This window comes from Argentina silus (assembly GCF_951799395.1).
Source record: "Argentina silus genome assembly, chromosome: Y".
Taxonomy (NCBI): domain Eukaryota; kingdom Metazoa; phylum Chordata; class Actinopteri; order Argentiniformes; family Argentinidae; genus Argentina; species Argentina silus.
Genome location: NC_139654.1, coordinates 11,144,739 through 11,216,827, shown reverse-complemented (window position 1 = coordinate 11,216,827; position 72,089 = coordinate 11,144,739). Strand labels below are relative to the sequence as shown.

At 46.7% G+C, this 72,089-nt stretch overlaps 1 protein-coding gene across 1 annotated transcript; it reads right to left on the bottom strand.

Moving 5' to 3' along the window:
* Positions 1–24,147: 24,147 nt before the first annotated feature.
* On the bottom strand, positions 24,148–49,083 carry LOC310824251 (uncharacterized protein; the record flags this gene model as incomplete). The annotated part of the gene is made up of 26 exons (XM_083697090.1): positions 24,148–24,353; positions 24,732–24,809; positions 25,242–25,332; positions 28,852–29,028; positions 29,701–29,847; positions 30,030–30,062; positions 30,169–30,213; positions 40,917–40,952; positions 41,039–41,110; positions 41,265–41,318; positions 41,407–41,460; positions 41,547–41,600; positions 41,694–41,738; positions 42,043–42,096; positions 42,273–42,326; positions 42,429–42,482; positions 42,578–42,631; positions 42,841–42,894; positions 42,990–43,043; positions 43,121–43,174; positions 45,937–45,990; positions 46,195–46,290; positions 46,384–46,461; positions 46,616–47,009; positions 48,153–48,276; positions 49,005–49,083. The coding sequence occupies 26 exons, from the start codon at positions 49,081–49,083 to the stop codon at positions 24,148–24,150; spliced, it is 2,295 nt and encodes a 764-aa protein (XP_083553216.1).
* Positions 49,084–72,089: the final 23,006 nt, after the last annotated feature.

Genomic DNA, 72,089 nt, shown 5'->3' with positions numbered 1-72,089 from the left:
AGAGCTTGAGAAGGTCTGCAGAGAAGAATGGGATAAACTCCCCAAAAACAGGTGTGCCAAGCTTGTAGCGTCATACCCAAGAAGACTTGAGGCTGTAATCGCTGCCAAAGGTGCTTCAACAAAGTACTTCGTAAAGGTCTGAGTACTTATGTAAATGAGATATTTCAGTTTTTTATTTTTAATAAATTAGCAAACATTTCTAAAAACCTGTTTTGGCTTTGTTATTATGGTGTATTGTGTGTAGATTGATGAGGAAAAAAATGAATTTTATCCATTTTAGAATAAGGCTGTAACGTAACAAAAAGTAGAGTTAACTCCCTTGGCGGAGCTGCTAACGGGCCTTACACAGGGTCATTACAATATGCAACGCTTATCAGAGCTGTTTATAGGCCTCGTGTCATAAACCTGAGATCCAATAATTTCATGCTTTTCACTCACATTAACCACAACTGTATTCTCCCATCAAAAGTAACCAGATTTGCTATATATTTTTTATATTATATATATATATATATATATATTTTCCTGTCCTTGATACTGTATATTAGCTTCAAAACCTGGTGTTACAGTAAAACTGCCCATTTGGCTGTGACAAAGTTATATCTTCTCATGTGAGATCATCCTCCATTCGTGATTTAGCGATTACAAATCTGAATTCATCACATTACGTGTGAGCTCATTAGTGATCAAAATAATCGACGAAAACACTTTCCAGAAGATTAAAATAATCAGATGATGGTTATTGTTTGTGCGCGCTGACAAATGTCAACAAACATGGATGTTTGCAAGTGCAAGAGGCATATCCCGTCCTTCACAGCTCTTGTCACCACCTTGTGGTGGCTTTTGGTAACACTTCACAATTTCTGCAGCAGCGGGACTTAGACGTACCCCCCAATGTCGGCTTGGACCTATTAAACCCCTACCAATTGTAGCTCATTGGTTCCTCTCGCTACTAACGTTAGCTTCTCTGGTGTTGTAGCTAGCAAGCTGTCTGACTTTGTTAGCCAGCTAATTTTCACACCAGAAATGGTTATGTGAACGATTGGCTGAGCCCAGACTCGAGCCCTGTATACAGCCAGTATTGCTCCCCCTCCCCACCCCCCTCAAAAAACTTGAGGAATCACGTAGGTGACCTATTTTGGATTCAAAACTGCGAATTTTGCTGAAAGGTGCCAAGTTTGCATCCCTGAGAATGATACAAATAAAAAACAATGTTAATGCAACGTCAGTTTTTAAAAAATGCCAATGGGATAGACTCGTTTCAGAGTAAGAAACTAAATATGTGATTTTGTAATTTGGGTGAACTATCCTTTTACCTTGAAGCCACGATGTGAATTAACCCTTGTTATAGCATACACTGAAAAGTCTGATTCCCTTTGATATTTTATCGTCAACTCACAAGTAATCATCTCCCCAGTGGTTGTGTGTTATACAACAGCCATACATAGAACTGTGTTTGGCTGTTCAGAGGCACAATTATTTGTTGTTAATGGACTGATGGGAAAAGTGGCTATCATTTATAACCCTCCTGGGGACATGAATGGAACCAAATAGTGAATCTATTGGTTTGTGAATTCACTGTGAATGTACTGTGCTTTTGTGCAATTGTTGAGAATATCTAACAAAACTACCTTGAAATTGCTGTTTAGTCAGTTTTTCTTGATAAACGGGTGCAGATGTTTGGCAAAGGGCTGAGACTATATCTTGAGGGGATTGTAAAGGAACATGAAAACACGTTGCAAAATAACAGATGCTACAAAGACATTAAAAGCTCTTCCCCAGACAATGGTCTTGATCAAAGCATGAGTGAGTGCATCTCTTGATACAGATCAGCTAATAGCATAATTATTCATACTGTAGGTTAAAATGCCATGCAAATCTTCCCTCTTGCCATACTGAATTAAATTAGCCAAAAAGCAGATCTAATTCAATTTTGTCAATTTCATTTTTGCAGATGTGTATTTTCTGATCAATTGATGAAGTATGAGGGAGATTATTCTGTGAACAGGTTGTGAGGCTTATCAGGGTATCAAAACTAATACAGGGAGGGAATAATGACATATTAGCACAAAGTAGTATGTAAAATACATATACAGTGCCTTCAGAAAGTATTCAGAACCCTTCACTTTTTCCACATTTTGTTGTGTTATAGACTCAATTCAAAATTGATTAAATTAAAATTGATTAAATTGAAATGACAAAGCGAAAACACGTTTGCATTAAGATGGACTCAATTCAACTTATTGAGTGATTTGTTAATGACATTTTTTATTTTAAGAGTGTCATAGCAAAGAGTCTGAATACTTATGTACATGAGGTATTTCTGTATTTCAATTTTAATACATTTACTGAAATTAAAAAAAAAAAACTATTTTCGCTTTGTCATTCTGGTGTATTGTGTGCGGATTGATGGCAAATTCTTTTAATTTAATCCATTTTAAATTTAGTCTATAACACAACAAAATGTGGAAAAAGTGAAGGGGTCTGAATACTTTCCGAAGGCACTGTAGATGGTGGTGAGATAGTATATAGTGAGTTAGTAAATAAACTGGGACCATGGAGTATTGTGGGGTATTGTGTGTGGATTGATGGCAAATTATTTTTATTTAATCCATTTTAAATTGAGTCTATGCAATATGCAATATGTCCATTCATGAGCCATTTTCTCATAAGAAAAATGCCTACGGTAGGTAGGGGTTTAACAGGCCGACATTTCAGCGGGGTCCGTCTCAGTCCCGACGCTGCAGAAATGTCACGGTGTGAAGTGCTGCTGAAAGCCACCACAAGGTGGTGAGAGAGCTGTAAAGGATGGGATATGCGTCTTACACTTGCAAACATCCATGTGTATTTACATTTGTCAGCGTGCATTTCACAGCGCGCACAAATAATTTTCTGGAAAGTGTTTTAGTCAATTATTTTGATCACTAATGAGCTCACACGTAATGTGATAAATTGTGAATTGTTATCGCTACATCGCGAACGGAGGATAATCTCACATGAGAAGATATACCTTCGTCATAGCCAAACAGGCAGTTTTACTGTAACACCATGTTTTGAAGCTAATTAAGGATCAAGGACAGGAAAATATTGTTAAACAAGCAAATCTGGTTACTTTAACACTAACATTAACACTTACTCACTCCCACTCTGCTCAAATACTTGGGGGAAGGGACGTACTGTAGGAAGTCTATTAAGACTCATGCAGTATGGGTTAGCTGTAATCAGTACCCACGCCCCCCCCCCCCCCCCCCCATAATATAAATATTCCATTCACCCATTCTCCCGTCAAAAGTCACCAGAATTGCTTGTTTAACATGTGATGTGCCACACAGCCCCCCCTTCACCCCTCACAACATTTTAGCCTGTAGCCCCCTCACATAAATTCGTCGGATATCCAATACAGGCACAATTTCTGATAAAGTCAAACTACTGTACAAGCTGGACCAACCTTTTTAGCCTACCGAGGCTATGACAAAGAGAATGGTTTGCCTTATCAGATAGATTGGCAAAACATTTTTTATTATTTATTATTCAGCTGATGAATTGCAGAGATGAAGAGTGGAAATGGTTTAAACATCAGGTTATTTTAACGAGGACAAAGCAATGGGACCAAGTTCTATCTACTCTCATAACGTCATCAAGCATTCTCTCACAGTGCAGAGAAGCGGGGGGAAATGTTTTAGCGCAATTATATTTCGTGAGGGGGTGCTGCCTGAAATGCTGTGAGGGGGGTGATGATGTCTTTGGATGAACCTTAATTTACAAATAATTAATGTCTTCATGGACACTTCATAAAATGATGTCAGACATGGAATATACTGTATGTGTCAGTGTGTCCGCAAAAGTGCATATTAATTAACTCATAGGATATCATGTTTCTCAGTTGATTCCGCGCATTTCAGCTGCTTGGACATAAATATGTTCATACGCGCAGAGAAACGGGGAAATGTTTTGCGCAGTCTGACATGAATAAACGTGAATCGGCTTTAATTATGCAAAGAATGTTCATGCCAGACAGGAGGGAGGATTTTGGGTTTCAGTTGGATAATAATGGATTTTAAAAAAATATCACCACACAAACCTGTCAGTGATTTTTTTTCGCGAGAAGGAATAATACAACGACTCATGCAGTATGTCTTAGCTGTATGGGTTAGCTTTCTTGGGCTGAATAAATTCGTTATCCAAGTTAAGCTATACAAGTTTAGTTTTTTTTGCCTATATGGCTATATGGCTCAAAACGCAGCGCAAACATTCAGCCCAAAACATTCACAGCTCTTATCACCACCTTAAAGTTAAGCTACTGTATAAACTTTTTAACATACTGAAGCTATGATACTGTACAAAACGCAGCGCGTTTGAAACAACTCATACAGCAAGCTACAGTACAGTAAACATGTCCATCATGCTCAACGATGCCTCCTGGTGGTTGTTTTGCGAGGTGAATGACCTGAAAAAAAAACTCCCGCGGGACTCCCGCGACATCGTCACACCAGCGGGGACTTTCCAAACTTCTACCTACTGTACCTTCACACAACCTCTGCCTAATGACTTCACCGATCTTCGAGATAGCTTTGTAGTCCTCAACGTAGAATACATAGGTGTAGGAGGGCTTGTTTGCGATTGCCTTTTCCGTCTCTGACCTCACACCAATGGCAAAGACGATAATTCCTTTTCTCCTTGCTGCTTCCGCAGCTGCCAACACCTCATCCTGAGACCTCCCGTCTGTTAGAACCACAGCGATTCTTGTAATGCCCTTTGGGCCACGTTTAGAGAGGGAAAACAGTTTGTTGCTGGCAAACTTTATGGCCATTACTGTCCTTGTGTTTCCTCCCATATACTCAATCAATTCCATGGCTTTTCATGGCTTTGATGAGATCCTTGCTAGAGAAGTGCTTCCCTATTGGTATCTGTAAGAATGGATCATCACTGTACTGGACCACTCCCACCTGGGTGAATGTCTGCCCAATGTTGAAACTTGTAATGATGTTGACCAGCCATCGCTTGACTATTTAAAAATTGATCAGCTACACTCCATGAGCCATCCAGAATAAAAAACCAAATCGTTTGGAGCAGTTCTACAGCCTGCAAGAGAGAGATGGTAGAATTAGTGGTGTTACACTTGGCTTTAAGATGTGGTGTAGATGTTGTCAAAGGCAGAAGACATGAACTAAATTAAATATTAGCAGATGGTCTTCAGAGAGCAGTAAAGCACACCATTCATTCAGTATACTTTTTAAATTATAAATAATGGACACCATGCATTGAAAATGTGTCAACATAAAGATGAAGACAAAAGCTCTCTTACTCAATCTCATGTCCTCATCTTGTGCTGTACAAAACAAGTGAAGAAGCATGAAGCACACAGAAAGACACAATGCATGTATCTGGTATTGCAACCCATGATGCTGGGGTACCAAGCTCCAATTTTGCATCTTTCAGGAAAGGGAAACACATGCATTGCATTGCATTGCTGAGATGTCCTCACATTGATATCAGTTAATATGACGACTACAGACAACTTGTAAAAAAACATACTTGTTACTTGAATGGCATGCAATGCATATCTTGAATATTGAAAGTAAAATTTGTTCACTACAATATAGCAACTTGCAATGTAAATTAGGTCCATGTGGTGGTAACTGAGGTGGTAACCTGAGATAGCCGATGAAACGTTGCACTAAAGATATATATATATTAATATATTTTATTAGCAGGAGAGAACTTATACAGGGGGGTAGCAGGGGAGAAGAGGTCTCGGGGTTAGGGTTAGTATAGGGGAGGTAGTGAGGGTGAAGCGGTCTTTAGGAGGGACTGTTAAGATGTAGCTTGAAGAGATGGGTTTTCAATCTACGGCGGAAGATCGGAAGTGACTCTGCAATCTTGACCGTTGTGGGAAGCTCATTCCACCAGCGGGGCGCCAGGACAGTGAAAAGCCATGACCGAGTAGCACGACCACTGCATTCACGTAGAGGCGGCGGTGCCAGGCGGGCAGCCGAGGTGGACGAGCGGAGTGATCTTGCAGGGGTTTGGGGGCTAACCATTGCTTGCAAGTAGGGAGGGGCTGTTCCCTTTGCCGCCCGGAAGGCAAGCACCAGGGTCTTGAATTTGATGCGAGCTGCTACCGGGAGCCAGTGGAGGGTGCTGAGGAGGGGCATGACATGGGAGAATTTGGGGAGATTGAACACCAGACGAGCGGCAGCGTTCTGGATGAGCTGCAGAGGCCTGATGGAGGAGGCGGGGAGTCCGGCCAAGAGTGCATTGCAGTAGTCAAGGCAAGAGATTACAAGTGCTTGGACCAAAAGTTGTGCTGCTTCTCTGGTGAGGAATGGACGTATCCTCCTGATGTTGTAGAGGAAGAATCTACAGGAGCGTGCTGTCGCTGTGATGTTCGCCACACAGGATAAGCGGTTGTCAAGGATCACCCCAAGGTTCTTGGCTGTATGGGAGGAGGTCACAGCAGAGTTTTCTACTGTGATGGAGAAGTCTTGAAGAGGGCAGGCTTTCCCTGGGAGGAAGAGCAGCTCAGTCTCATCAAGGTTGAGCTTTAGGTGGTGGGCTGACATCCAAGCAGAAATGTCTGCAAGACATGCCGAGACACGTGTTGCCACCTGTGAGTCAGAAGGGGGGAAAGAGAGAAAAAGTTGAGTGTCGTCTGCGTAGGTGTGGTAGGAGAAACCATGTGAAGAAATTACAGAGCCGAGAAATTTGGTATAGAGTGGGGTGGGCGGGTGTGTCACGGACCCAAACACAGTGTAAGCAGAGAGGTCCACACCAGAATTACAATCAAAAATATTTATTTGATTAGCGGGGAGAGGGAAATGATAGAGAGAGGGTGGGGGTGAGAAGGCGTCGTGTCGTTCAAGGGCCTCGCAGGAGATCCGTCGTCGGGAAGATAGCAGGGGGTTCGGTACACGGTGGGTGGTCCTCTTACGTTCCAGGCAGACAGGCGAAGGTTGGCAACGTAGCAGGCTCTCGGGGTCAGGCTTCAAAGGGGGGGGGGGGAGCGAGCGCGCGCGCTCTCACTCTCACTCTCACTCTCACTCTCACTCTCACTCTCACTCTCACTCTCACTCTCACTCTCACTCCTCCATGTTTCACCATAGCTACTTTCCCCCAAAACTGGGTGCTCTGTTGGCTCCTTTTGTAGGGTCTCTGCTGCTCCTGCTGATGCCCTTCAGCTGTGCCTTGATGAGCAGGAACTCCATGTATGGGCATACGGTGATTATCTCCACTGGTTGCAGCTGTGGCCACTTGGGGCGCAGGAACTCCATATATGGTCCTGCCAAAGACAACACGGGGCAAGAGAGGGACAGCAGAGACAAAGCGAGGCGAGATATACACTCCATTTACCACCGTTCCACACTCGCGCATGGGCTTAGGCACGGGGCGGGCGCCACAAGAGAGAGAACAGTAAAGGCCCAAGGACAGAGCCCTGAGGGACACCAGTGGTGAGGGGTCATGGAGAGGACAGCGATCCTCTCCACGTCACCTGGTAGGAGCGACCGGCCAGGTAGGATGCAAACCAGGAGAGTGCAGAGCCAGAGATGCCCAATTCTGAGAGGGTCGAGATAGGGATTGGGTGGTTTACTGTGTCAAATGCAGCAGATAGGTCCAGACGAATGAGAACAGAGGAGAGGGAGGAAGCTTGAGCGGAGTGGAGAGCCTCTGTGACAGCGAGGAGAGCAGTTTCAGTAGAGTGCCCAGCTTTAAAGCCAGATTGGTGAGGGTTAAGGAAGTTGTTTTGAAGGAGGTAGTTAGACAGTTGGTTAGAGAAGAGCACGTTCAAGGGTTTTAGATAAGAAGGAGAGAAGGGATACCGGTCTGTAGTTATGGACAGCAGACGGGTCAAGAGTTGGTTTCTTGAGAAGAGGCTTGACTCTGGCTGTCTTGAAGGCAGCTGGGACAGATCCTGTGGATAGAGAGGAATTGATTAAGGTGGTAAGGAACGGAAGGAGGTCTTTGGAGATGGATTGGAGAAAGGGGGAGGGGACAGGATCGAGGGGGCAGGTGGTTGCCCGCTTGGATGTGACCAGCTTTAGAACATCCTCAGGGGAGAGGGGGGAGAAATCTGATAAACCAGGGACTGGGTGTTGCGCAGTGGGTTTGGGAGGAGAGGTAGCATTGTTGGTGAGAGGTAGAGGGAAGGAGCTGCTAATGTCATCAACCTTCTTTTCAAAGTAGGTGACAAAGTCATCGGCAGACAGAGAGGAGGGAGGAGGGGGAGAAGGAAGGTTGAGGAGTGAGGAAAATGTGGAAAAAAGTTTCTTTGGGTCAGAGACAGAGGATTGAATTTTGGAATGGTAGTATAAGGCTTTAGCAGCTGATGCAGATGAGGTGTAGTTGAGGAGGAGAGAGAGATAAGGGTCTAGATCATCAGGAAGGCTAGATTTTCTCCATTTCCTCTCAGCTGCCCGGAGCCCTATTCTACAAGCTTGCAGGGTTTCAGACAGCCAGGGAGCGCGTGGAGTGGATGGTGCCGGCCGTGAGATATGTGGACAGAGAGAGTCGAAGGATGAGGAAAGAGAGGACAGGAGGGTACAGGAAGCTGCTTGGTTACTGTACTTGTAATCTTGGAACCCAGAATCATGAATGGAAATTCTGACATAGTGAGACGACTGTACTTGGAATACTGTGTGTGTGTGTGTGTATAGACTTTTGGTCAGACTTTGTTTCCCTCTGGCTGCTTAGTAGCTTGTATTTTATTGCAGTTTATAGCAAGTCAAAGTAAGAAACTACAGACATTATAAAAAGAAGCAGCCATAAATGAGGAACAGAAGGCATTTGTGGAAGAAGGAGAGGGAGGGCATGGGCCAGCTCAGTCCATCTCTCTGATCAATATAGCTTGGGGATATATAGGGGGAGCCAGCTGGAAAGCTCCACCTTAAACACAGGCCAGTCAGCACAGCTTTTCCCTCTGTTGACTTTCCCCAAAAACTGGATATTTCTACATCTCTCTGCTCAACCCACATGGAATTCATTTATGTCTTCAGACAGTGAAATTCCAGCTCTGGCCAATGACTAAACACATCATGACAGATGTTCTCATGACGAAGGGAAAGCAAGCTACCTTTGTCAAAGAGTGAAAATAAAGCTGATTGTGATTTGACAACGCAGTAATGCAACATTACACTGATTAGACTACATTGAGGATGCAGAAAATGGCCATTAAAACTACCAGTGCCTTTTACCATATGGCATTTTTTTGCGCGATGACTTAGTCATTGACCTCTGACGTTATTGGGGCAGTGCAGACACTTTATGGCTCTCTCCACCTTGGTGAAGATGACATGGCAGGGCTGTACTGCTGGTGTGCAAAGTATTAAAACATCCAAAGTATTAAAACAACAAACAACTTACTTTTATGTCAGGCCTAGTGGGTTTGGTCCAGCTGGACGTTGGAGTCAGAAAGCTTGTGTTGAACAGCTGATTCCTCCCACTTTTCCTGATAAGGCATTACCCTTTAGTGGTTTGGACGTAAAACCATACAAATACTAAATTATGAATTTTCTGGCCATCTTTGATAAAAATGTTATTCTATTTCAAACAAGTCGTTTTTCAGGACAAAACCTTTAATACATACATACATTTCTGCTTGATGCACTTTTTAGTTTGTTGTACTTAAGTTCTCATTTCCACATTTCTCATTTTATTCGACTAACTTAGCAACATGAGCAACAGATCATGTTCTAGCTGCTGTACAAGTCTATGAACGAGGTGATAAAATCTACGATGGTGCTGTTCCAGTCTTGCTCTTGCAGCTGAAACTCATTTATACAGTATCTGAACTCCACAGCAGCAGGCTCTGTGTGGGCTGGCTATCTGCAACTAAGAATTGCTATCAACTGCTACAGTATTAGAACTGCTATCAACTCCAGTATATAAGCTGAAATACCCCAAAATGTAAATCTAATGAGACTGAAATTAAATATAAGCAGCAAAGTCACTTTACCTATGGTGCCCCGGAGACTAAAGATTCAGTGTAACATATTGTAGAATATGAAATTCTGTTGTTCTGATGTTGTATAAGGAAGCAATTGTCAAACATGATCACCAGAAAAAAGTAATGCAAATAAAATATTTAAAAATTACAGCATGCATTGGTCAGAGAGATAAATCATGTAAGTGACATTACGGCTTCGTTGCAATGTTGATGACGGAAGCATGCAAGCTACCTCTATATACAGTGCCCTCCATACGTATTGGAAAGAGGAAGCATGTCTTTTACCGTCTTTTACCTCTATACTCCAACAGTTTGGATTTGAAATCAAACAATTACAAATTCAATGTTTTCTTTTTTCAGACTGGTTTCACCTGTCACGCCTGAGGTTGCTTTCTGGTGACTTTGGCGCCCCCCTCTGGCTATACGGGTCAGTGCCTCCCAATCTACCTTAAATCATACCACCTGTGTGTTCTGTCCCCTGTTTGTATTAATAGCCTGTGTGTTCCCCATGTCTTCGTCCGAGATTCTCCACTTGTTAGTGAGTACTTTATTTACGGAGCTTGTTTTCTCCACCTTTGTTTTACCGTTTGGTCCCCGTGTTTGTTTGTTCCCGACTCCCTACCTTTCATATTAAAACCCCCGCCTTAAGAACTTTACACTGTTGTCTGAGTATCTCTCCGCACTTGGGTCCACCACACTACCACCCACCCTAACAGAATCTCGGACCTTTCTCATGGACCCAGCGGAGATATTCAGGCTGCGGGAGGATTCCGCAGCACAGCGGGAAGTGTTAGCTCAGCACGAGCAGGGGATGCAGCAGGTGGCCGGGAGCCTCCACCAACTTACCCTCATGGTCCGCTCCATGTCGGAGGCTCAGGAGGCCGCCGCTGCACCTGCACCGACACCGCCTGCTCCAGCTCCCCAGACCCCAGCACGGGAGCCGCGCCTACCCCCGCCTGAGCGCTACGGCAGACATCCGGAGGGCTGCAAAGAGTTTCTCACCAAATGTTCCCTGGTGTTCAGTCTGCAGCCCTCATCCTTCTCCACGGAGCGCTCCAGGGTGGCGTACATTATCACCCTGTTGACGGGCCGGGCTCTCTCTTGGGGTACGGCCGAGTGGGAGTGTCAGACGCCGGCATGCTCCGACGTCGCTCTCTTCACCCGGGAGATACGCAAGGTTTTCGACACCTCCCGGGCGGCGTCGGGGCAGGATGCCGGTCATCGCCTCACGGCCTGTCGGCAGGGTGAGCGCTCCGTGGCGGACTACGCCATGGAGTTCAGGACCCTGGCGAGGGAGGCAGGTTGGGAGGAGAGCGCGCTGGTCGTCCTTTTCGCCCAGGGGCTCGCGGAGGTGATGAAGGACGATCTCGCCTTCAGAGAGCTCCCGGAGCAATTGGACGACCTCATCGACCTCTCCATACGCGTGGACAACCGTCGCCGGGAGAGATTAAGGGAGCGACGGCTGACACGCGGCGCGCCTCCCCCTGAGCCTCCCTACCCAGAACCCTTTCCCCGTCTCCTGGGGGAGGACCCTCAGGAGGAGCCCATGCAGTTGGGGGCAGCGCACCTCCCGAAGGCAAAGAGACAGTGCCGCCTGAGCGAGGGGTGCTGCCTGTACTGCGGCCGGTCGGGTCACCGCTGCGCTGCTTGTCCGGAGAAGTCGCTAGTATCTGGGGGGGTGCTAGCGGGACGGGATCCACCCTCCATGCCTAGAGATTCCCAGACCTTTCTCCGGATCGCAGTGCAGTGGGGCTCCGGCCCACAGAGGGTCCTCGCCCTGGTCGACTCTGGAGCAGTGGGGAACCTGATGGACACGAGCCTGGCGGCTGGATCATCAGCTAGCGGAGCCCATCCCGGTCCGGGCTCTGGACGGTCGGCCCCTGGGAGCTGGCCTCATCACCCAGTGCACTATCCCCGTGCGCCTCCAGGTCGAGGGGGCCCTTTGGGAGGAGGCCCATTTTTTCATCATTGAGACTCCTGACTGCCCCCTCGTCCTGGGTCACCCCTGGCTGGCTTCCAGCAACCCCCGGATTAACTGGGCCACCGGGCAGGTTGTTCTGGGGGTAGGATCGACCGTCCACCCTTGTCCATCCAGTTCCCTTACCCCCATTCCCCACCCGATTACCCCCATTCCCCACCCACTGCCACCCACCTCCCCTGTTCCCGATCTAACCAGTGTTCCCCCGGAGTATTGGGACCTGGCGGAGGTCTTTAGCAAGTCACGGGCCAAGAGCCTGCAACCCCACAGGTCCTACGACTGCGCTTTCGACCTCCTGCCGGGTTCCACACCTACTAGGGGCCGCTTGTTCTCCCTGTCCCGACCTGAGACATTGGCCATGACGGAGTACATCGAGGAGGCGCTCGCCGCGGGACACATCCGACCTTCCACCTCCCCGGCGGGTGCAGGGTTCTTCTTCGTGGCCAAGAAGGACGGAGGACAGCGGCCCTGCATCGACTACCGGGGCCTGAACGCCGTCTCCGTGAAGAACCGCTACCCACTCCCCCTGATGACATCGGCCTTCGAATCCCTGCAGCAGGCCCGGGTGTTCACCAAGCTGGACCTACGCAACGTGTACAACCTGGTGAGGATCCGGGAGGGGGATGAGTGGAAGACGGCATTCAACACACCGAGGAGCCACTATGAGTACCGGGTCATGCCCTTCGGATTGGCCAACGCCCCGGCGGTCTTCCAGGCGTTGGTCAACGACATCCTTCGGGATCTCCTGGACCACTCTGTCTTCGTCTATCTGGATGACATCCTCATTTTTTCTAAGGACCTGGCCCAACATAGGCTGCACGTTCGCCAGGTCCTGCAACGCCTTCTCCACCATCAACTTTTTGTCAAGGCGGAGAAGTGCGTGTTTCACCAGGAGACAGTCTCCTTCCTGGGATTCATCGTTTCCAGGGGGGAGCTGCGCATGGACTCATGGAAACAACTACAACGCTTCCTGGGGTTCGCCAAGTTTTATAGGCGGTTCATCCGGGGGTTTAGTGCCCTGGCCGCTCCCTTGACCGCCCTCACCCAGTCCAGCCGCCCTCAATTCGCTTGGTCCCCTGAGGCAGAGAACGCGTTCGCCACACTCAAGCGGCGCTTCACCTCCGCCCCGGTCCTGGGGCATCCGGATCCAGCCCGACCCTTCGTGGTGGAGGTGGATGCCTCCGACATTGCAGTGGGGGCGGTGCTCTCCCAGCGGTGCCTTATGGACGGGAAGGTCCAACCCTGTGCCTTCTTCTCCCGTCGGCTGTCCCCAGCAGAGCGGAATTACGACGTGGGCAACCGTGAGCTGCTGGCGGTCAAGCTGGCGTTGGAGGAGTGGAGGCACTGGCTAGAGGGCGCAGTGTGGACGGACCACAAGAATCTGGAGTATATCCGGGGGGCCAAGCGGTTGAACTCCTGTCAGGCGAGGTGGGCGCTCTTCTTCACCAGGTTCACCTTCACCATCTCATATCGCCCAGGGGCGAAGAACGTCAAACCGAACGCCCTCTCCCGTCAGTTCGACCCGGTGGACCTGGTGGAGACCCCCGACCCCATCGTTCCGGAGGCGCTCATCCTCGCCCCTGTGTCCTTGGACATCGAGAGGGTGGTCAGAGCGGCCCTGGGGCGGGAGCCCGACCCCGGGGGGGGCCTGCCGGGGAGACTCTACGTTCCCAAGGCTGCGCGCACGTGGCTGCTCCTCTGGGCACACGCGTCCTCCCTCACGGGTCACCCAGGGACCGCCAGGACCTTGGAATTCATCCGGAGGAGGTTCTGGTGGCCCACGGCAGAGGGGGATACGCGCACCTTTGTGGCAGCGTGTGCAGTGTGCGTGCGCAGCAAGAACCCCCGTCTGGCCCCGGTGGGTCTCCTCTGGCCCCTTCCCATCCCCAAGCGTCCCTGGTCCCACATCTCCCTGGACTTCATTTCAGGCCTTCCCCTCTCCGACGGGTTCACCACTATCCTGGTAGTGGTGGACCGGTTCTCCAAGGTGGCCCACTTCATCCCCCTTCCCAAGCTGCCCTCGGCCCAGGAGATCGCGGACCTGATGGTGCAGCATGTCTTCAGGATCCACGGTCTCCCCCAGGATGTGGTGTCGGATCGGGGTCCCCAGTTTGCCTCCAGGTTCTGGAAGGCGTTCGCCAACAGCCTCGGCGCCTCCGTCAGCCTCTCGTCCGGATTACATCCCCAGTCCAACGGGCAGACGGATTCGTCAACCAGGACCTGGAGGGCGTGCTGAGGTGCTACGTCTCCGGGAACCCTGCGACCTGGAGCAGGCGACTGGCCTGGGCCGAGTACGCCCACAACACCCTCCTCTGCTCCTCCACTGGCCTGTCCCCCTTCCAGTGCCAGTACGGTTACCAACCCCCCCTGTTCCCTGAGCAAGAGGAGGAGGCGGAGGTGCCTTCGGTCCAGGCCCAGGTCAGTCGGTGTCGTAGGACCTGGAGACGAGTGCGGGCGGCGCTCAAGAAGGCCTCGGCCAAGTCCCAACTCCAGGCCAACCGCAAGCGTCGCCCGGCCCCGGTCTTCCGCCCGGGCAAGGTGTGGCTCTCAACCCGAGACCTTCCCCTTCGGGTCGAGTCCCGGAAGCTGTCCCCCCGCTTCGTGGGCCCCTTCCAGATCATTAGGCGGGTGAACCCGGTCGCCTACAAGCTGCGGCTCCCCCCCTCCATGCGGGTTCACCCGACCTTCCATGTCTCCCTCCTCAAGCCCGTCATCTCCTGCCCCCTGGCCCCCCCTCCCCGCCCTGCTCCCCCACCTCGTCTCATCGGAGGACAGCCCGCCTACACGGTGGACCGGATTTTGGGGTGTAGACGGGTGGGGAGGGGGCTGCAGTACCTGGTAGATTGGGAGGGGTATGGCCTGGAGGAACGGACTTGGGTGCCCCGGCGGAGTATACTGGACCCCGCTCTTATTACTGACTTCCGCCGCCTGCATCCTGGGGCACCTAAGTAATGGCTGGTGCCGTTCGTCGGGGGGGGGGGGTACTGTCACGCCTGAGGTTGCTTTCTGGTGACTCTGGCGCCCCCCTCTGGCTATACGGGTCAGTGCCTCCCAATCTACCTTAAATCATACCACCTGTGTGTTCTGTCCCCTGTTTGTATTAATAGCCTGTGTGTTCCCCATGTCTTCGTCTGAGATTCTCCACTTGTTAGTGAGTACTTTATTTACGGAGCTTGTTTTCTCCACCTTTGTTTTACCGTTTGGTCCCCGACTCCCTACCTTTGATATTAAAACCCCCGCCTTAAGAACTTTACACTGTTGTCTGAGTATCTCTCCGCACAACCTAACATCACCATTTAGAAATTACAAGCCTTTTTATACAGTTCCTTTATTCAGGACACTGAAAATATTGGAAAATTGGCTTGACAGGTGTCTGGTTAGTCAGGTGTGCTCCGTCACATAATTTGTGCAGGCATAAGGGAGCTGTCAATGTTAGTATTGATTCTAGGCTTTGCATTTGCCTTTGGAGTCTGCTATTGGTGTCTGTCAGCATGAGGACCAAAGAGGTGTCAATGAAAGTCAAGGAAGCCATTGTGAAGCTGACATATCAGAACAATCAATCAGAAACAAAGCCAAAACCTTAGACTTACAAAAATCAAAGAAAAAGAAATAAAGCACTGGTGAGCTCAGCAATTGCAAAATGGCTGGTATGCTAAGGAAGACCTCTACAGTGGATGACGGAAGAATGCTCACCATAATTATATATATATATTTTTTTTAAATGTATAAAAAAAACTCAGATCAGGAACACTCTCCAGGAGGTAGACGTGAATGTGTGAGAGACTACCATGCACAGAATACGGCACCAGCAAAACTACAGAGGCTTCACTGCAAGGTGCAAACCACTAGTCATCCTCAAAAAGGACGGTCATGTTACAGTTTGCTAAAAAGTACCAAAAATGCCTGAAGAGATCTGGAAAACGGTCTTAAGACGAATATTATCATGTACCAGAGTGATTGCAAGAGGAAAGTTTGAAGAAAAAAGTGTCTGCAGCAAGATTTACAACTGCCTAACTTGTCTTAATTGATGATGTTACTGCTGACAGCAGCAATGTACAAGCGTACAGAAACATCTTGTCTGCTGGAGTACAAGCAAATGCCTCCAAATTCATCATACAGACAATGCTGCCAAACATGCTGCCATAGCAACTAGGGGGTTTTTCAGGGCCAAAAAGCGGAAAGTTATTGACTGGCCAAGTCAATCTTCAGATTTAAATCTAATTGAACATGCATTTAATTTCCTGATTATAAGATTATAAGGCAACAAGACCTCAAAACAACTGAAGATGGCTGCAGTGCAGGTCTGGCAGAGCATCACCAGAGAAGATACCCAGCGTCTGGTAGGGTCAATGGGTCGCAGACTTCAAGCAGTTATTGCAGGGATTGTCAACCAAATACAATAAAAACATGAGTATGTGGTGACTAGACACCTACTGGTTGAGCGTAGACGAATTCACTACATTACCCAGGTGCCTTAGCGTGGTGACAGAGGGACAAATTATGTATGTAAACAGGAAGTGTGAATGAGTTGTAAGTGAGAATGTAGAGTGCGAAATAAACATGGAGATTGTTGCAACTTTGAACTGGTGATCCTCGAGATTCTTCAGATCCCGCAAACCACTACAATTGGTGACCCTGACGTAAGTTTTTTTGGACGTTTTTCAAAGCTTTTTTGAACATGGCGAATGCAGTTGCTCTCAAGTTGCCTGAGTTTTGGGAGCACAATGTTAGCGCTTGGTTTGTGCAGGCTGAAGCTCAGTTTGCCATCAGGGATATAACTTCAGAGGACACAAAATATTACTATGTGGTAGCGTCTCTGAAGGGTTCAACTGCTGCGCGGGTGATAAACCTGATAGAAAACCCACCAGCCAGGGACAAATATACCACGCTTAAAGGACACCTGAAGGGAGTTTTTGGATTGACAGAACCAGAACGAGCTCGGCAGCTCCTGTCTCTCCCTGGGCTTGGAGACTCAAAGCCCTCAGAGTTAATGGACCATATGCTGGCTCTGCTTGGCAATCACCAACCATGTTTCCTTTTTAGGGAGCTATTTCTGCAGCAACTCCCAGACCAGATTCGTTTGCATGTAACCAGTTCTGTGAAGGTAGACCTTCGTGAGTTGGCCAAGGAGGCTGATGTTATTTTTTCAGCTGGGAGGAAGACTTTTTCGGTCACGCCCTTTACCAACACCAGCACTACCAGTGTGGAAGGCATGCATCAACCGCACACACACACCGTCTCCGCCAGCGCTGTGGCTCGCCGTGGGAAGTCAAGTCTCTGTTTCTATCATGGCAAGTTTGGTGACAGAGCAAAGAAGTGCCTCCCACCATGTAGCTGGTCGGGAAACGCATTGGCCGCCACCCATTAGCAGCACTGAGTGTCGGCCCATCCAGCGGTTTGCTGTTCATTACTGACTCTAATTCCGGCCGTAGATTTCTTTGTGACACTGGAGCTCAGGTCAGCATTCTGCCTGCATCAGCTTTGGATATTCGAACAGCCAAAGTGGGACCCAACCTTGAAGCAGCGAATGGCACCCCCATCCCCACGTTTGGCACACGGCCCTTAACACTGTGCTTTGCTGGACAACGTTTCTCTTGGGACTTTGTGTTGGCGAAGGTGTCCACCCCTCTCCTGGGTGCTGATTTCCTCTGCGCTAATGGGCTGCTGGTGGATGTGGGTAACCGTCAGCTGGTCAACGCTGAGACCTTCTGCTCACTGGCTTGTGAGCACAGCACCGCTACATCAACAAGGCTGGCCGCTGCCCTTTCACCGGCTGATGATATCGCCCGACTCCTGCTGGAATTTTCAGACATCACAACGCCGACGTTTTCAGCGAGCTCCATAAGACACAATGTGACTCACTTCATACCAACCAGCGGTCCACCGGTACATGCTCGAGCCCGCCGGCTGGACCCACACAAGTTGGCGATCGCCAAGGAGGAGTTCAGCTCCATGGAGAGACTTGGCATCATTCGTCGGTCTGACAGTCCCTGGGCCTCGCCTTTGCACCTGGTGCCCAAGGCCAATGGAGGATGGCGCCCGTGTGGTGATTACCGGCGACTCAATGATGCCACTACACCGGACCGGTATCCTGTTCCCTACATTCAGGATTTTTCAGCCCACCTGGCGGGAGCAGTTATTTTTTCAAAGGTGGATCTCATTCGGGGGTATCACCAGGTGCCAGTCCATCCTGACGACATCCCCAAAACGGCAGTCATCACGCCGTTTGGCCTTTTTGAGTATTTACGAATGCCTTTCGGTTTGAAGAACGCCGCCCAAACTTTTCAGCGGTTGATGGACTCAGTGCTGCGTGATTTGCCTTTTCTTTTTGTTTACCTGGATGATATCCTGGTGGCCAGTACATCCAAGGCAGACCACCTGTCACACCTCCGCCTCCTCTTTACTCATTTGCGGCAGCATGGCTTGATTGTCAATCCAGCGAAATGCCAGTTTGGGGTGCCCTCCATTGATTTCCTCGGCCATCACATCACTTCTATCGGGGCAACCCCACTGCCCTTAAAGGTGGAGGCGGTGCGGCAGTTTCCACGCCCCACAACGGTGAAGGCCCTACAGGAGTTCCTGGGGATGGTAAATTTTTATCATCGCTTCATTCCACGAGCAGCCCACCTCATGCGCCCCCTGTATGGGGTCCTTAAGGACAAACCTCCCAAGCACATTGTTGACTGGTCTAGTGAAATGTCAGGATCATTCTCTGCCATCAAGGACGCGCTGGCGAACGCAACCATGCTAGCACATCCTGTGCCGGATGCCCCCATTGCTGTGACATCTGATGCCTCGGACCGCGCAGTTGGTGCGGTGTTGGAGCAGCGAGTTGACGGGGTTTGGCAGCCACTTGCTTTTTTTAGCCGGCAGCTCCGTGCTAGTGAGCAAAAGTACAGCACGTTTGACCGTGAGCTACTCGCCCTCTACCTGGCAGTCAGACATTTCCGTTTCCTCCTAGAGGCTCGACCATTCACTGCTTTCGTGGACCACAAGCCTTTAACTTTCGTCATGGCTAAGGTGTCGGAACCATGGTCGGCCAGGCAACAGCGTCATCTGTCCTACGTTTCTGAGTTCACCACAGACATACAACATATAGCAGGGAAACAGAACACCGTGGCCGACTGCCTTTCTCGCACCTTCACCAGCGCTGTCCACCTCGGCGTCGATTATGCCCGCATGGCTGTGGACCAAGCCGCTGACCCTGACATTCAGGCCTGGAGGACGGCGACTACAGGGCTTCGGTTAGTGGATGTCCCTTTTGATGGTAAGGGTACGACGCTGCTTTGTGACGTTTCTACTGGCCAGTCCCGTCCTCTGGTACCCAAGATGTGGAGACGGACGGTTTTTGAGGTCGTACATGGCCTGTCACACCCGGGCCGGAAGCCATCGCAGCGTCTGGTGACAGGGAAATTTGTCTGTCCTGGCATGAAGAAGGACATTCGCGGCTGGGTCAACACATGCATTGCATGCCAGCGCACAAAAATCCATCGGCATGTGAAGGCGCCATTGGAGAAGTTCACAGTCCCGGAACGGCGTTTTGACCACGTCAACGTGGACTTGGTGGGACCTCTTCCTCCCTCCGGAGGGTTCACCTATCTCCTAACGATGGTGGACAGAACGACACGGTGGCCGGAGGTGGTTCCACTGTCAGGAACAACGACAGCTGAGGTGGCCCGTGGATTCATTGGGGTTTGGATTGCCCGGTTCGGGGTTCCCTCTGACCTCTCCTCAGACCGGGGGCCACAATTCACCTCACAGCTGTGGACCTCTATCACTCAGCAGTTGGGTATTTCACTCCATCGGACTACAGCATACCATCCCCAGGCCAATGGCCTGTGTGAGCGCTTTCATCGTTCCATGAAGGCAGCGCTGAAAGTGGACCTCCAGGGCAATAGCTGGATCGACAGGCTACCCTGGGTGATGCTGGGACTTCGTACTGCACCTAAGGAGGACCTCCTCTCTTCTTCGGCGGAGCTCGTCTATGGCCAGGCCCTTAGAGTGCCGGGTGATTTTTTTCCTTCGGTTACCGTTCCCTGGTCGGCACCAAAGCAACTGCGTGATCTCTGGGACAGGGCAAGTGCCTTTAAGCCGACTCCCACTTCAAATCACAGCCTGCCACGCGTCCATGTCCCTCATGATCTCCAGTCAGCGAGATATGTGTTCATCCGCCACGATGCACATAGGAGCCCTCTACAGCCGCCTTACGATGGCCCCTACAGAGTCGTGGAGACAGGCGACAAGACCTTTGTCATTGACATAGGGGGGAATAGGGAGCATATCTCGGTGGACCGCCTGAAGCCAGCTCATCTGGATGGGGAACGCGAAGTGGAGGTGGCTCGTCCACCACGCCGTGGCCGCCCTCCTGCTGGTACGGGCACGAAGAGAAATCCTAGTGATTCCGGGCCAGGCTCTCCATCCCAGGTTCGGGAGTCCAGTAGCCGCTTTGGACGGGTCATCCGAGCCCCGGCGCGTTATGGGAAGTCAGTGTTTGTGAATTCTGGGGGGGACCTGTGTGGTGACTAGACACCTACTGGTTGAGCGTAGACGAATTCACTACATTACCCAGGTGCCTTAGCGTGGTGACAGAGGGACAAATTATGTATGTAAACAGGAAGTGTGAATGAGTTGTAAGTGAGAATGTAGAGTGCGAAATAAACATGGAGATTGTTGCAACTTTGAACTGGTGATCCTCGAGATTCTTCAGATCCCGCAAACCACTACAAGTACTTTATTTGGACATTATATGATTTTGTCCAATACTTTTGGTGCCCTGAAATACGGGGAGTAAAACAATTACTTTATAAATGGTGAACCCAATCTGAAAAAAACCCTTTGAATTAAAGTTGAGAATCTCTACTTTGACCCCATAGTAATTGTTTGATTAAAAATCAAAACTGCTAAAAATGCTTCCTCTTTCCAATACTGGAGGGCACTGTAGTTGTAAAGTAATAGAACATTGAATGCTAGCCTGTAAAAACGTGATGGGCCAGGAGAGAAGTAATGGTGTTTCACATGGAAGGTTCACCTGCATAAATCAAAGATGGATCAGGAAATAAATAACTTTATATCAAGCCTGTTTCTATTTTGAAAAAGTTTGGAAAGCATCTTTTTTTTTGGAAAGAACGTCTCCATCACCTCCACATCATCACCCACATCCTGAAGGGAAACTAACAGACTCCTTTACGTAAACCGCACTCCACTCCGCCCTCACCCACCTGGAGAAGAGGAACACCTACGTGAGGATGCTGTTCAATGACTACAGTTCAGCATTCAACACTATTGTCCCCTCCAGGCTCGAGAAACCTAGGCCTCAACCCCGACCTATGCGACTGGATACTGGACTTCCTGTCGGACCGATGACAGGTGGTGAGAATGGGCTTGAAGACCTCCACCCCCCTGACCCTCAACACAGGAGCCCCCCAGGGCTGTGTCCTGAGTCCCCTCCTCTACTCCCTGTACACCCACGACTGCGTGGTCACTCATGGCTCCAACATCAATGCCACAAAGAATTGAGGCTGTTTTGAGAGCAAAGGGAGGCCCTACCCAGTATTAATGCAGTGTTCCTAATAAAGTGTTCAGTGAGTGTATATCAATCAATCAAGTTTATTTGTATAGCGCTTTTTACATAGACAAATGTCACAAAGTGCTTCACAACAAAATAATACGAAACAATATAAACAATAAATACAATACAAACAATATGATCTAACACCAAATCATAGACCCCCAGGAGTAAGCCAAGGAAAAATAGAACGCACAGTGGCAAGGAAAAAAGGAACCAGAATCCAGGGGGACCCATCCTCCTCTGGCTGATCAGGTGCTAAAGAGTAAACTAATGTGGAATGTGGTGTGGTGCAAGAGTTCAGGGGTCCATAGTGAAGGGCAGCTTTCTGATGGGACCCGGGTGGGACGGCAAGGACCAGGATATAGGGTGGAGTAGACTCCGGAATTCAGGAACTGGAGTCTAATTTTGAGGGGCTCAGAGCCCCTCGGACAGATAAGCACAGATAAGACAGATTACAGGCTGTTGCAGACTGAAAAACTGATACATTAAACAGTAGGAGAGAATCAGCATACCCAAACCTATAGAGGTTAAGGTGTTATCATTAGTTTTCATGTTAGCCAAAATTCATAGCAAAATGTTTCAAATTAAAGGTACAGTGTATAAGCAAACATACAGGCAGTGATAGATAATTTCATTACATCATATAAATAAAGAGCACAGGGATCATAAAGTCTTGTGCAAGGCAAACGCCTCAAACTACAATATACAGTGCCTTCAGAAAGTATTCAGACCCCTTCACTTTTTCCACATTTTGTTGTGTTATAGACTCAATTTAAAATGGATTAAATTAAAATAATTTGCCATCAATCCACACACAATACACCAGAATGACAAAACGAAAACAGTTTTTTAGAAATTTCTGTAAATGTATTAAAATTGAAATACATTTATATACAATACTTGCTATGACACTCTTAAAATTAGCTAAAATGCAAAAATGTCATCAACAAATCACTCAATAAGTTGAATTGAGTCCATCTTAATGCAAGGATAGTTAATGTAATTTTGGAATTAATATCTTTGTTTTTATAGGGCCTCTGATTTGCATCGGAATCAATTACACACTGTGTAGATTAGGATCAGCAAATTTCATAATTTTCTCTTGATCCTGACAAACTCCCCAGTCCCTGCCGGTGACAAACATACCCATAACTTGATGCAGTTACAACTATTCTTCACACGAGAAATGGTGCGGAAACTGCATTGCATGTGCTGGATTTGCACCATTTGCACTATTGCACCATTGCTTAATGTAAAACCAAATAAACACATTTCCAGCCACTTTCTTTGCTGTATCACTTGAATTCATTGTTGCAAACACAATTATGGATATGAGAGATTATTTTCCATTAAGGGATTATTTTTGGCCACTTGGTTATAGACCAATTTTGTAGAATGACTGAGATGATGTTGTCCCATTGACTGTGCTTTTTCCTCTCCACCATTCAACTTTGTAGATTTTTGTAAGTCTCCCCAGGCCTCAGGGTCGCATTCCTGAACAGTTTTGTTCCCCTTCATTTGCTCAGTTTGTAATGACAACCTGATCCACACAGTGTGTAATTGATTCCTATGCAAATCAGAGACCCTATAAAAACAAAGATATTAATTCCAAAATTACATGAACTATTATCCTTGCATTAAGATGGACTCAATTAAATTTATTGAGTGATTTGTTGATGACACTTTTGCATTTTAGCTAATTTTAAGAGTGTCATAGCAAAGGGTCTGAATACTTATGTACATGAGGTATTTCTGTATTTCATTTTTAATAAATGTACTGAAATTTAAAAAAAACTGTTTTCACTTTGTCATTCTGGGGTATTGTGTGTGGATTGATGGCATTGATGGCAAATTCTTTTAATTTAATCCATTTTAAATTGAGTCTATAACGCAACAAAATGTGGAAAAGGTGAAGGGGTCTGAATACTTTCCAAAGGCACTGTATAGTGTAAACATGCATTGTCTAGGACTGAAATACAAATAAAACACTACCAAAATGTTTATTGTTCTTTAAATTCAACATTTATGTTCCAAATATTTCCATTACACTTGGTCTTTTTGTTGGTTTTTACCTGGGTTGGGGTCAATTCCATTTCAATTCTGTCAATTCAGGAGATTAATTGAAATAAATAGTTTTTTCCCCCCCATTCATTTAGGTTTTGGTTTTACATTGACATTAAACAGACAAATGATACGAGTTGCATTCATAAAATGTGAACAGTATAGTATCAGTTATATAAAAAAAATATATATACCTTTTTTTTTTTTTTTAAAAGAAGCAGTGAAGCACAGTTGGGATAGTATTGTAACACAATGGATCGTTTGTTGGACTTTTATTATAAAGAACAGTAATATTTGAAGAAAACTAGGACTCATATGAGGTTTGAAACTAACAACAAAAATCAAACAACAATTCTGATTTATCTTTTTTTTTTTTATACATATTGATGTCTTTTTCAAATGAACCATGGAAATGAAGTGTTGTTTTATGGTCAAAGGTGTACTGTATCTCAGTCTTTCAGGGTTGAGATTGGATGCATATTTACACTGAAGCATTTAATGTGACCAGACTTATACATTTATCAACAATCTCCTCTTTCCCAATCCCCTTCACCCATTCACAACGCACAACTGACTTTGTGAAAAGTTTCCTTTTTGCCTCTAAGGGTGTCTTCTCAACCTCTGGGGTGCCTGCAGAGGTGTTCCGTTGGTTGTGGCGTTGAGCATAGCACACCCAGAGGTCAAACAGATGCCTGGAACTCCTCTTAGTCCTGGGTGACCCCTTAGTCCACGCCAGCCTGCATGGCCTCTCTCGCCCTGCTGTCCTGGTGTGCCATTAAAGGCCCTGCCAGGTCTTCCATGTTGACCTGGTCAATGAGGGAGGACAATCAGTCTATTAGTAAATAGTGGTTTGAGAAAAACTGTACCCATTACTACAGCTCTGAGACTGAGTTTTCATACAGTATGGAAATCCAGGGGTAGTTTCCCAGACACAAATGAGGCCTAGTCCTGGACTGTCCAGCAAACTACCTCCCAATGTCAAGTGTATTGCATAAAAAATATATTATCTATTGCATTAACATGCCCCTCCAGCTATCAAAGCTGATTCTGTATAAAACACAATCTATTACATCATGATAACAATATAACTGGCATACAGGGCTACCATTTGATCTCTTTTGATGTGTTGTAAAGTGCACAGTTTTTGAGATGATTAAACGATGCAAACTGAATGATGACGTTACCCTTTAGTCCCTGGTCTCCAATGTAGCCAGGTAGTCCATGGCCCTTCGCTCCCTTATCCCCTTGTTCTCCTTGACCACCTGGGAACCAGACACAATGTTCTCACAAAAGATACGACAATATACTGTAACAACCCATGCCACCTCTAAATAGTATGCCCCGTGAAATGAGCTGGGACACAAGAACATGCTGTTTATGTTGATTAACGACCATGTGTGTTACTAAGATCATCTTTGAATAAATGTATGAAATGGCGTGTAAATATTTTTGGCTGGGGAATGTACCATAAGTGTGACATCATGCTAAGCCCTATAACACATTAGAATTCACCATGAGAATACACACAATGCCATTGGTTGACTAGGTGTTGACTAGTAACTGTTTGTTTGTTGCAGTGTTTTTTTTTAATAAGGACAAGTTAAATTTGCTCCACTGACAATATTTACTTTTTATGCAAATAGTAGTGTTGCACTACACATTAGTCTTAGCAGTAATGCTTATGTATTTCTCACCTGGTGTTCCTTGTTTGCCTGCTTCACCAGCCTCCCCGTAGAATCCTGGTTGTCCCACCTCTCCATCAACACCATCAATACCAGGGTCACCCTGAAATCACAACACACACACTTAGATACAACAGGCGGTTGCCCTTTAAGACCAAGATCCAAATAAAATTCACCTTCTTTCTTCTTTCACGGCTTTGTATACTTGTTACATACAGAGGTATGTCAAATGACTGTTTGTGTTTATTGACGTTCATTATTATTATCAAGCAAAGTTATAGTTAGCTAGCTAGCTAGCTAAACTAGCATTGGGAGCTGGCAGCTGAGCTGCAGTGCCTATTGTTGAACCAGCTAGCTAGCTATTATAGTTATTATTATCTGTTTGTTCCATCTGACTTGATAAATCACAACATGGATAATGGGCATAAAATTATTTTGTGTACGCCACAGGATAAGCCAGGGTTTTAAATTATGAAAAGAGGTTAGGTTATGAATAGGGATGGGATCGAAACCCGGTTCTACAATGGAACCGGTTCTAAAAGACGTGCCAATTCTTCTCTTTGTTTTGCTCATCCGTCACTCACTCGTTGACAACAAGAGCAGGCGAAGCGTTCAAAGGCTTAGCTACATTTCACAAACGTAAAAAGAAAAGGAAGAAGCGAAATACAATATACACTCACCGAGCACTTTATTAGGAACTTGGCACACTTTGGGCCCGTTAATACCAATCAATCATCGCTTGAATGCCACAGCCTATTTGAGTATTGTTGCTGACCATGTGCATCCCTTCATGGCCACAATTTACCCATCTTCTCATGGCTAGCATGATAATGCACCATGTCACAAAGCAAAAGTCGTCTCAAACTGGTTTCATGAACATGACAATGCCTTCCCAGTCACCAGATCTGAATCCAATAGAACACCTTTGGGATCTGGTAGAACAGGAGATTCACAGCTTGAAAGTGCACCTGAAAAATCTGCAGGAATTGTCATCATGTCATCATGGACCAGAATCTCAAAGGAATGTTTCCAACATCTTGTGGAATCAATGCCACGAAGAATTGAGTTGGGCCTACCCAGTATTAGTATAGTGTTCCTAATAAAGTGTCAGGTGAGTGTATGTAGTCGGTTGTTCTCTTGCAAGGGGGCAACTCCCACTGCTACTGGACCATCCTCCTCTTCCTCCACCCCAGGTATGCCGTACCCCATCCACGTAGTAGCAAGCCCCTTTCCTTGACTATGACAAAGTAATTCATGCTAATGCGAAAATATATTAAACATTCGTCAACTTGATTAATTTAGATCAGCCCACCCCTCGCCAATCCACCAGATGGCTTAACGTTACATCAAACTACCTTCACTCTGGCTGCCGGGAGGATGCAAAAACATAAAGTGGACGAGTGTCACAGAGCTGTCACCCAGTTAATCGTGAAGGGCTTGCATCCGTTCGCCACTGCCGACTCACCCTGGTTTAAAAAATAAAAGCAATACCAGTTCTGTTCTCAAAAAATGGTCTTCTTTCCTCCAAAAAGTATCGATAATGGTATTAATAAAGTATTGAGTTGTTAAGCAGTATCGATAATGGTATCGAATTAATAAAATCCTAATGATACCCATCCCTAGCTTTGAATAGCCTAATTCATAACCACTTATAAAAATGTGTTTTGCCAGGCAAATAAAAAGGACAGGCATATTTGAAACTAAAATACATTATTTTAAGTTTTGCAGGGTGTTTGTGGGATTTACTTAGTCAGTAAGCATTTGTAGCTGCTTTAATCATAATGACTAGTCAGGCTGCTCAGTATTATTGCTGTTTGGGACCTACATAAATCTACTGCATATGTATGCATGTATGCTTGTTTTGGCTTACATCTATTACATAACTTTCCAGATGCACTTAGGAAATATCTGGGACAGATTATGGGTGATGTGATATTATGATGTCATGTTATATTTGTATTAAAAGAACACAACGCTGAGATAAATACATTATACGTTCAGGGAAGGTTTAGTAGGGTGAAAAAGTACTGAGGAGGTTGTTATTTTGTTCTGTTTCATGGGGAAGGCTAGGTGAATGGCCGTGCAAGTTAACTGTACTGGTTCCTGTCATACTGAAATAAAGATCAAGACTTCTCTCCCTGATATACGTGGTCCAGACTCTTTCTTCAAAAGAGAAAGATCTAACACCACCAATGCACAACTCAGGGACCCTGCTACTGGGGAATGGAGTCAAGGTACAGACCCTCCATCTGCATCACAGCCTGCAGCAGATCTAGTCTAGTGAAGTTTGTTTATTTACTGTGAAATTGCCTGTTGATTTATTATTATTGCATATTACAGTTGCACTTTTATTACCAACAACTAAATTGACTTTGCCTGCAGGTGAAAGGACACCAATGATACCAGTGGAGAGACATCCACCCCATCTACCTCCACTGAAACACAGCCTGCAAATAGAGAGACATCCACCCCATCTACCTCCACTGAAACACAGCCTGCAGATGGAGAGACATCCACCCCAACTGCCTCCACTGAAACACAGCCTGCACCACGTGAGTCCAATGTGTTGTACAATGCAGGAGCACTTTTATTACCAATATATAAGTTATAAGTCTAAGCAACATACACAATGGCTATGTAACTATATGCATCTATGTTTGACATTGCCTGCAGGTGAACGGACACCAGTCATAACACCAGCCTTATGTTTACGTACAACATTACCTCCACCCACCCCTCTACCTCCATTGAAACACAGCCTGCAGAAAGTAAGTCCACTAAGGCAGCACCTATCAATCCTGCTGACTGGCCAGCCCTGTCTGATAAGGTGAGAACAGAGTCTGTAAGCAGAGGACCCTATCAAATCAAATCAGAATTTAATTTGTACTAAGTAATAAAAGAAAATCTTTGTTCTAAAGCAAGTGTGATGTGTTTTTGTTTTGTTATCTTATTTTTTTAAAGGTTATTTTGGGGCAGTCTCACTCTTATATGTTTTTCTTTATTGGATAGAGACAGGAAAGTAAGGAGGAGAGGGTATGTCAGCAGGGCATGGGCTGGATTCAAACCCATGCCGACATGGGCCTATACACTGTAGGCCGGGGTGCTAGACCACTGGACCACCACAGGCCACATGTTATAATTTTTAGATTAGAATGAATTACTGTATGTTTGTGTATGCGTGAGAGGGAAGGGGGTGGGGGGTTGATGAGATAGTGAGGTAGCAGCGTCGGAGGGCAGGTTGGAAGAGTTTGGTATACAGCGTGCATGGGAGGGTGGCATGGATGTGTAAGGAATTGTGTGGCATGCGTGCAGAGGGGCCTCTGGTATGCAGTGTGTAACGTGTAAGGAACTTCAGTACGCGTTGAGGGGGGGCGGCGTGGCTACAGATCTCGCCTAGGGCTCCAAAAAGGCTAGTTCAACAGTGTTCCAGAGCTAAAGGCCTTTAATAAGGCTTAAAGTAATACTTTTGGAATCTGCTATGTCCAAGCAGGGTTTGTGTTTGGTTGTTAGAGAATTATAAAAATCACTGAAAATATTCCATAACAGGCAGATTATTATTATTCACCTTGGTTTTTCCCCGACAAATACTGTATCACAATAATCCCTAACATATAGAACTCACAGGAGGTCCTGGCGGTCCCTTTTGTCCTGGGGGACCAGGGGCACCTATGGGTACATCCCCGTAGAGTGGGCACACAGCAGCACATGTCCTCTTCACAGAGTTGGCAAAGGTGGACATCTGTTCCAGTACCACTCTCTTGCAGACCTCGATCACGTGTTGAGCGGGGAGGGTCGGGCCCTGTGGAACAAATCATTACCACATCCATCACTGGAGGTGACCCAACTGTGGGACATGCAATATGGAATATTACAGGACAGGGCAAGGCCAACTAGCGGCGGCGGCTGTCTGAAAGGAAATGGGTGGCAAACACAGACAACAATATTTTGTTAGGCTCATTATTACAGCCATACAAAATTAAACCCTTGCTGTGAGTCTCAAAAAACAACGCTCATGAGAAACCATTTACAATCATTCTTGACACCACAATTGTTACCACACATTGTACATGCCAATCTCGATAATGACTCCATCTTATACCTGTTGTGATGATGTTAGGGTGTCGTATCTCTTACTAATCATTATTATCAAAACACAGGAGATGACTTGCAGTACATAGAAATGCAGAGTGAAGGTGGCGTCTTGTTTTGTTCAGTAATATCACAGCTTGTACAATAGAATTGAAACCAGCTAGACCCCCTTATCACTAGCTGGGGTTTTTTGGTGAGTCATCCATTGCATGTGTGACTTTGTGTTTTACTAAGTGAGTCACAGCTGAATAAAGGTAATACTGGCTCCACGTCGAATCCAGACAGTCAATAAATACTTCATTTCAAACATTTGTGTGGCACTCACCCAACACAAAGCTAGTGACCTTTCAATCTTCCTGAACATGGCACTCTCAATACTTACTGGTGGCCCTGGTGGCCCCTGAAATCCTACTGGTCCCCCATCGCCCCGGACGCCCTTGATTCCAACTGGGCCTGAGCGGCCAGGCTCGCCCCCTGGGCCACGCTTCCCCTGACCTCCCTGGGGACCCTGCTCACCCCTGTCTCCAACCTACACCACAGACACAGCAGCACTGGACTTCAGAAAACATTCAAAACATACTGATAGGCTGTGTAGAATAGCATGATCTTCACTAAAATGTATTTTTCAACAACATTATGTTCCTCATTTTGTATTCTGCCATTGTACTGTACATTAATAAGGAATCACAAAACAATAAAAGCACATCTCACCTCGCCTTTTTGGCCCTTCTCTCCTTTTATTCCCTTTGATAAGAAAGTAAAGCCAGGGTGAGTATGAAACAGATAACTTGTATACTTTCTAAGATCAAATAGATGCAATTGATTCATAATATGAACAGTATTTAATTACCTTTCCACCATTGACACCCTGAATTCCCTCACCACCTGTCCCCCCCTGTAAGATACAATTGAAAATCACAATTTGAATATCATATTTGAGTTATTATGTATGTTTTTACAGACTGTCTGAGTCTCCATGGTTTGAAACACAAGACGGCATATGTTCTTGTTTACCGCCTTTGACTCACAGTTATTCATATGATCAGAGGACAAACCTCTCTCACATCAATTAATTTTCACTACTCTTTTATAGCCCATAATGCTTTGCCATTTCCCCCTTTTCTCGTTCAGGAGCAGGATGTGTGTGTGCTCAATGTGTCCCCAGAGCCGCTTGCCTCTCTTTTAATGTATGGCAAGCGTCAAATGAACATATAAGGTACTTCAGAACCAAGCAACCACTCCATTTTGTAGAGGACCGGTGTACAGTATGGACAGTGCCCTGCATAAGTAATGGGACAGTGAAGCATGTTCTCTTCTTTTGGCTCTACACTCCAAAAGTTTGGATTTTAAATCAAACTGTGAGGTTAAAGTAGAGATTCTTAGTTTTTATTTTTATTTGATGGAATTTTCTGTACATATTGGTTTCACCATTCAGAAATTACAAAAATGTTTATGCACAGTCCCCCTATTTCAGGGTACCCAAAAGTAATGGGACAATTGACTTGACAGGTGTTTCTGGTAAGTCAAGTGTGTTCCGTTACATCATTTGTGCAGGCATAAGAGAGCTGTAAATGTCGAGTATTGATTCTAGGCTTTGTGTTTGCCTTTGGCGTGTTACGGTCCCTCCCCCTAACCAACCCTCTGGCACCACCTCGAGGCCGCGGCGGTCATCCCAGTCGACAGCGCACCTGGACCCGATCCCCAATCAACACACCTGCAACCCATCCCCAATCAACGCTATAAGAACCCTGCCCGGTGTTCACTATGGTGCCAGATCGTACTGTGACCATACGGTAAACCTTCCACTGGACCCGCAGACACTTCTAGCCCTCTCAAGTATCCTAGCTATTCCTTGTGTCTTGTCTTTTCCCTTGTGACTCACCTTGTTCTTCTGTGCCTTTCCAGAACCCTCGTCTCCCTTGGACTCCCCTATTAATCTCTTCCACGGACCTCTGTCACTGGACTCCCCGTTACCGAACCCTGGACCGGATATCGACGACCCCTTTGATTATCCTTCTCTCCCCGACCCCTCTCGGCTACTGGATTCCTCGTTACCGAACCCTGGACCAGACCTTGACGACCCCCTTGGATTATCCTTCTCTCCCCTACCCTTCTCCCTCTTTGTTATTATTAAATACGCCTTCGGGCTATATTCTATCGCCCTCTCTGTGTGCCGTCATTTGGTTCTTCAGACGTTCCCGTGTAATATGGCGTCTGCTATTGGTGTCTTTCAACATAAGGACCAAAGAAGTGTCAATGAAAGTCAAGAAAGCCTTTATTAGGCTGAAAAATCTGAAACATAGCAAAAACCTTAGGCTTGTCAAAACCAACAGTTTGGAACATCATTAAAAAGAAAAAAAGCACTGGTTACCTCAGCAATCACAAACGGGCTGGTAGGCCAAAGCAGACTTTTACAGTGGATGACCAAAGAATGCTCTCCATAATTAAGAAAACCCCCAAAACAACTGTCCCACAGATCAGGAGGTAGGCGTGAATGTGTCAGAGACTACCATCTGCAGAATACATCACCAGCCGAACTACAGAAGCTTCACTGCAAGGTGCAAATCACTAGTTATCCTCAAAAAGGATGGTCAGGTTACAGTTTGCTAAAAAGTAACCTAAAAAGCCTGTAGAGGTCTGGAAAAGGTCTTGTGGACAGATAAGATGAATATTGTCATGTACCAGAGTGATTGCAAGTGGAAACTTTGGAGAAAAAAGGATCTGCCCAAGATTTACTGCATACCACCTCATCTGTGAAACATGGTGGAGGGTGTGTTAATGTTAGGGCATGTATAGCTGCCACTAGAACTGGCTAACTTGTCTTAATTGATGATGTAACTGCTGACGGCAGCAACACAATGTACTCTGAAGTGTACAGAAACATCTTGTAAACAGCTCAAGTACAAGCAACTGCCTCATTAGAAAGAAAGAAAGACTGTTTATTTGCCATGCAATCAATTCACATCAATTGTTGGAATGGGTCTTTTTGCACCCCCCCCCCCCGAGACAACACACACGCACTGCACACCCCCCCTCCAAGACAACAGAGCTCTGGGCACAGGGTCAGCCAAGTCAGCGCCCCTGGAGCAATTCGGGGTTAAGTGCCTTGCTCAAGGGCACAACGGCAGTGGTAGGGACCTGGATATGATGCCAGCAACCGTCCAGTCACCAGCTCACATCCAGATCCCTCCTGAACCAGCAACCTTCCGATTGCTGGCCGGCCTCTTTAACCTCCAGGCTACCTGCCGCCCCAATTAATTGGCGCTTCATCATACAGTAAGACAATGACACAAAACATACTGCCACAGCAACTAAGGAGATTTCCAGGGCCAAAAAAGTGTAAAGTTCTTGACTTGGTCAAGTCAATCTTCAGATTTAAATCCAATTTCATTTCCTGATGATAAGATTTTAGGCAAAAAGACCTCAAAACAAAGAACAACTGAAGATGGCTGCAGTACAGGCCTGGCAGAGCATCACCAGCCAAGACACCCAACATCTGGTGGGTTCAATGGGTCGCAGATTTCCGGCAGTTATTGCATGCAAAGGATTGTCGACCAAATACTAAACATGAGTACTTCATTTGGACATTTGATGAATCTGTCCCATCACTTTTGGGTACCCTAAAACGGGGGGACTATGCATAAAAAGTGTTGTAATTTCTGAATGTTGAAACCAATATGTACACAAATATCATCAAATAAAAGCTGAGAATCTCTACTTTAACCTCATAATACCCCAAACTTGAGTGTAGAGAAAATAAGAAAAAATGCTTCACTGTCTCATTACTTATGCAGGGTATGTTCCAACATCCTCTATATTTTCCTGCCTTTAGACACCCTTCCAGTCTTGCAAACAATTAGATTGATTGCAAAGTGCTTTAAAGCTCATTGACATTAATTCCATTAATCTCACAGAGAGTTAATTCAATAAAAAGCTCATTAAGTGTTAGGGTTGCTAGGTAGTGCGAGGGACCCAAGTGCGGAGAGATACTCAGACACAGCGTGAATACTTAGAGACAGGGGTTTAATACAAAAGAGGGGAATGGGGTACAAACAAACACGGGGACCAAACGGCAAAACAAAGGTGGAGAAAGCAAGCTCCACTAAATAAGGTACACACTTAACAAGTGGAATAATACTGGAAACAGGGTTATCACGGGGACTGACGATACGGACGGGTAGACAGGGTACTCACAACAGACAGGGACAATCTCGGACGAAGACATGGGGAACACACAGGCTATTTATACAAACAGGGGACAGAACACACAGGTGATATGATTCAAGGTAGATTGGGAGGCAATGACCCGTATAGCCAGAGGGGGGCGCCAGAGTCGCCAGACAGCAACCTCAGGCGTGACAGTACCCCCCCCCCCCGACGAACGGCACCAGCCGTTACTTAGGTGCCCCAGGATGCAGGCGGCGGAAGTCAGTAATAAGGGCGGGGTCCAGTATACTCGGCCGGGGCACCCAAGTCCGTTCCTCCAGGCCATACCCCTCCCAATCTACCAGGTACTGCAGCCCCCTCCCCACCCGTCTACACCCCAAAATCCGGTCCACCGTGTAGGCCGGCTGTCCTCCGATGAGACGAGGTGGGGGAGCAGGGCGGGGAGGGGGGGCCAGGGGGCAAGAGATGAGCTTGAGGAGGGAGACATGAAAGGTCGGGTGAACCCGCATGGGGGGGGGGGAGCCGCAGCTTGTAGGCGACCGGGTTCACCCGCCTAATGATCTGGAGCCTAATGATTCCGACCTAATGATCTCGACCCAGAGGGGAAGGTCCCGGGTCGAGAGCCACACCTTCTGGCCCGGGCGGAAGACCGGGGCCGGGCGACGCTTGCGGTTGGCCTGGAGCTGGGACTTGGCCGAAGCCCTCTTGAGCGCCGCCCGCACCCGTCTCCAGGTCCTGCGACACCGACTGACCTGGGCCTGGACCGAAGGCACCTCCCCCTCCTCCTCTTGCTCAGGGGACAGGGGGGGTTGGTAACCGTACTGGCACTGGAAGGGGGACAGGCCAGTGGAGGAGCAGAGGAGGGTTTTTGTGGGCGTACTCGGCCCAGGCCAGTCGCCGGCTCCAGGTCGCAGGGTTCCCGGAGACGTAGCACCTCAGCACGCCCTCCAGGTCCTGGTTGACACGCTCCGTCTGCCCGTTGGACTGGGGATGGAATCCGGACGAGAGGCTGACGGAGGCGCAGAGGCTGTTGGCGAACGCCTTCCAGAACCTGGAGTCAAACCAGGTCCACCGGGTCGAACTGACGGGAGGGGGCGTCCGGTTTGACGTTCTTCGCCCCTGGGCGATATGAGATGGTGAAGGTGAACCTGGTGAAGAACAGCGGCCACCTCGCCTGACGGGAGTTCAACCGCTTGGCCCCCCGGATATACTCCAGATTCTTGTGGTCCGTCCACACTTCAAACGGCTGGACGGCGCCCTCCAGCCAGTGCCTCCACTGCTCCAACGCCAGCTTAACCGCCAGCAGCTCACGGTTGCCCACGTCGTAATTCCGCTCTGCTGGGGACAGCCGACAGGAGAAGAAGGCACAGGGATGGACCTTTCCGTCCGTAAGGCACCGCTGGGAGAGCACCGCCCCCACTGCAGTGTTGGAGGCATCCACCTCCACCACGAAGGGTCGGGCAGGATCCGGATGCCCATGGACCGGGGCGGAGGTGATGCGCCGCTTGAGTGTGGCGAACGCGTTCTCTGCCTCGGGGGACCAAGCAAATTGAGGGCGGCTGGACTGGGTGAGGGCGGTCAAGGGAGCGGCCAGAGCACTAAACCCCCGGATGAACCGCCTATAAAAATTGCCGAACCCCAGGAAGCGTTGCAGTTGTTTTAATGAGGAGGGTTGGGGCCAGTCCAACACTGCCTTGACTTTGGCAGAGTCCATGCGCAGCTCCCCCCTGGAAACGATGAATCCCAGGAAGGAGACTGAATCCCAGGAAGTCTCCTGGTGAAACACGCACTTCTCCGCCTTGACAAAAAGTTGATGGCGGAGAAGGCGTTGCTGGACCTGGCGAACGTGCAGCCTATGTTGGGCCAGGTCCTTTGAAAAAATTAGGATGTCGTCCAGATAGACGAAGACAGACTGGTCCAGGAGATCCCGAAGGACGTCGTTGACCAACGCCTGGAAGACCGCCGGGGCGTTGGCCAATCCGAAGGGCATGACCCGGTACTCATAGTGGCCCCTCGGTGTGTTGAATGCCGTCTTCCACTCATCCCCCTCCCGGATCCTCATCAGGTTGTACGCGTTGCATAGGTCCAGCTTGGTGAAGACCCGGGCCTGCTGCAGGGATTTGAAGGCCGATGTCATCAGGGGGAGTGGGTAGCGGTTCTTAACCAAGACGACGTTCAGGCCCCGGTAGTCAATGCAGGGCCGCTGTCCTCCGTCCTTCTTGGCCACGAAGAAGAACCTTGCACCCGCCAGGGACGTGGAAGGTCGAATATGTCCCGCGGCGAGCGCCTCCTCGGTGTACTCCCTCATGGCCAATGTCTCTGGTCGGGACAGGGAGAACAAGCAGCCCCATACGAGGCGTGGAACCCGGCAGGAGGTCGATAGCGCAGTCGTAGGACCTGTGGGGTGGCAGGCTCTTGGCCTGTGACTTACTAAAGACCTCCGCCAGGTCCCAATACTCCGGGGGAACACCGGTTAGATCGGGAACAGGGGAGGTGGGTGGCAGTGGGTGGGGAATGGAGGTAAGGGAACCGGATGGACAAGGGTGGACAGAACAACCTGCCCGGTGGCCCAGTTAATCCGGGGGTTGCTGGAAGCCAGCCAGGGGTGACCCAGGACGAGGGGGCAGTCAGGAGGGGGCCTCCTCGACCTGGAGGCGCACGGGTATAGTGCGCTGGGTGATGAGGCCAGCTCCCAGGGGCCGACCATCCAGAGCCCGGACCGGGATGGGCTCCGCAAACTGGATGAGCGGGACTCCCCATCCAGCCGCCAGGCTCGTGTCCATCAGGTTCCCCGCTGCTCCAGAGTCGACCAGGGCGAGGACCCTCTGTGGGTCGGAGCCCCACTGCACTGCGATACGGAGAAAGGTCTGGGAATCTCCAGGCATGGAGGGTAGATCCCGTCCCGCTAGCACCCCCCCAGATACTAGCGGGACCCTGCATTTCCCGACTTCTCCGGGCAGGCAGCGCAGCGGTGACCCGACCGGCCGCAGTACAGGCAGCGCCCCTCGCTCAGGCGGCGCTGTCTCTCCGCCTTCGAGAGGTGCGCTGCCCCCAACTGCATGGGCTCCTCCTGAGGGTCCTCCATCGGGAGACGGGGAAAGGATTCTGGGTAGGGAGGCTCAGGGGGAGGCGTGCCGCGTGTCAACCGTCGCTCCCTTAATCTCTCCCGGCGACGGTTGTCCACGCGTATGGAGAGGTTGATGAGGTCGTCCAATTGCTCCGGGAGCTCTCTGAAGGCGAGATCGTCCTTCATCACCTCCGCGAGCCCCTGGGCGAAGAGGACGACCAGCGCGCTCTCCTCCCAACCTGCCTCCCTCGCCAGGGTCCTGAACTCCACGGCGTAGTCCGCCACGAAGCGGTCACCCTGCCGACAGGCCGTGAGGCGACGACCGGCCTCCTGCCCCGCCCGGGAGGTGTCAAAAACCTTCCGTAGAGAGTGAAGAGAGTGACGTCGGAGCATGCCGGCATCTGACGCTCCCACTCGGCCGTAGCCCAAGAGAGAGCCCGGCCCGTCAACAGGGTGATAATGTACGCCACCCTGGAACGCTCCGTGGGGAAGGATGAGGGCTGCAGACTGAACACCAGGGAACATTGGGTGAGAAACTCTCTGCAGCCCTCTGGACGTCCGCCGTAGCGCTCAGGCGGGGGTAGGCGCGGCTCCCGTGCTGGGGTCTGGGGAGCTGGAGCAGGCGGTGTCGGTGCGGGTGCAGCGGCGGCCTCCCGAGCCTCCGACATGGAGCGGACCATGAGGGTAAGTTGGTGGAGGCTCTCGGCCACCTGCTGCATCCCCTGCTTGTGCCGAGCTAACACTTCCCGCTGTGCTGCGGAATCCTCCCGCAGCCTGAGTATCTCCGCTGGGTCCATAATGGTCCGAGATTCTGTTAGGGTTGCTAGGTAGTGCGAGTGACCCATTTGCGGAGAGATACTCAGACACAGCGTGAATACGTAGAGACAGGGGTTTAATACAAAAGAGGGGAATGGGGTACAAACAAACAAGGGGACCAAACGGCAAAACAAAGGTGGAGAAAGCAAGCTCCGCTAAATAAGGTACACACTTAACAAGTGGAATAATACTGGAAACAGGGTTATCACGGGGACTGACGATACGGACAGGTAGACAGGGTACTCACAACAGACAGGGAGAATCTCGGACGAAGACATGGGGAACACACAGGCTATTTATACAAACAGGGGACAGAACACACAGGTGATATGATTCAAGGTAGATTGGGAGGCACTGACCCGTATAGCCAAAGGGGGCGCCAGAGTCGCCAGACAGCAACCTCAGGCGTGACAATTAAGCATAGGTGAGATTGCATGGGTAGTAGTCAATAGGGGATTAACATTGTTGAGAACTAGGAAAGCCTGGGGAAATCCTTTGCAGAAAGTAGCTACAAAGGGATGGAAATGAGTGACGCCTTGCGACATGTTAAACCAATCAAATATCTTGCTTGGGCAGAGCTCCAAAAATTTGGATTTGAAATCAAACAATTACTACAGTAGGCCGGAGTTTAGACGTTGGCCACCGGTGTCACGATGTCGCAGGAGTAATGGCATAAGTGAGTTTTATTTCAGGTCATTCACCTCAGCAAAACAACCACCAGGAGGCATCGTTGAGCAAAATGGATATGCTTAAAGTGTGTTGTAGTGTGTTTACAAACATTGCCACTTGATGAATTATGTGAAGAGTAGCTTATGAGTTGTTGTTTCAATTTGGAAAAAGACAAATGATTGTCTGGTCGGAGAAATTTTAAATTATGTCCTTGGATAAACCTTAATTTAGAACAAATCATGTCTTCATGGAGACTTAATAAAAATGATGTCAGACATGGAATGTGTGTGTCCGCAAAATTCCATATTATTAACTCATAGCAATATAATGTTTCTCAGTTTCCCAGTCATTTCAGCAGTTGGCTATATGGACACAAAGCAAACAAAGTAAAGAGCGCTCACAAACCAAAGAGCGCAGTTCGTGTCAATAATTTTCTGCTCTGGCACTGCGAGCTCACATTGAACGTATTTCACTTGATTGAAATGAGAGCTTTCATGAAACAATCAAAAATGTTTATATGCCATGTGCAATGACGAGAATAAAACAAATTATATTTTTACTGTTTTACTGCCCGTATCCAACAAGTGATTTATAGTTGCCTACTGTCTGTATTTGACTGTTCTTTTTCGCCCGTCTGTCATCTCATGTATCATAGTTTGCTACAAATGAAGAGGCACAATTGTGGACAATAGCCTTTCAAAATCAGTAGGTAGGGCCGGGTGTGACATTCCAAATATTAACATGTACTATATTAAACACATTTGAATAGAATCACTGGTAAAGGCCATGGGAGACCTGCTAGGCCTGCCCATTCTGCTCAAATACATTTGAATAGAATTAGTGGGTACGGCCGCGTGCAACCTTCCAAACATTAACCACAGTGGGGGAAGGTGAGTGAATTGTAACGTATTTGGCATTAATAATGCCATTGCCAACTTCTGCTGCACCTCGTATCCAACGAGTCATTTGTAGGTGCCGACTGTATTTCACTGTTCTTTTTCACCCCTGTGCATCATGTCATGTATCATCGTTGGCTGCAAATGAAGTACTTTCATATACAGTGGGGGAAATAATTATTTGATCCCCTGCTGATTTTGTTAGTTTGCCCGATTACAAAGAAATGAGCGGTCTATAATTTTTATGGTACTTTTAGTTTAACAAATAGAGACAGAATATCAACAAAGAAGTCCAGAAAAAACACATTATATAAAGTTATAAATTAATTTGCATTTGATCGAAGGAAATAAGTATTTGATCCCCTACAAACCAACAAGAATTCTGGTTCATACAGACCGGTTATATGCCCATGAGGCACACAGATTAGTCCTGTCACTTTAGGAAAAGTACTCCTAATCTCTGCTTGTTATGGATATAAAAGACACCTGTCAATAGAATCAATCTCTTCCATTCCAACCTCTCCACCACCATGGGCAAGACCAAAGAACATTCAAAGGACATCAGGGTAAGAGTTGTAGACCTGCACAAGGCTGGAATGGGCTACAAGACCATCAGCAAGAAGCTTGGTGAGAAGGAGACAACTGTTCCACTGCACCTTGCAGTGAAGCCTCTGTAGTTCGGCTGGTGACGTATTCTGTGGATGGTAGTCTCTGACACATTCACGCCTACCTCCTGGAGAGTGTTCCTGATCTGTGGGACGGTTGTTTTGGGTTTTATTTTAATTATGGTGAGCATTCTTCAGTTATCCACTGTAGAGTGATTGCTGAGCTCACCAGTGCTTTCTTTCTTTTTTAATGATGTTACAAAATGTTGATTTTGGTATGGCTATGATTCTGATTGATTTTTCTGATAGTTCAACCTCATAATGGCTTCCTTGACTTTCATTGGTGTCTCTTTGGTCCTCCAAAGGCAAATGCAAAGCCTAGAATCAATACGAGACATTGACAGCTCTCTTATGCCTGCACAAATGATGTGACGAAAGACACCTGACTAACCAGAAACACCTGTCAAGCCAATTTTACAATACCTTTGGTGCCCTGAAATAGGGGGGACTATGTATAAAAAGGGTTGTAATTTCTAAATGGTGAAACCAGTCTGAAAAAAGAAAACATTTAATTAAAGATGAGAAATGTAACCTCATAGTAATTGTTTGACGCCACTATGAGCCAACTAACAATGTGGCCAAAAGTGGAGTGTGCTTTAAGCAATGGGGGATGTCTCAGACCAGACAGGATCCCACTTTAAAAACATGCTGAAAATCAGATGTTTGCATCAGATGTTCTCTGCATCCGGGTTATTTTCAATCTGCCTTGCATGAGTGAATACCATTCAACACCACAAAAACATTTCCTTCCATGGTCTCTGATACATACTGTAATGAGCTAAATTGAGTGTAGCCTACCAGGCACATGTGACTGAGAGGTGTCTATAAAAATGTAAGATGCTACAATGTAAGATGTAAGATGCTAAAATGCCTACTGTAAACACCAAGACCAGAAAAGGTAGGCAGTTTAGCACCCATGTTGACCTTAGGTCCAGATGGAGAGAAAGGACACAGTGAGAGAGCAGGTGTGTCAGAGCCAGTATTGTATGCCCTGATAGGAGCCATTCGGCAATTAAAGAGGAGAGCCAGTCAAGAGAACTAAGTGAATTATCCACCTGTTTGTTCCGCCTCCTCCATGGGGGTGGACGTGGGGTTCAGTGACAGATGACTCTGGTGTCATGAGCTACAGAGGCTCTATACTGACACATGAAACCACCATGCAGCAGTAACGTGAACATCATGACTGCTCATAAACTGACCAAAAATGCACTTTACTGGTAGTGTTCTGAACATCCTTTGAGCCCCAGTTCAGACTTCAGTAGAGTATTCCCTGCATTTTGCTATTCTACAGTAGCAGTAAGTGAATAAAGTTCATTACCTTAAGGCCTGGTCTGCCAGCTAATCCCACATGCCCCTGTGGAGATATGATATGTTTAAGTGTTTTAGGGAGAATTAACTTGTATCTCAAAGAGTTTACGAAGATTCATCTGGAACACTCACGGTAGGTCCTGGGGGCCCAATGAATCCAGGTTTTCCTGGCTTTGCTGCGGAACCCTTATAACCTCTTGGGCCCTGGAAAGAGTAACATTTCTTAAACCCATCCGAAGGCTCAGTTTATTTTCTGAGCACCATAGTTATCCTGTCTGATTGCATATGACTGTACATAGGCAGTGCTAGACAAGGGTGCATTTAATAGTGTGACGTGAAGATGTGAGAGAATACTTACAGTTCGGCCTTGAGGACCCATTTCCCCTGGTCGCCCCAGGGCTCCTTTCTCTCCCTGTTGAGTGTAAAATCATACACATTTAACATTAATATTGGATCTAACTGACAGAGAATGATTGCCCGTTTACAGATGATTATGTTACCATGTTTCCGAGCTGTCCATTTCTTCCCTCTGGGCCCTGAGCTCCTTGATAAGCCTATATGGGATGGATAATGCCACAGATCAGACACAGCTACACAAGATCACAGCCCTGAGCAACAACTTAATGGATCTGAGACTTACCTCGATTCCCGGATCCCCATCTCTCCCTGGCAAACCAGGATCTCCAATAATACCCTGGAGACATGTAATCATTACGAAACAATAGCACATGCTTGCTCATTTCGAACACTTTTTTGAACAACAGTTATTTATCCAGACAAAAATCACCTTTTGTCCGATGGTGCCAAATCTCCCTGTTCCTCCTTGGGTACCCTGATGTTGAAAAACAATTGTTAATGATTAAAGCAATACGACTCTTCATGTCACTGATTTTTACATGTCCCTGCCTTGGTTTTCTTTCTGAGTGCAGGTAACTTGGGTTATATCACTGATATACAGTACAGCAGTAATACATACACATATGCAGTATGCACAGTAAATGCATTTTAATTTCATTTGTCTCAGTTTTTCGAACATTCTGTTTAGTATATGTATGCTGTAGGCGAATAATATACAACTGAGGAAATATTTGTGTATCTAGAAAAGAGATAAGGGAGTGATGATGTGTCATACATACAGGCGATCCCTTCATTCCAGCATCTCCTGTCTCTCCAGGATCACCCACAATACCCTGTCAAAACACACAAAATCATCTTGAGACACTTTTCGAAATACTATTATTTGTTCTGTATGCATGCATGAGGGGTTCTGGAGGTGGCAGACACTGAATTTAAGAGTGGCCAATGAGATTTGAATATCATTGTGATAGCAGATGGGGTTTAGTCTGAACACTTATGGACACTTTACCTGCTTTCCCTGTGGTCCAGTAGCCCCGTCAGCTCCAGATGCCCCCTCTTCTCCCTACAAACAAGAATACATATACAGTATGATGAGATCAAACATGAAATAATCCATTGGCATTTTAACATGGAGAAATAAGACTGAGGAATAGAATATCATTACCTTCACTCCCTGGTACCCTGGAATTCCTTCATATCCTGTTTCACCTTCGGAACCCTTCAGGGAGACAGATAAACGAGTCATGGATTATATCATCAATCACACCAATCACATTAAGGATTAATTACTAAACTGCGTTAAGATAAATGTACCACTTCTCCTGGCTCCCCGGTCTCCCCCAAGTCTCCAGGTGACCCCCGAACTCCCTGTAATCGTGGTCATGATATCCATATCAAATCCTCTTAAACACCAATCAAACAGTGCAGCAAAACAGCATTGAACGTAAGTAAGCAACTTTGTTACATTGGCTGCATACCGTATGCTGCAATTATATTGACAGTTCAACTGAAATCCTATGATTTGAAGATGTGTGTGCAATTACCATAACCATAACAGAACAAACAGCCTACAGTACCTTGAAGCCTGCAGCTCCTCCGAATCCTTTCAGACCTTTAGGACCTATGTCACCCTGAAACACAGCAGCCCATTAAATTAACACTAATCTGCAAGGCGACACCACAGATGAAGGTGTAAAAAGATTCTGATCTGTGTTTGATGGATTACCACTTGGCCATGAAGTCCTCTCATCCCCTGCTCTCCTTTCTCTCCTTCAATGCCCTGAATGACACATGTTGTGAACAGTTTTAATGAGTTCTGCAAACACAAACCAAACCAACAGCAGAGCAGTGCCTTACCTTAGACCCTGCCTCACCAATGTGGCCATAGTCCCCTGTATGTCCCATGCTACCCTGCAGCAGAAGAAAAATATTGAATCAGTTACATACTTAGGCTGCATCTCAATAGTCTAATACTGCTTCTCCTCCTCTAATCTTTTTTATTTATCTGCACTGATCTGACAGTACAGGACAAGTGAAATCAATATTCAAAATGCCAACCAGAAATTAGCTTTCACCTGTCCAGTGCAGACGGAGGAACAGGGACAGGGAAAGGACACAATGTTACACTATTGAGATACAGGCTTGTTATAAGAGGTCTCTGAGTGAGCATTGCTCACCTCTACTGTAACAAAACATCAGAAGGTTAATCCATTTGTTCATAAACTCTATATCTGTTTAAATTCTACAAGCATTGCACACATCAAAAGAATAATGACTGTGAAAATTAAGAAAATGTGTGCCATTACAAACTAGATACCATTATGATAGAAGAGTGAATACAGTACGTAAATGGATACCTTGCTGACAAAACTAAACCTAAGATGTATGGATTGGACAAAGGAAAATGTGTGTCCAAGGATTTTGAGAGACTAAGCATGCAAATGCACCAGGTATGGTGCATAATCATTAACTACATGTCAATGATATTAATGATTTACAGCAGTCACCCACAGCAGTCCATTGCCATACAATTGTCTGCCATTAAAATGTGCTCCTGATTGATATTAGACAGAGCAGACATTGAAGCAAGTCGTTTTGCAAACAGTCAGATCCTTTGATATTATCATAATATTTCCATGGAAGGTCAAATGTTTACAGAAAGATAAAATCTGAATTTGGATCCTATGCAAGTTATAAATGGTGACCATAATTAGGTGTAAATGTATACATAAAACCTATAATGGAGAACTTTTCGACTTACACAGATGCCCACTTCCTTACTAATGCAGAGCAATGTATTTGCCAGTGAATTGAGGTTATTCCATTGAGTCAGCAAACACCTTTAAACAAGGCCAACACTCCATGGTACCAGTTTATTTACTATCTCACTATATACTATCTCACCACCATCTACAGTGCCTTCGGAAAGAATTCAGACCTCTTCACTTTTTCCACATTTTGTTGTGTTATAGACTAAATTTAAAATGGATTACATTAAAAGATTTTGCCATCAATCCACACACAATACACCAGAATGACAAAGCGAAAATAGTTTTTTTTTAATTTCTGTAAATTTATTGAAATTGAAATACAGAAATACCTCTAAAATGCAAAAATGTCATCAACAAATCACTCAATAAGTTGAATTGAGTCCATCTTAATGCAAGGATAATAGTTCATGTAATTTTGGAATTAATATCTTTGTGGGTCTCTGATTTGCATAGGAATCAATTACACACTGTGTGGATCAGGTTGTACATCATGTACATGAGGTATTTCTGTATTTCATTTTTAATAAATGTACTGAAATTTCTAAAAACGTGTTTTCGCTTTGTCATTCTGGGGTATTGTGTGTGGAATGATGGCAAATTCTTTTCATTAAATCCATTTTAAATTGAGTCTATAATGCAACAAAATGTGGAAAAAGTGAAGGAGTCTGAATACTTTTCAAAGGCACTGTATGCATAATCAGCTGACTCTGAGATGTCAGCTGATTATGCTCTGACTCTGAGATGACGGTTTAGCCAGAGGCATGACCATGAACTTAACTGCATTTTTAACGATCAGTGTGTGGCAGGCAGGAAAGGACCACCCACTGCCGCAGATGGCCAGGTCATATATATATATATATATATACAGTGGGGGAAATAATTATTTGATCCCCTGCTGATTTTGTTAGTTTGCCCGATTACAAAGAAATGGGCGGTCTATAATTTGTATGGTACTTTTAGTTTAACAAATAGAGACAGAATATCAACAAAAAAGTCCAGAAAAAACACATTATATAAAGTTATAAATTAATTTGCATTTGATCGAAGGAAATAAGTATTTGATCCCCTACAAACCAGCAAGAATTCTGGCTCATACAGACCGGTTATATGCCCATGAGGCACACAGATTAGTCCTGTCACTTTAGGAAAAGTACTCCTAATCTCTGCTTGTTATGGGTATAAAAGACACCTGTCAATAGAATCAATCTCTTCCATTCCAACCTCTCCACCACCATGGGCAAGACCAAAGAACATTCAAAGGACATCAGGGTAAGAGATGGTGTGTGTGTGTGTGTGTGTGTGTGTGTGTGTGTGTGTGTGTGTGTTTAGGGCAGTCTGGGCCATTTTCATCCAGGGACTCCTACAGCCAAAAGGGAATGTTAAATGCCAACAACTCATTTCTCATGTACAAGACAATCCTCTGTCTTTAAAGACCTACTACTGCAGCAACATACTTGGGCACATGTTCTCTGTTCTCTGGGTTGTGTTTAGACAATAAGACATTAAGCTTTCCTCCAACATACCACTGAGAACTGGAACTACATCAAAGAGGTAAATGTGTCACAACTCTCAGATGGAAATAATAATGTCTACCACTGCCTGAAACATACAAACATGGTTTGCATACACTTAATTGGATCCTGATGCAGTATGCCATGTCCTTTAATTAAACATTGCCCTCTGAGCTGGATGGCTCTCAGTCTAACCTCCAGTCTTCCTGCAGAGAATTAAGGACTTACAGGAAATAAAGGCCAGTGCCTATACATGTATGTACCTTATATCTTGTATCAACAAAGACAGGTGATGGCCATATGTATATGTCAGAAACCACCAAAAACATTCACCTCATTAAACACTGTTCAACACAACAGTGCAGTGAGACTTGTAGTGTAATGTCCTTACCCAGTTCCCCAGCCTTCCTGGGTCTCCTGGATTGCCTGGGAGACCTCTGTGACCCTGCAGATGGAGACATGGGTTAACAAATCGGTGTGTGTAAAGGGGGGTAAATTAGCCCTGGACCAGTCTCAACCCAAGGGAAAGGATAGCCCTGAGCTCAGAAAAATGCAGTCTGAAAAGCCCGATAACAGGTTTAGTTAGCATGGCTCTCAGCTCACGACTCACTGGTACAGGTACTTGTACTGTATGGGTTCATTGAGTCACCTTTCGTCCTGGGGATCCCTGAATGCCAGGCTGTCCATTCATACACTTACAGGTGGCCCTCCCTGCTCTTAGGCCAATCTCAGCATACCCCCCACACTACAGTGGGAGAGAATTAGAGAACATGCTTAAATACATGATATTTCACTGAGATACAGTAAATTAACCCTATAACAATGGCAGCCAACTCACCACACTGGAGAGCTCACAGCAGCCCTCTGAGTATGCCAGCTCTGGGTCACAGGACACGTCCATCTGCTGCAAGTCCACCTGCAAGGGTACAGCATGTATCAACATTAAGTATTCATGGTGAATGAATGTTGCTGTTGTAGTCATGATAATTCCCTAGTATAACTACAGAATACGTAGACCAGTGTGATAGGACATGACTAGCACTGCTCTACTACCTACAGTATAGACTTACGGAGACAGATCGGTCACCCACAGCCCTCTTTACGATGGAGGTGTACCCTTGGCGGATGACTGGTCTGGGGTCATCAATGGGCTCCACACTGACCTCCTCACAGTCAATCAGCAGCTTCACCTGTCTGCCCTTGACACTCAGTGCCAGCTTGTGCCACTTTCCGTCAAAGAGCTTTGCCACCCTCTGGAAGGTGCGCAGCATCTGCCTGCCGTGGGGACTTGTGTAGAAGAAGTCCAGAGAGTGTGTGTTGCCCTGGAAACGAAGGCCCACTTGTTCCCGTCCCTCTGGGTCGCTGACCTGCCACAGGTTCCAAGGCCTCTTGGCCGTGTCCTTAGTCACCTTAAATGTGGCAATGATGGAGTAGTCGGAGGGCAGGCCGTCTGGGTACACATCGCTGTAGCACGACAATCATGGTGGATTAGGAGGCACTGAATAATTCAAAATAACTGATAATTTCTTCATGTAGAACAAGCACAGGCATTTTGGAGTGCTAAGAAATAGCATGATCAAATCATTTAAACTTTGTTGAGTAAAATAAACAGAGGTATTCAATCAAGTTTCATAACATTGTCTACCGCTCTCTGTGGATGAAAAACAGAGTTTTTTTTGTCTCGAGCGACCCTCGTTGGAAACTGAAGCTCATTCAAACTACAGTTAATGATTTCAATAACAATGGGTCTGGTGCACAGCCTACTTTTATCCTCCTCTCCCTCTGTGGCTTTCAGTCAAAGCAAATCTTTCATGTTTTCTTTTTGAAGCTTTGACATTGCTGATCATTCTTTGTTTCCATTATTTGTATTTGATTTACAGGAAGGCACTTTCCCCACTCAATATCAACAGTGCTTAGTTGGCAGTGAGGATTCATTGAGGACAGCTTTGCTGGCCACAACACAGAGGGGAAAGAGCAAATAGAACAAATAGATTGACTACTGCTGCTCTGTCCATTCCAGGCAGCAATGAGCGACATGCCACGTAAGAAAACAAATAAACATGTGTGTGTGCCAACAAAGCTTGAATGAGAATGTAATGACTGTGTCATTATTTCCATACTGGGTGCTATACTGTAACTATTCATGCATCTATTTTACCAACCACATACTGTATCATTAGGTTAATCAACAAATACGTTTAAGTACCCATCAATCTGTTGAGATGAATTAAATAAATACATATTAAGTGATGAGGCGAGGCTTTGGACATTCCATGCAGGAGAGGAAATCCAATTTGTGTTTGGAAGTGGGCATGATTATACTGAGTGAAAAAGCGATGGAAAATCCATTGGAAAAGAAGTAGAAAAGAAACATTGCGCCATATAATACACACTGCTATAGATCTCCAATTTGGGGTGAATGGCACTAGATCACGTTTATAGTTCACATGCTCGGAACATAAACATGATTTTTCACTGTCAGTGAGGAATGACAAATGAGAAGTCTGTGCGTTTTACCTCATATTGATGGAGATAGATCAGGTCAACAGTATAATTTGAGATCATGAATATGCAGCTCTACTTTGCCTCATCCAATGCATGCAGTACCTCATGGTCTTCCGTAGGTGGATGGAGGGGTTGACACGGTAGGCCACTGCATCAGGTTCAGATCCATTCACTCTCCTCACCCCTCTAGACTCAGACACACAGAACTCCTGCAGCAAGTTGAAACCTCACAGCAAAAAAACAACTCAGTTTTAGAGTAATGTGATGTTGATAATGCTGGACAATGAATGTTAAGGATCTTGATGCATTCTAGATATTATACACCCTTAGAAAGTTCCACTCAAGAAGCAGCTCAGCTTGGATGGTCATGTGGAGGTACTAGACAAGGGAATGAAGAAAACAGTTCTCTATTGCAAAATATGATCTATCAAATGTTGGTTTCTGATATTCATGATACTGGCATCCTGTCAGAAATCTCTGTCAGATGTGATTTACAGTTGGCACTAAATTACTTCAGTTTACTTTCATAATAATGAACAATAACTATTGAAGGAGGTCAACAAATCCAGAAAAAGTGAAATTAGGAAGTGACATCAGAGTGACATCAGTGTCACCTTTCCCTAAGGTTTTAAAAGAGGCAGATGTATTAACGTCACTGACAAGACATATCGACGAGGGTAACTGTATCCTCGGAGGGCTTATATAAACCAGTGCTGACATCTGGTGGTCAAGCAGAGGTAGAACTCTGATGTTGCAATGCTACATTGCAAAGATTTACCATTCATCATCATGTTCCAATCTGCCAACTTCCAATTGTCACAATACAGCAATAGATATACACAGTCTTGAGAATATCTGATTTCATGGAGTGGGGAATGCATCATCATTTCAATCATGATTGTTGTTAGACACTGAATATAAATAGAAAAGCATTTGTACATGTATGAGACTTACTTGGTAATTCCTGGCATCTGGTAAATCCAAAGATGGCTAGAAGTACTGGGATAACCTGCATCTCTTTCAAGGCTGGCATTTTCAAAATGGTAATAGTCAGGGATTATATGTGCCTGCAAAATGTATGAATACTTTGTCAATTTCAAATATCAAAATATGTTAAATATGTTAACATCAATAAAAATATTCACAGGAGAAATTACCATAATGAATCAATCAATAAATCAACCAATTAAGCTTAATCACAGAAAAGCAATACTTTGATTCGGAGAGAATTGTTGATGCATAAACCAAGGCTATAACCAAACAACCGCAATGGATATAACACTAAAGCATTGCAACAAATCATATAATATCAGTCCAATCTTACCCTAATTAAATATCGTTAGCATGGCATTATTCGATGATCTACATACGAAGCGTCAACAATAGCATTTATTATATCGTCTTTCTTATATTCAAAGCGATATGAAAGGGTGACCATCTAACATTGAATCATATCACATCAATGATTATCAAGATGTATTTTTATGACAAACATCGATGAACAAAATATGGAAACATCTGTAAGGCTTATTTCGTTATAAACCTGTTTCAATGTAGCTATCATTTTTGTACATATAGCTAAATTATAAAGCTAAATGACAGAGCTGCTCTTATTTGACAAACATAAATAATAACTAGACGCCAATCATATCAATAAATTATCCACGTCCACAATAATTCATGGGGTTATAGCCTACCTGAGGTGAAGATTACCCCAGGTTGCTATAATACTACACAAAAACTACCTCATTATTTAATCATATCGTAAAAAACAACAACTTTGAATTAGACTGAATGTAGAAAAGCTTCAAAATCACTTACATATTCCTGAAAAAGAGGCCCCCGGTGGACTGCAGACGGTTCCTTTACAGTTCCCGCAGTGAGGATATGGCACACTTTGAATTGAACAGGAGAACCATACAAACTAATAGTCGCGGGCCTCAGGGGAACCTGACCCTTGCGCTCCATTCCACCTTCGGTTCCCAGGGGATCTGCCGTCTCCCATAGGTCCATTATTTCCAGTAAGAAGAGTTTCACTGCAAAGGATTGACACCTTTTTCAGGTCCAAACGAGGAGAGAGCCTACATTGATTACAAAAATAAAGATAACTTAATTGGGGCAGCAATGTATTTGCGTCAAGCTTAATCATTAGCAATACTTCTTCTTTTTCTTCTTCTTTTTTTTTTTTTTTATAAAACGATGATTTTCTAGATTGTTTGCACATTTAATTCGTCACAGTTCACATATACTTGTTTAAGTTAAACCTATGTTGATATGCTGTTGGCTTAGAACACTGAATCATTCTGCTGACAAATAAAGCATGAAACTATTTTGAATAAGTGACCGTTTTCCAAGGACAATCAGTCGCTGTCTTGATTCTCACTGAGAGAAAGATGTAGTATGTCGCAGATACACACGAGATGTTCTGCAAACATTCCGCGAGCAGATAATTAGAGGCGCTGAATGTCATTAACCCAAAATGCGTAAAACACTGCACCGGAATTGGGCATGAGGCTACGGGGCCGTGGTAAACTAAGTTGGGGTTGAGATTGCTTCAATATATTGCTTTCATATTCGAATTTAACAAGATAGAAATAAGCTAATCGCCGTTTATTTTATTTTTTATTTTAGCGCGCACACTTCAGAGGGTTGCCTTAACGTATGATGAATATTCAAGTGACTTCCTTGCCTCCTTTCCTTCATCTGCACTTGTCTGAATACATGAGAAGGTAAAACTAGGTATATGTTAGAGCAACTATAACATACAACTATGTATTTCACATCAGTGCAAATGAAGGAAGACTCAAGGTTCACCCTTACACTGTCAAAATTTACCAAGCCACCACAATATAATTTATCATGCACCCAGTCTGTTTTGCGGGTGTTCATAAAGGATAAGTTATTTATTGTGGAGGACATCACAGTAGATCTCTTTCACCGCTGTCTATGAGACTCTTCGCTTAATGACAAGAAAATGTTGAATTGCCACACAGGAAAGTACATTAGACAAAAGGATTTCTACAAAAGATTAGAACCAATGATACCTGGTTACCCTTAGATGATGATGATCCCAACCCATAATCCATATGAGGCTAAGTCTCTCGTTGTCTCCTACTCTGATGGTTCTACAGACATGATACACACACACACATACTGTAAGTAAATACACAAGGGAAAAGACAAGTCTGTGGTCCATCTCAGTATTCCATGGTAGATTTCTGCAAACATATTTATTACAAAAAGGTTACAGAGATCCTTTCCACTCTAGCAAACCATACACTGACATGAATACACTAAAGAATGCATACTCAGGGCCCAGGAGGGACAAGGTCAATGTTGTAAAGTAGACCAAACAAAACAGTAACTGCAAGTGCTAAGGAAGAATAGGACTGGATATTAAGGGGTTTCCGCATGATGAACAGCATTTTCAGAAGATATTTGAAGTCTTTACTATGTGGTACAGTATATTGTAGTGCCCTTTAAATGCATTTTGGCAGTATAACATTGGACTTTAAATAGATAGACAATTGAGGTGCCCCACAGGGTATCATGACACACCATCTGTCACACACATCAGAATACAGAAATTACAGTACATTCAGGAACTCTCTCAGAGCACTATGCTGTATGTCACCATTCATTAATGTGTACAATTGTTAGCTTACCATACAATGTACAGTCTTTTCCATGTTTTTTTTCTTTTTGTTTTTCAGAACCTATTCAGGTTTAGCATTAATACAATAGAATAATCATAATAATCTGACACTATTCACATTAATGAAAATGCATTAAGACTCATACACAATCCATTAGCATTCCATTCAGAATCAGAATCAGAATTCTTTTATTTGGCCAAGTATATACAGGAAATTGACTTGGTGAGGTTGGTGCATGGGACATAAAAAACAATAGCAAATATTGACAAGAAATTTACAAAATAGCAAAATATTTGTTACGGTTCCCCCTCCTAACCATCCCTCTGGCGCCACCTTGAGGGCCCGGCGATCATCGCTGGAGCGTCCAGCTCCCAGTCGACAGCGCACCTGTTCCCTGTCTCCCCTCAGCACACCTGCAAACCATCTGCAATCACCGCCCTATAAGAACCCTGCCTGAACTCCACTCAAGTGCCAGATCGTACTGTGTCCATGATACCTCGTCCTCCTGGTTTTCCCCCTCGTTGTGTGCCGTCGTTTGGTTCCTCAGACCTTCTGTGTAACAGAACGATCTGGCCACCAAAATGTCGGAACCAGACGGCTCAAAGAACCCGGGTATGGAGGAGGCAGGGGCCGCTGCCATCGACCATCCCTTGCTCGCCATCGTTCACTACCACGGCACCCTCCTTAACCGGGTTACGGACCGCTTTTCGGCAAATGGACTCAGCTCCGTAAAAACGGCTCCGTAAGCTCGAGCTCAACCCCTCCAATCAACCCCAGACTACAACACCGGCACCGTCATCTCCCGATCCGAGTTTAGCCCCCGGACCCAGTACCCAGATTCCCCCCGGTTTCAGAGAGCCTCACCTCGTGCCGCCTTCGAGTTCGATCACTGCCGCGGCTTCTTGGCCCAGTGTGAGCTCGCTTTCCTGTACCAGCCCAACAGGTTTCGATCCGGAGGGGACAAGGTGGCTTTCATCATCGCTCTTCTGACCGGACGGGCGCTGAATTGGGCCGTCGCTGCTTTGGGCAGCGATTCTGCCTTGTCGTCCGTTTATGAGGGTTTCAAGGCGGAGTTTCGATTTATATTTTATCACTCCCAGGAGGGCGCCGACGCAGCTGTGCGCCTCCACGTCATCTGCCAGGGGAATCGATCGGTGGCAGACTATACGGTGGAGTTCCGCACTCTCGCTGCAGAGAGCGGCTGGGGGGAGAAAGCACTCCTCAGCGCATACAAGCGGGGCCTCGCCGATAACATCAAGGACTGGCTCCTGAAGAACCGCCCCTCGTCCTATCAGGAGCTGGTTATCCTCGCCCTGGAAATGGACGACTGCCTGCGGGAGAGGCGTTTTGAACACGGACAGGAGAGGACTTAATCTCCAGGGTTGACAACCTCCCTCGGGCGTTTTCTCCCCAGTTCCCTTCCCGGTCCTCCCCAAGCCCCAATCTCCACGACGCCCACCCTGACCACCTCCGCCCCCAGAGCAGCCATCCCCGGAGCAGAAGAGGAGCCTATGCAGGTGGGCAGGTCCCGTCTGTCCACAGCAGAACGCGAGCAGCGGTTCCGGGACCAGCGTTGTCTCTACTGCGGGCAGACCGGTCACTACATCCGCCTGTCCAACCCGCCCTCGACCTCCTGTGGCAAAAGACATGGCTTACCAGAGAGAGGGGTCCTGGTAAGCCATACCACCTTCACCCATTCTGGCACCTCTCAAACTCGGCTCATTCCTACCACCCTCACCTGGAACCAGGAGTCTTACAGCCTGGGCGCCTTCCTGGATTCCGGGGCCGACGACAGCCTCATTGACGCCACCCTGGCTAAAGAGGCCGGGATTCCCCTGCTTCTCCTGGATACCCCAATTCAAGCTCAGGCTCTGGACGGTCGACCCCTGGGCACCATTACTCATAGCACCATCTCCCTCACTCTCACCCTATCGGGAAACCACTGTGAATCCCTCAGGCTCCTCGTCATCCCCGCATCGACGTTTACCCTTGTGTTGGGTAGACCCTGGCTGGAGAGACACAATCCCCACATATGCTGGACCACTGGGAGGATCCTGGGATGGAGCGTGGGGTGTCATGCCAACTGCTTCCGCTCCGCCTCCTCTCCACCCAGTCCTCCCAGACCGGTCGCCCCGTCGCCAGACTTGTCCGGTGTGCCTCCTCTCTACCACCACCTAGCTGAGGTCTTCAGCAAGGAACGTGCCCTATCCCTTCCTCCTCACCACCCCTACGACTGTTCGATTGACCTCGTCCCTGGTGCCGCCCTCCCGTACGGTCGACTGTACAACCTCTCTCTCCCGGAGAAGCAGTCCATGAGGGAGTATATCTCTGAGTCCCTAGCCTCAGGCATCATCCGGCCCTCTTCCTCCCCGATGGCAGCGGGGTTCTTCTTCGTTAAGATGAAGGGAGGAGACCTCCGGCCCTGTATCGATTTTCGAAGTCTGAACAACATCACCATAAAGAATAAGCACCCGTTACCCCTCATCAGCTCTACCTTTGAGCCTCTCAGTCACGCGGCCGTCTTCACCAAGCTAGACCTCCGGAGTGCGTACCATCTGGTGCGCATAAAGGAGGGGGATGAATGGAAGACGGCCTTTAACACTCACCTGGGGCATTTTGAGTATCTAGTGATGCCCTTCGGGCTCACTAATGCCCCGGCCGTCTTCCAGGCTTTGGTGAACGACGTGCTGCGTGATATGTTGAATGTCTTTGTGGTGGTGTACCTTGATGACATCCTGGTGTTCTCCAGGACTGAGGAGGAGCACTACCAGCATGTCTGTCTGGTCCTCCAGCGACTCCTGGAGAACAGACTCTTCGTGAAGGCCGAGAAGTGCCAATTCCACACCGCATCCGTGGAGTACTTGGGCCACATTGTGGAGAGGGGTCACCTACGGGCGGACGGGAGGAAGATCCAGGCGGTGGTGGAGTGGCCCCAACCCCTGAACCGCCAGCAGCTGAGACGTTTCCTGGGCTTCGCAGGGTTCTACCGGCGGTTCATCCGGGGGTTCACCTCCACGCTCCGCCCGTACTCCTGGACCCCGGAGGCGGAGGCCGCCTTCTTGACCCTGAAGAGTCTGTTCACGACAGCTCCGGTGCTCATCCACCCCGACCCATCCCGTCAGTTCCTCGTGGAGGTGGACGCTTCTGACACCGGCCTCGGGGCCATTCTCTCCCAGGTGTCCGCAGAGGACCAGAGGGTCCATCCCTGTGCATTCTTCTCACAACACCTGACACTGGCCGAGAGGAATTATGACGTGGGCAACCGGGAGCTGCTGGCAGTGTACGCGGCCTTGGTGGAGTGGAGACACTGGCCGGAGGGGGCCCAACAGCCGTTTGTGGTTTGGTCCGACCACAAGAATTTGACATACATCCGGTCGGCCAAGAGGCTCAACTCCCGCCAGGCGCGTTGGGCCCTCTTCTTCACCCGGTTCGAGTTTATGATCACGTACAAGCCAGGCTCCAACAACACCAAGGCCGACGCACTCTCCCGTCTGGCCCCGGAGGAGGTGGCGCCACCAACCCCCGACACCATCCTTCCCCCATCTCGAGTGGTTGGCGTCGTCACCTGGGCCATCGACTCCGTGGTCAGGAATGCCCAACGCACCTACCCCAGCCCAGGAGGCGGACCCCCCGGACGTGTCTTCGTTCCCCCAGCAGCCCGATCCCGAGTCCGAGAGGGGGCACGCTAGTAAATTCGCCTGTCACCCGGGGGTGGGCCGGACGTTGTCTTTCGTCCGCCGACGGTTCTGGTGGCCCGCCATGGAGTCGGATACCCAGGAGTATGTCGCCGCGTGTACCATCTGCGCACGGAGCAAGGCCTCTCATCAACCCCCAGCCGGGCTACTACGACCCCTTCCTATCCCCAGCCGCCCTTGGTCCCACATTGCCCTGGACTTCGTTACCGGTCTCCCCATCTCCCAGGGTAACACCGTGGTCCTTACCATTGTGGACCGGTTTTCGAAGTCCGTCCACTTCAACGCCCTTTCCAAACTCCCCTCCTCTGCCGAGACCGCCGACCTCCTGGTGGTACACGTGGTGCGACTCCATGGGATCCCCCTGGACATCGTGTCTGACCGTGGCCCCCAGTTTACTTCCTGGGTGTGGCAGGCCTTCTGTAAGGGGATTTGGGCCACGGTCAGCCTCACATCAGGGTACCACCCCCAATCCAACGGCCAGGTGGAACGGGCCAACCAGTGCTTAGAGGCTGCCCTCCGCTGTGTCTGCTCCCGTCATCCCTCCTCCTGGTCCGGACACCTTCCTTGGATTGAGTACGCCCAAAACTCCATGACCAGCAATGCCACAGGCATGTCCCCATTCGAGTGCTCTCTGGGATACCAACCCCCTATGTTCCCCAGCCAGGAGGAAGTGGTGGCGGTCCCTTCCACCAGGGTCCACCTCCGTCGGTATCGGCGGGTCTGGAGGTCCGCTCGGACCGCTTTAGAGAGAGCCACCGAGCGGTCCAGATGCACCGCTAACCGCAGACGCAGACCCGCCCCCACCTACCATCCCGGACAACAAGTTTGGCTGAGAGCCAAGGACCTTCCCTCCACCTCCCAGAAACTCGGCCCTCGCTACGTGGGTCCCTTCTCAGTCGACAGGGTCGTCAACCCTACCGCAGTACGTCTCCTCCTCCCTGCCTCTATGTCCATTAACCCGGTGTTTCACGTCTCACAGATCAAGCCCTCAGTCTCCAGCCCTCTGTCTCCCCCTGTCAAAGCCCCTCCTCCGCCCCGAGTGCTGGACAACGGCGACCCCATGTGGACCGTGAAGGGGGTCTTGGCGATCCGCCGTAGGGGTCGCGGTTTCCAGTACCTCGTCGACTGGGAGGGTTATGGGCCTGAGGATCGAGACTGGGTCCCGGCTTCCTACTTCGCGGACCCCTCCTTGTTGGTTGAATTCTATCGGGCCCACCCGGACGCTCCAGGACGGTCGCCCGGTGTCTCCCGTAGGGAGGGGGGTACTGTTACGGTTCCCCCTCCTAACCATCCCTCTGGCGCCACCTTGAGGCCCCGGCGATCATCGCTGGAGCGTCCAGCTCCCAGTCGACAGCGCACCTGTTCCTTGTCTCCCCTCAGCAAACCTGCAAACCATCTGCAATCACCGCTCTATGAGAACCCTGCCTGAACTTCACTCCAGTGCCAGATCGTACTGTGTCCATGATACCTCGTCCTCCCTGGTTTTCCCCTCGTCGACCCTTCCATGGACCTAGCCCCCTTACCAACTACTGGACCTCCCTGCCTGACTACCCGTCTGCCTGCCCGACCGCCTGCCTGTCCGACTACCCGTCTACCTGCCCGACCTCCTGCCTGTTTGACTGCCCGCTCTCCTGCCGACCCCTGGACCGAACTTCGACTACTCTCTTTGGATTATCCACTTGTCCCCGTTCATTATTAAATACGCCTTCGGGCTTTATCTACCCTCTCTGTGTGCCGTCGTTTGGTTCCTCAGACCTTCTGTGTAACAATATTAACAAAATAACAATAACAAATTTACAAATTTACAATAAAAAACAGCAAAAAAATTCTCACTTGACGTAAAATATTCTGTTGAGAGAAAAACTTATATCTTCGCAACACTTCGCAAATAATCAACACATATGCAGTCTCTAGTGCCAGTTCATACACTCACCGGCCACTTTATTAGGTACACCTGTTCAACTGTTCGTTAACGCAAATATCTAATCAGTCAATCACATGGCAGCAACTCAATGCATTTAGGCATGTAGACATGGTCAAGACGACCTGCTGAAGTTTAAACCGAGCATCACAATGGGGAAGAAAGGTGATTTAAGTGACTTTGAACGTGGCATGGTTGTTGGTGCCAGACAGGCTGGTCTGAGTATTTCAGAAACTGCTGATCTACTGGGATTTTCACGCGCAACCATCTCTAGGGTTTACAGAGAATGGTCCGAAAAAGAGAAAATATCCAGTGAGCGGCAGTTCTCTGGGCGAAAATGCCTTGTTGATGCCAGGGGTCAGAGGAGAATGGCCAGTCTGGTTCGAGATGATAGAAAGGCAACAGTAACTCAAATAACCACTCGTTACAACCAAGGTATGCAGAAGACCATCTCTGAACGCACAACACGTCGAACCTTGAAGCAGATGGGCTACAGCAGCAGAAGACCACACCGGGTGCCACTCCTGTCAGCTAAGAACTGGAAACTGAGGCTACAATTTGCACGGGCTCACCAAAATTGGACAATAGAAGATTGGAAAAACGTTGCCGAGTCTGATGAGTCTCGATTTCTGCTGCAACATTCAGATGGTAGGGTCAGAATTTGACGTAAACAACATGAAAGCATGGATCCATCCTGCCTTGTATCAACGGTTCAGGCTGGTGGTGGTGGTGTAATGGTGTGGGGGATATTTTCTTGGCACACTTTAGGCCCCTTGGTACCAATTGAGCATCGTTTAAACGCCACAGCCTACCTGAGTATTGTTGCTGACCGTGTCCATCCCTTTATGACCACAGTGTCACAATCTTCTGATGGCTACTTCCAGCAGGATAACGCACCATGTCACAAAGCTCAAATCATCTCAAACTGGTTTCTTGAACATGACAATGAGTTTACTGTACTCCAATGGCCTCCACAGTTACCAGATCTCAATCCAATAAAGCACCTTTGGGATGTGGTGGAACGGGAGATTCGCATCATGGACGTGCAGCCGACAAATCTGCAGCAACTGCGTGATGCTATCATGTCAATATGGACCAAAATCTCTGAGGAATGTTTCCAGCACCTTGTTGAATCTATGCCACAAAGAATTAAGGCAGTTCTGAAGGCAAAAGGGGGTCCAACCCGGTACTAGCAAGGTGTACCTAATAAAGTGGCCAGTGAGTGTATGTCTCCAGTCTCCATATCTCTTGTGGAGCCGCAGGGGTCCCAACTGGCTCCTCTGTTTGTTGCAAGGCCCCTTACTATCTCTTTGAAGACTTGGCCAGTTTACTCATAGGGGTCGATCTTCTCTGAGGAGTGGGGATTTTGGATGGCTTTCCTCCCTCTTGGCGGGATGCGGAGCGGGGTGTTGCACGGGTGGAGTCGTCCACCATTTCTAACATGTCTAAGCACACCGATTGGATATCTGAGATGTCATAGTCAGAGGCATCACTCCCCCGGCCGCCTGCTTTACTTCCAGGTCGGCTGGAGGTCTTTCTCGATTCTGGGGGAAAAGATTGACGTATTGATACTGCCTATTTCAGTGACTGACATCTGAAACAGAGCAAGAACTGCAGAGCCAAAACTGATTTGCAGCAACAGTTTTCTTTTGAGGTGTTACTGAAAAGACCAGAGAAGCCAGAGAAGCACATGTCATGCCCTCTTAACAGCTCATGCCATAACCAATTATATATTTCTTCTTTATTTAGAAAATATCTCCCATGAGTAACTGCATTTTGAGAAGGACGTTGTTCTCACCTATGGCCTGACCTTGCTTTTATTACAGCAGCATTGATCAAGGTTCCTTTCTCTCCACACTGAAATCCTTTTCCTGACAAGTATCCAGGAAGCTGCAATTTGCTGCCTTGGATCGGTGTACCCTATAAAAGAGCATTCATTGGAACTTTCATAATGGATCAATGGTGGTCAATGCATTGTACATTCCATTTTGAAAACTGTCGTCATTGGGATTCAAGTGATATCGTAGCATCACTCACAGCAACATGTTTACAAACAATTAGTTACAAAATGGCAATACACATAATTATTGTTGTTTGAGTTTGTTTTCTAAATATTGTTCACAATGACTCCTGATGTCCTTTTCAGCTAAACAATAACACGTGCATTAAAATTTACTTTGTTATAATGTGGCATTTTGATGAAATCTTCAAATCCCAGGGACATCAGATGTAGGGAGTTATTGCTTTGAATTAAAAGCTGTAGTATGTTTAAGTAAAAACCTAAACCAAAACAAACGTTTGGTTAGAGAATGAGGAAGGCAGGGTTGTCAGTCAAGAGAGAATTAGTACAGGTTAGTACTTCAAAGCATTAATGCTACAACCCAACTGAAATCTACAGATACAGTTGTGTTCAAAATAATAGCAGTGTGAAAAAAAGTGAGGAAAGCTCAAAATCCTTATAATAGCTTTTATTTCCATACACGCAAATGCATTGGGAACACTGCACATTCTATTCCAAATCAAAACATGAAGAAAGATTGATCAAATTTGTTATTACTTTACAGAAAGTGAAGAAAAAAGGAATATTAGGCTGTTCAAAAAAATATAAGTGTCTATTTTTTCTTTACAAACTCAAACATTTACTGTATAAACTGAAAAATGCTTGAAGATTTAGCTTTCCTGTGAATCACTAAACTAATATTTAGTTGTATAACCTCTGTTTCTGAGAACTGCTGCACATCTGTGTTGCATAGAGTCGACCAACTTCTGGCACCTGTGAACAGGTATTCCAGCCCAGGACGATTGGACTACATTCCACAATTCCTCTGCATTTCTTGGTTTTGCCTCAGAAACAGCATTTTTGATGTCACCCCACAAGTTTTCTATTGGATTAAGGTCCGGGGATTGGGCTGGCCACTCCATAACATTAATCTTGTTGGTCTGGAACCAAGATGCTGCTCGCTTACTGGTGTGTTTGGGGTCGTTGTCTTGTTGAAACACCCATTTCCTCTTCGGCATAAGGCAACATGACCTCTTCAAGTATTTTGATGTATCCAAACTGATGGATGATCCCTGGGATGCGATAAATAGGCCCGACACCATAGTATGAGAAACATCCCCATATCATGATGCTTGCGCCACCATGCTTCACTGTCTTCACATTGTACTGTGGCTTGAATTCAGTGTTTGGGGGTCGTCTGACAAACTGTCTGCGGCCCCTAGACCCAAAAAGAACAATCTTGCTTTCATCAGTCCACAAAATGTTGCGCCATTTCTCTTTTGGCCAGTCAATGTGTTCTTTGGCAAATTGTAACCTCTTCAGCACATGTCGTTTTTTCAACAATGGGACTTTGCGGGGGCTTCTTGCTGATAGCTTGGCTTCACATAGGCGTCTTCTAATTGTTACAGTACTCACAGGTAACTTTAGACCTTCTTTGATCACCCTGGAGCTGATCATTGGCTGAGTCTTTGCCATTTTGGCTATTCTTCGATCCATTCGAATGGTAGTTTTCCGTTTTCTTCCACGTCTTTCTGGTTTTGGTTGCCATTTTAAAGCATTTCAGATCATTTTAGCTGAGCAGCCTATCATTTTCTGCATGTCTTTATATGTTTTCCCCTCTCCAATCAACTTTTTCATCAAAGTACGCTGTTCTTCTGAACAATGTCTGGAACGACCCATTTTACTCAGATTTTCAGAGAGAAATGCACTATAAACCAGCATGTACAACATTTGCTGCCTTCGTCCTTAAATAAGGGCCACCTGTGTGACATCTGTTTTTTCACAGAATGAATGACCTCACTAAGTGAACTCCACTATTATTTTGAACACGCCCCTTTCAATTAATGATTCAATTACACAGAATCAGCAGCATGCATGTCATGACTGTTGGGTCTGTTGGTTTTGTATTACTCTACTACACCTACTAGTAAATTATTTGCCATGTAGAAATATAATTTTTTACCAAAAACAGTGATTGATCTGGTTAGTGATGTTGGATTATTTTGAACACAACTGTATAGCTGGTGTACTCCCAAAAATTACATTTAACATATAATCTACTATATATTTGTATCATTGAATACAGCAGCAGGACTGTGAAAGAGGGGTGACCAATAGGCAACTTCCAATTATCACCTGTCCCATGGAAAATCAGAAGTAGGTCAATTCCTTTTCTCAGACTTCATGGATTTCAGTTGGATGGTAGGAGGCAGTTGCTAGGTCACAGCTTTCCAGATCACGTTTATTCACTATACCTCCAAGGATGAGTTTTGGCTTTTAAAGGAGTCTGATTTAAGGGGAGTGGAGGGTTTGCTGTTTGTCAGCCATGGTTTACCATAATTGCGGTTTATGTGTTGGGGAGTCAGGGGCAAATCAAAAACATACAGGAGTTCAGATGGAGAAATCTCAAACTAGGAGCATAGGAAGACTACATGGTGGAGAGAACAACAACATGATAAAAAAAAAACAACATGATCAAATTGACTAAACAAAAATCATAACTAAAACAGATGAGGGAACATCGATATGGTCCGGATCATGTGGAACATGGCAGATAAACCAACATACCCTGTTGTCTGAAGATGGACTGTACTGCTATAGTAGTTGATGTTTCCAGGTGGAATTACCTCACATACTGTAGGTCATTGACCACAGAAAACTATCCAATATTGTATATATTTGCTGTGGAAGAAGAGGAGTGTACTCAACAGCTACACCACACAGAACCTGGCCATCTCTTACTTTGCTGGGTGTACTGATCATAGCTGGGTTATTATGCTGGGTTGGACAGCTATGGATGGAGTTTGACCTGTTTAGAGAGGTAGCCCTCGACAAAGGCTGTGACCTTCGACCTCTATAACGGAAGCTTGCCATCACCTGAGTGGTGCCCTCTGGGAGAATTAACTTCTCTCGCAGCTCCATATTTGTCCTGCCTTCAGCTGGGGAAATATATTAAATATGAGCCATGTGCCATAAACATGCTTGTTACTCTATAAGTGGATATGGGTGAGGACAACCAAATTCATTTCAGACAGGTAAATGGAAGATGAGTACCTGCTTTGGAATAAAGCAGACCACTTGAAATGGGTACAGGTCATTGTCTACAAATTGTGATTGGACAATTGTGCAAATAACACAGTGAATGGTGAAAGGTGAATGAAGGACATACAGTTTCACATCACTAAGCCATGCTGTCAAAACAAAAAGTAAAATTAGTAAGTGTAGTGAAATAGACTTTCATACCTGCAGTGCCCCCCACCCCCAAATCAACACAAAGCAAAAACAAAATATACTAAAAATGGAAATACTATAATTGCTAGCTGCCTTTTTTTCTCCGATCAAATCAGAATAGAAGCATTTATGTTTACTGTTACGGTTTCCCCTCCCAACCAACCCTCTGGCACCACCTCAAGGCCGCGACGGTCATCACTGGAGCGTCTTCCCAGTCGACAGCGCGCCTGGACGCGATCCCCAATCAGCACACCTGCGACCCATCCCCAATCATCAACCTATTTAAACCCTGCCTGATCTTCTCTCCAGTGCCAGATCGTACTGTGTCCCACGGTAACCCTTCGAGCTTCACATACGTTTCCAGCTTTAGATTATTCTCTCTCGAGTCCCCAGTGTTTGTTTTGTGTTTTCACCGCGTGTCATTGTGTCCCCCTCAGATTCCTCATCCTCCCTGGTGTTTCCCCTCGCCGACCCCTTCCACGGACCTAGCCCCATTCCCTATCTCTGACCTCCCTGCTTGCTGAACCCCCGCTCGTCTGACTACCCGCCTGCCTGCCGAACCCCCGCTCGTCTGACTACCCGCCTGCCTGCCGAACCCCCGCTCGTCTGACTACCCGCCTGCCTGCCGAACCCTGGACCAACCCCTGACTACTCTACGTTGGATTATCCTCTCTCTCCCCTACCCCTTTCCCCCTTTTCACTAGTAAATACGCCTTCAGGTTTATTCCACCACCTTCTCTGGGCGCCGTCATTTGGTTCCGCTGACGTTCTTTAGTGTAACAGTTTACAATGCTAATTTAGGAACTATTGTCCCACTGTGAATCCGAAGAAAACTTGAGTTTTAACAAGTTAAAAAAAAGCACTGAAAAAGAAGTGGTGCACAGCGCCACTGGATACATGCTGAAAGAAAGCAGCTATTGGTCTGCAGGTAAGCATGGATTCATTTACGGCATTTAGCAGACGCCTTTATCCAAAGCGACTTACAACAATACATTTGTTTAAGTAAGTGAATCATCTATCCAACAGTCATCATAAGACAAAGTAATCAATGCTCACACCAGGGGCCATAGGCAGTCGTAATGCCAGTAGGCTATTTAAAAAAAATATATATATATATATTTTTTACATTTATTTTATTAGCAGTGGGGGGGTAGCGGGGATGAAGATGTCTTAGGGGTTAGGGTTAGTATAGGGGGGAGTAGTGAGGGTGAAGCGGTCTTTAGGAGGGACTGTTAAGATGTAGCCTGAAGAGATGGGTTTTCAATCTACGGCGGAAGATCGGAAGTGACTCTGCAGTCCTGACAGTAGTGGGAAGCTCATTCCACCAGCGGGGCACCAGGACAGTGAAAAGCCGTGACCGAGTAGCACGGCCACTGCATCCACGTAGAGGCGGCGGTGCCAGGCGGGCAGCCGAGATGGACGAGCAGAGTGATCTTGCAGGGGTTTGGGGGCTAACCATTGCTTGCAAGTAGGGAGGGACTGTTCCCTTTGCCGCCCGGTAGGCAAGCACCAGGGTCTTGAATTTGATGCGAGCTGCTACAGGGAGCCAGGGGAGGGTGCGGAGGAGGGGCGTGACATGGGAGAATTTGGGGAGATTGAACACCAGATGAGCGGCAGTGTTCTGGATGAGCTGCAGAGGCCTGATGGAGGAGGCGGGGAGTCCGGCCAAGAGTGCATTGCAGTAGTCAAGGCAAGAGATTACAAGTGTTTGGACCAAAAGTTGTGCTGCTTCTCTGGTGAGGAATGGACGTATCCTTCTGATGTTGTAGAGGAAGAATCTACAGGAGCGTGCTGTCGCTGTGATGAAACACCCATTTCCTGTCGCCACACAGGATAAGTGGTTGTCAAGGATCACCCCAAGGTTCTTAGCTGTATGGGAGGAGGTCACAGTAGAGTTTTCTACTGTGATGGAGAAGTCTTGGAGAGGGCAGGCTTTCCCTGGGAGGAAGAGCAGCTCAGTCTTGTCAAGGTTGAGCTTGAGGTGGTGGGCTGACATCCAAGCAGAAATGTCTGCAAGACTTGCCGAGACATGTGTTGCCACCTGTGAGTCAGAAGGGGGGAAAGAGAGAAAAAGTTGAGTGTCATCTGCGTAGGTGTGGTAGGAGAAACCATGTGAAGAAATTACACAGCCGAGAGATTTGGTATAGAGAGAGAACAGTAAAGGCCCAAGGACAGAGCCCTGGGGGACACCAGTGGTGAGGGGTCATGGAGAGGACAGCGATCCTCTCCACGTCACCTGGTAGGAGCGACCGGCCAGGTAGGATGCAAACCAGGAGAGTGCAGAGCCAGAGATGTCCAATTCTGAGAGGGTGGAGAGAAGGATTGGGTGGTTTACTGTGTCAAATGCAACAGATAGGTCCAGAAGAATGAGAACAGAGGAGAGGGAGGAAGCTTAAGCGGAGTAGAGTGCCTCCGTGACAGCGAGGAGAGCAGTTTCAGTAGAGTGCCCAGCTTTAAAGCCAGATTGGTGAGGGTCAAGGAAGTTGTTTTGAAGGAGGTAGTTAGACAGTTGGTTAGAGACAGCACGTTCAAGGGTTTTCGATAAGAAGGAGAGAATACCGGTCTGTAGTTATGGACAGCAGACGGGTCAAGAGTTGGTTATTGAGAAGAGGCTTGACTCTGGCTGTCTTGAAGGCAGCTGGGACAGATCCTGTGGATAGAGAGGAATTGATTAAGGTGGTAAGGAACGGAAGGAGGTCTTTGGAGATGGATTGGAGAAAGGGGGAGGGGACAGGATCGAGGGGGCAGGTGGTTGCCCGCTTGGATGTGACCAGCTTTAAAACATCATCAGGGGAGAGGGGGGAGAAATCTGATAAACCAGAGACTGGGTGTTTGACAGTGGGTTTGGGAGGAGAAGTAGCATTGTTGGTGAGAGGTAGAGGGAAGGAGCTGCTAATGTCATCTACCTTTCAAAATAGGTGACAAAGTCATCGGCAGACAGAGAGGAGGGAGGAGGGGGAGGAGGAGGGTTGAGGAGGGAGGAAAATGTGGAGAACAGTTTCCTTGGGTCAGAGACAGAGGTTGTTTATGCTGTTTATAGATTACAGCTCAGCGTTCAATACCATAGTCCCCACCAGACTGGCTGAAAAGATGATTGAATTCGGACTGAACATTCCCCTGTGTGCCTGGATCCTGGACTTCCTGATGGCCAGGCCACAGGTGGTCAGGGTGGGTAGACACACCTCCAGCATACTCATCCTGCGCACAGGGTCCCCCCAGCGCTGCGTCCTTAGCCCCCTCCTCTACTCCCTGTACACCCACGACTGTGTGGCTAAGTCCAGCGACACCTCCATCATCAAGTTTGGGGACGACACAGTTGTGGTGGGGCTGATCTCAGATAACAATGAGGAAGCCTACCTGGACGAGGTGGCGGACCTGTCACTCTGGTGTCAGGAGAATAGCCTCATCCTGAATGTCTCCAAGACAAAAGAACTGATTGTGGACTTAAGGAGAGCACAACATCCAAGGACCTACACGCCGCTGGACATCGGTGGGACTGCTGTGGACAGGGTGAGCAGTTTTAAATACCTGGGAGTCCACATCACAGAAGACCTGACCTACCCACATCAGTACACTGGTGGGAAAGGCAAGGCAACGCCTGTTCCATCTCAGGCAGCTGAGGAAATTCAAAGTCTCCCGGAGGATCCTTCAGTCCTTCTACTCTGGAGCTGTGGAGAGCATCCTGGCTGGTAACATCACCGTCTTGTACGGTAATAGCACGGCCCAGGACAGGCGAGCTCTGCAAAGGGTGGTACGCCTGGCAGAAAAGACCATGGGAGCTCCAACCCCCCCTCTCCATGTCCTGTAAACCAGGAGGTGTAGGACCAGAGCCTACAGGATAATGAAGGACCCTCACCACCCGAAAAACGGACTGTTCCAGCTGCTGCAGTCAGGCAAACGCCTTCGCTGTCATGCAGCAAGAACAGAGAGGCTAAGGCTGAGTTTCTTCCCCCATGCCATCAACGATGACCCCACCAGTGCCCCCCTCAAGTCACTCACACACTCACTGACATCATAACACACATAAATATCCATTCCAGACTCATCTTCCACTGTAATTATCTGTACTGTCAACCTGTCATTGCCATTGTATATAGCCATTCCATTGTGTAGATTGCTTCACCGCTGTTTATACTGGTTATATTTTTTATTATTTCTATTTTATTTTATTTTAAAACGTATTGTTGCACTACTCTGTGGCACTGTCACTTTTGCATTTCACTGTATACTTGTATGCACGTGACAAATAAAGAATCTTGAATCTTGAGAGTGGGACAGGGTAAGGCCGAAGGAGGAGAGAAGGTCAAGTGCTCCAGACGAGTGAAGCTTCTCCGACTGGATGTTGAAGTCACCCAGTAGTGTGAGCGATGTGCCGTCCTCAGGGAAGAAGCTGAGAAGGACATCCATCTCATCTAAGAAGTGGCCAAGCTGACCTGGAGGACGATAGATAACAACAATGTGAAGTTTGACAGGGGAGGTGATAGAAACAGCATGGAATTCAAAGGAGGATATGAGAGAATATAGTATACACTTTGTGACAAAAAGTGATGACGTCACATAAATTTAATCATCGAAAATAATACTTGAAAATTATAAGTCCCGCCCCCTTTGGGGGCGGATGTGGTGTGCTGTTGATGCTGGTCCAATGAGACGTGGGGGGAGAGGCTAAAGGTGTTCTGGTGTTTGTCGGAACTTGACATTTTTATGAGGCTGTGGTCACCCCCATCGGATGTAGATCCGTGAGAATGGAATGTATGGGTTAGGGGGGAGGGGAGGGGAGGGGAGGGGAGGGTAGGGGATGTGGAGGGGGCCCCCATGGGGGGCCCTGAACTGCCTGAAGAACCATAGGGGGTTCAGCTAAAGTTTGTCACTGATAAGGGGTGTTGGGAAGGGTGTTTATTGCCCTATGAGACGTGGGTGAGAGTCTAAGGTGTTCTGGGGTTTGTCGGAACATGACATTTTTATGAGGATATGGTCACCCTCGTGCGCTATAGAACCGTGAGAATGGATTGGATGGAATAGGGGGGAGGGGAGGGGGCCCCCATGGGGGCCCTGAACTGTCTGAAGAACCATAGGGGGTTCAGCTAAAGTTTGTCACTGATAAGGGGTGTTGGGGTGTGATGAGGATGATGACTTTATGCTGCATACAGGCCTCTATGTCAAAATTGCATGTGAGGCTTAAAATAAAACTTCAATACTGGGGGTTAAAATGAGCAATTAAAAAATGGCTAGGCTGCTACTCTAGTGCTAGTATTGTGTTCAATAATGAAGGGATAGGGTTGGTAAAAGGGGGGGGGGGGGGGGCTTAAAAAAAAAAAAGGTTCAATTTTTAAAAATGTTTAGTTTCAAACGTGGGTCTGACCCGTGCCTCGGACGTGACGTTGATAAGATCACGTGTTTCCCGGGCAAAAAAGGTGTATATATATGACCCATGGGTGGGAACTGTAGTAGTAAGTAGTTGTGGCTGTATGACATTGTCTAAAATGGCGTCTACAAGGAGGATGGGGGAAATGGAAGGGTGTTTATTGATCCATGAGACAAGGGTGTGAGGCTAAGGTGTTCTGTTGTTTGTAAAATTAGTTGTAGCATCTTGACATTTTTATGAGGAAGGGGGCACCCCCGTAGGATGTAGAACCGTGAGAATGGATTGGTTGGATTAGGGGGGGAATCACAGGGCCCTGAACTGTCTGAAGACCGACCGACCGAGGTCCTGCTAAAGTTTGCCTCTGATAAGAGCATGTGTTTCCCTGACAAAAAGATGTATATATATATGAGACCCTGAGAGCTGGTCACAAAGGGCCGAAGACGTGGGACTGCTGAATCTGACCAATCTCTCACTCTCTCAGCCATGGAAGATGTACGTAAGTTTTTCCTATGGGGTTTCCCATCCAGAGGGTGTAAGGGAGGGTTTCTGTAAGAGAGGTAATCTTTAATCTTTCCAGATCAAACAATTGACTCTACAAGTCTTCAATCGTCACCTCATCGTGAACGTCAAATAGCACGTGTTTCTCCATATCGTCCCTGGAGGGATGCTGTAGGTATGTTAAATAAATAAATAAATAAATAAATAAATCAACAAATTATTAAATACATAATTAAATAAAAACAATCTGTAACCTGCTTCTCTTCTTTTTACAATGGAAGCAGAGGGTTACAACGTTGAAGATTCTGGACCCCTTGATACATTCAGGCAGTTCCTATCGGCTGAGAGCGACAGTGAGGCGTATTTGCCGACGTCACCACAAGCTTCTCTCCACAGCGAGGATGCGCAGCTGCCTGGACTGAACCATCTTGAGGAGAATCGCCAAGGTTTTTATAATAATGATGATGATGTTCAACTGTCTCCCGTCCCCAGTCAAGATGCGCATGACGATGATGGTCGCCCTGATGCGGTTCTCTCAGCTTATTATGAAGGTCTTAATGAAGGTCTGGCTCTAGCAGAAGTGTCTGATGAAGATGAGGATTCAGAGACCGATTCTGTGAATAGTCTAGATTTTGAACAGAGTTTGATCAGTATTGAAATGAGATTGCATACGGCCCGGTTGTTACGTGTGAGATCCAGAAATATAGCACAACCTGTTGATCGCCGTAGTAGGCTTAGACATATACGAAAGCGTACAGGCGTATTGAAACGTATCGCAAGACGTCTGTTTACTGTTTAAAAAGTCACAGTTTCATTCAAATTAATAATATTAAAAAAAAAAAAAAAAAAATGGCTGAATCAGACAGGGTTAATCATCATGATATTCCACATGACCTCAGGCAAATGGTCAATGATCTTAATACGTCTAGTGTTGTTAGAGAGTTTGAACCTGTAGACCGTCCATTACATCAGATGCTTCCCGATGTCCCTGTAAACAGGCCTCAGGAGCACTACTTCCTCCCGACCGAGGAGGCGTTAGATGATATACTCGCCGCTTATAGATATCCTTTATCTGACACGCTTCCGTCGTCTACCTGTATGGAGGATGGGTCTGATTCGACAGAGGATGTTATGGATCCCAGTCGTGATATGGACATGGATTGGAGTCCTATACCCCTTTCCCAGATAACTGACTATGAGTCCCCCTGGACTCCAATACCCCTTTCCCAGATAACTGACTGTGAGTCCCCCTGGACTCCAATACCCCTTTCCCAGATAACTGACTATGAGACCCCCTGGAGTCCCGCTGATAATGTATGTTGTCAAGCCCTCAACGATGTTGAAACTCAACACGGGAGCGGTGGAGGTGTTGGAGATGGAGAAATTAATGATAATGTAATGGGTAATAACAACCAGCAATTACCAGAGGAGGGTGAAGCCGGAGTGTCTGTACCGTCCTGTAATGGAGGTAACGGGGAGGATTTTGCGGAGCGTATGGAAATTGACCGAGGCTCTATTGACACGCCTGATGGCATGCAGGTAATAAACAGAGATAGCTTCAATAATGTTGAGGTGAGATCATTTTTAAATTTCCCAATGCCAGATAGGGCACTTACCAACCCTAATTTTGGAGAGTTTTACCACGCTGTAGTAAATGGTTTTCAGAACCGAATGTCTGCGATAATCGAAAGAGTTGGGGTAAACCCTCGCGATATTATCCAGCTCAATTTACGAGCTGATAGCTTACAAGATGACGTCTCAATGACTGTGCGTTACGGTGAAGGTAGGCTAACAGATTTCAACCAAATTCTTGACCGGCTTGTTCAGTCTAACATGGCTATTTTCAGTGGTTCTGGAATGCATCTTTCCGTGAACATTGTCAGGCCTCCGGGCGGTTCAGGTAGGCGGAAAATTAATACATTATTTATCACGGAGATCCTAAAAAAAAAAAGCAAACATTTATTTGTAATTCCAAATCTGAACCATGCATGCTTCGGAATAAACCTAGCTCTACTTGCAAATCCCGGTTTAACCGTTGAAGAGGCAGGGAGGGAGGGTTACAATATTCATGTCGAAGCCGGGGCTCGGGGCTAATGATAGAACCACATTTGAAGATGTGATCAAATTTGAACAGCTGTTAAACTGTAAAATCGTTATTTTTTACAGAGCCTCAGATAGAGTTAATCTGATTACGTTCCATACTGAAACAGAGTCAGAGACAATCCGTTACATGCTTTTGCATGACAATCATTTTTACGGGATAAAAAATGTTAAAGGATTCCTTGGCTGTGCATTTTTCTGTATTCATTGTTACACGGGGTATAGTCGAGAAGGAGGACACTATTGCGAAAAAGCTTGCAACGTCTGTCTTTCAGACTGTAAACAACAAGCTGCATTTCAAAAAGTCCATTGTAATGATTGCAATCGTAACTGTTCAAATAGTGTGTGTTATAGGCTGCATAAGGTGTGCAGATGGCACCCAAAAGCTAAAAAGATGGCTAGCAATTGTCAAATAAATAAGAAATGTCTTAAATGTGGATTTACATACCGTATAAACCTCATAGACTCTAAACCCCATGTCTGTTCAATTAAAGTTTGTCACATCTGTAAACAATTCCTTCAGCCCGTTAAACCCCCATCTTTGTCAGCTGTTCAGACTTCTGAAGAAGTGTCAGAGTGCGAGGATATTCATCAATGTTACATGCAATCTAAACCTCGTGTAGCAGAGGAGAGGATTAATCAGAAGCTGGTATTTTATGATTTTGAATCAAGCCAGACAACTGGAACACATATCCCTGTCTATGTGGCTACACAATCCCTGCAAGGGGCTCGATGGTGTGCCCAGGGTCCTAATTGTGCTCTAGAGTTTTTATTGCATTACCGGCAAAACCAATTCAAAGGCACGGTGTTCTTAGCCCATTATAGCAAAGGTTATGACAGCTATCTAATTTTAGAGGCATATGTAAAACAGGGGATAACACCGTTCGTCATAGCCCATGGGAGTAAAATCATACTCATTATTGATAAACAATTCCGGCTCAAATTCATTGACACATATTCCTTCATCCCCATCCCCTTAAGACAGTTTCCAAAAGCGCTAGGATGTAAAACTGAATCGAAAAAGGGATATTTCCCTCATAAAATGACAGATTATTCAAAAATGTTAAATAAGTACAAGGGGCGATATCCAGAAGCAGAAATGTACGGATGTGATGAAATGTCGATAGAACAGAGAAACAGTTTCTTTAAGTGGTATAACACAGTAAAAGATCAGGAATTTGACTTTTTAACCGAGTTAAAGGCTTATTGTCAGAATGATGTGGAGATTTTAGCCGAAGGTGCCAGCAATTTCCGCAATGAATTTATAAAGACAACTCAATGCGATCCTTTTGCGAGCGTGACAATTGCGTCAGCAGCTTTAGCTGTTTTTCAAACCAATTTCTTAATCAAAAACACAATCGCATTACCAGATGCTAACAACTACAGACGACAATTCAAGGCCTATTCCCATGCTTCGATACAGTGGCTTGAGTATCTAGCGTTTTCACGCTGCATAGACATTGAACACGCATTAACACCTCAGGGTGAACGTTGTTTCGGCCCTCTTCATGTCGATGGGTATGCTGTGATAAAAGGTGTGAAAACAGCATTAGAATTCTATGGATGTTATTTTC